The sequence below is a fragment of the Cottoperca gobio genome, chromosome 7, assembly GCF_900634415.1.
Source record: "Cottoperca gobio chromosome 7, fCotGob3.1, whole genome shotgun sequence".
NCBI classification, from domain to species: domain Eukaryota; kingdom Metazoa; phylum Chordata; class Actinopteri; order Perciformes; family Bovichtidae; genus Cottoperca; species Cottoperca gobio.
Genome location: NC_041361.1, coordinates 5,597,186 through 5,669,274, shown reverse-complemented (window position 1 = coordinate 5,669,274; position 72,089 = coordinate 5,597,186). Strand labels below are relative to the sequence as shown.

Here is a 72,089-nt window from a genome sequence, read left to right as displayed (position 1 = left end):
GCGCAGGTGTCAACCCACAGCTTGTACCTAAACAGACCAGTGGTAGTATAGTGAGATCACAACTGATCACAAACAAACAGGTTAACGCACGAGTAGTCGCTTGCTAATAATCCACATGTAACCAAATGAATTCAACGTTTTTCAAACTGAGATTTGTCTTTGTGTTGGAGTGCAGGATTAATACTTACCTATCAGTCATGGCCACCTGTTCGAGCATGGCTGAGCCCGTATTGGTCTTCCAGTTGCCAGATATAGACGTTCTCCTGAAGTGTGTGTGTATCACACAAATTACAATAGTTTGTTTCTGGTTGAGTTGTAAAGTTGAGGTATAAAAAGTGTAAGTATACATACATGTAGGCTTTGTAGTCAGAGCCAATCCTCTGGATTCTGATGTCGTACTTGGAGTCTATGAGAGGTTCTGTGGTGGTGTACGTCTGGGTGAGAGCCACGACACTGGCTATGTCCTGGAACTTACTGTGATTGTCCACCTTCACCTGTACACAACAACAGACAAATTATATTTCTCCAATTGCTTAAACGAACAGCTTATATATATTTAAAGTTTGCAAAACAAAAGACAGACATATAGCGGAAACTAAATGATGCATTCTTTCATATGACTGCAAGAATAAAAAAACTCTATACCTTTCCAATACCGGAGTGGGCGTGTCCAATCTTCACAACAACAGGGAACGATGGCATGCTGACCTAAAGTAAGACAGGTTTAGAGTTATTGCCTCATACTTTGCTTCATACTTTCATGTTACATTCGCATATAAAGCAACCAATGTTTTGTTTAATGTCAAAAAACGGATCCTAGAAGGAGCTCTGGATGATCTTTGGATTTGGTTCTCACCATCTCCTTGTAGTTTGGGTAAAAGGTCTGCTCAATCAGAGGGAACTTCTCGGCACCTAGCTTCCTGTGGGTGTTGATAAGTTGGGCAAACTGGACACACACAAAGATAAATAAATCACATATGAGTCATAAATCATTTCCCAGAGTAAACTTTCCTTTCCCTGCTGCATTGCTTTACGGTAAAGCTCTCCCTGGCTGCTCAGTGCCTACCGCCCATGGCTTGTCACACAGGTTGTAGATGGACTCAAGCGAGTTGACGCATGGGACCCCTCCATACTGCAGACCGATGATCAAGTTGCGAAAATCTTCATTCTGGGTCATACTGAAGGCATGTTGACGAATGAGGACAAAGTCTGGCTTGAATGACCTGGGGAAGTAAAGTTATAGCAGAGATGTGACAACACTCTGACCACAAGAGTGACAAACTGTGATACGCGTTGTCAGCAGTGTGGATGAATCATGGAGTCAGTGTGTGTGTGTCTCTTACCTGATAACCTTGGTAGCATTTCTGAGAACTTGCATGTTAACGTTGCAGTTCCCGTTGGCGTGAGCCACAACGTTGATCTCATTGAATTCAGCCTGAGGAGTCAATGACCAGAGAAGCACATGAGGACAGAGAACTTAAACTTCTCTTAACATAAGTAGTTAATATGGAAAGCACTGGCTTGGTGAAACCTACCTGCTCCACTTTGATGTCATAATCTCCATGTACTTTCTTTCCCCGGAATAATTTTGCCCTGGTTAAAACAGAAACATTCACTTTTAATGTAAAAGAATATATAGGAATAAAGACTTAAATCTAGCATTCAATAATAATCTCTTTACAACAACCTGGAATATGAATTAATGTTAAATATATCCCACTTTGTTGAGTGTATGTGCAGCACAGATCTCCCTTTCACGCTCTTCAAACTGCTGATACACGGCCTCCTTAACACTTCTTCCTTCCAATCTGGCAACGAGGATAGCCATCAAATATTACATCACTTTTCTAGGCTGCATTATTTTTTAAAAGGCAAGTTTTCCACAGCATACGCACAAATACAATTAAGCATTTCCTACTAACTGGTCCACTAGCAGTACCAGCCAGCGGGGTTAATAAAGGATGATGCAATGAGGACATTGATATTCAGAACATGTCTGCCCTGTCCACGACTTGTGAGTCAGCACTTTTTAAAAAAAGTTTCCGGCTCGAATAAAAGTGACACCTGCGGGTCCTGCTGACTCTCCCCCCCCCCCCCCCCCCCCCCCCCCCCCCTGGTGGAGTGGAAATCTTTTGGGATTTAAGATTAAGATGGATCAGTGTCTCTATATTGACACCACACAGAGATGAAAGCTGCAGAAGCCACAATGATTGCCAGTGTTAACGGTGTGTTGGATTTATGTGCTCGGCTTGACAACATAAGCTTTAGAAGTACAACTGGGGTGACTTACAGTAAATCAATACTAATGATGGCCCAAAGAAACTAGCCTTCCACAAGTTGCCATGCAGGAGGACTCAGCCATCTCCTGCAGTGCAACACTTGTAACTTGGTGTGAAGCAGACCATTATGAAACCACCTTTATCCAAGTAGGATTAGTAGAATTGTCCCACGTTTCAGTATGGCCGTGTTTGTATATTTTAGACGACATGCTGTGGCGTTCTCACTCCCTCTTCCTCTCAGTTCGCATCACCATGCTGTCACGTACCGTGCACTCCCTGCCAATGCAGCGCGGAGGTAAAGCTGCATAATTCATCCTCAATCTAATTGGGGCAACAGAGATCTATTTAGCTGTGGAGGAAAAACAAGCATTACAATATGGATTACTGCTCTTATTCCTGGGAAAATGGAAAGTCTGCTTTGCACTGTGATGAATGTGCTTAGTCGATACATATTGTGTAGACTGAGGCAGTGTTTCCAAAACATGACCCCCCCCCTCGAAAACAAGCACAGAGATGAGGCCCCAAAAAAAGCTCCTGATTTCATTTTGCCATTGGAATGGAAGCCACACGTTCAAAGAGGACACCATCCTTTGGTCTGCTCAACATGATCTTTCAGCACAGGGCATTAATATGCATTAGTGTTTGACAGTCAGCTCACAATAACCAGCTCCTCTACATCAAGCCCTTTCTGTGTGAAGTGTATCTGTTCTCCTCCCTTAAAACATATATATATATATATATATATATATATATATATATATATATATATATATATATATATATATATATACATATATATTAGCAACATTTCTGCCAGTGTCCTTGAGTAACATACTGGCCTTAAAAGTGGAGTTAGACTCTGGGCACTGTGCCTAACTGCTCACTGAGAACCTTACTTGGATTATTCATTTGTAAGAATCAATATGTGAAATCTTTACTTGAATTTAAGATGAGATGAAAAACCCAATAAGAAAAACATAAACGTGTTCCTCTTTTGTGATTCCAAGAGTAATATAGACAATGGGAAATTAAGCGGCTTCATTAATGGTTGCAGGTTGTCAAATTGCCAAGTTACATATTGCGTCGGAACAAAGATTATTACTATTTATTCATACAGATGATTCACCCCCCCCCCCCCCTTGGTTAGCGGGAGTCCATGCGGAATTGTAATGTCTCATCACTTAACCTGCTTAACATTCACTCTCACATGTGGGTAATGTTTGACTAAGGTTAGGCTCACAGCACAAAACATTCCTGTCCCGGTTCCAGTTATAAACGTCTTTATGTAATGTTGAACATTGGGACTGAATATGAGGAATCCAAAAGCCTCTACTCTACTTTAAATTTGAGCGACGGCACAGAGAGAATAAGAAGCAGTGCATGTCGACCATTAGTCTGACAAGTAAGACAGGGGAACATCTGCTCCTCTTGTCGTAAGAGCAATTTATAGCACAGTCTTCCTGGCACAAAACAAACCTCTCCGAATGACTCGCAGCTTCATCTAATAAGTAAAAACATTGGCTAAATGACGAAAGGCTTCTGTCTTTATACGCGCTGTGACCCTGGTAATCACTATGATTTTATCCTACAGTTAATTATTCTGCCTAACCCAACCTGTTGCATAACAAAGTCCTTATTCAAAGACTCATCCATAGTAATGTTCTGTATATGGCTGATTCTATAATTGCCTCTTAAATATTTAATTTTCACTGTTTGCCAAGCTCCCACTAAACTGCCTGTATGGTACAAACAATGAAAAAACATGCTGGACACTAAAATATTCCTCATTTGCTGCTGGATACAGTAGGAGTCCATTTGCAAACACTTTAGAGTAACTGTCATTTTACAGGCTTTAATAATTATATGAAGGTTTACACACCATTTCAATGTTTTAAAAGTAATGTCAGGGTAATGTCAATGTGGATGGTGCCCTAATGTTAGACAATATCATCTGGGATTTGATCTGAAAAATAGATGTTGATGTCTGAGCCTTCTGCCAGAAGCAATTAGTCTGAAGGACTCTTTCCTGATTTCATTCTGTGTCTTAGGGCCTCCAGTAATCATCACTCTGGCTTTCACTTTGCAGCAGCGGGCAGAAGAAAGTCTGGAAACAGCCCGTCACAGAGAGATACGGCGCATAAACAAGCTACGGTTTTCATCCTGCCTCTGGGAGAGCTCAACGCAAAGCATGTAGCGTTTCAAACAAGTCGGTAATGTTTTCTGCATCTTTCTCCTCTGAATCATTTGTTTCTTTACGTTGTAGTTAATAACCCAAACACACAAGGATTTCAAAACAGCGGCACTTACATGAATCACCTATAAGCTGCAGAACACTGAATGTGAATGAAGCAGACCTCCACTACACTAGTAAACGAGTAAACCGAGATTGATTTGTGCGGCCATAGTGACCCGCGGGGTTAAAGGTTACATAAAAGCAACCTTAACAAACCAAACCTGGTGAAAAAAACACAGACAAATCCATGCTCAGTGATATTGAGCAGCCATGAAAAATAGATGCAGCACTCAGACAGAGGAAAGCCCTTTGAATGTAGTATGTTAGCTGATCCTCCTAAGTGGATGTGCACTACATATATAAAGCGAGAAACTATTAAGAGAAATACTACAGTCGTCTGCCGAGCTCAAGAAGACAATGAGCTAACATTTTATTGCATCAGGGAAACAAAATGTTGTCAGAGCATTTTTTATCAATTGAGGCAAAACTTTATATCAGGAATTATAAAATACAAAGAGGACAATAGAGTGTAAAACATGATCTCACTCTCAGCCTACTCAATAATCTCAATTAGAATGACCTTTGATGAATGACATGCTTTTAGTTTAATGTATTATATTGTGTTTCTCTGCCAGAGCTGCAGAGCAGAGTCAGTTTCTTGGCACATCACACTGTAATCCGTATTCCTCAACAAGCAGCTTCCTTTCCACTCACAACAAATGTGGAACAAGTCAACGCAAAAGGCTCGCATCTGTCCCGCTGATCTTATTAAAATTGATCAAAGATTCTGTTATATAAATGGCTAGTCCTGCACATATGAAACGGGATAAGTACATACTGCGAGACCCTCTGAATGAACCAACGCTGATGTCCTGATATGTGTGTGATTTGGTGGGTTTTATGGACAATTTTCTTAGAAGAGTCGATATCATTCTTCTGTACATGTGCATGTAAATCAGTGTAAAATGAAATCCTGCCACCATGGCCATCAGATACAGACGACATATTAACCTTGCTGTGACACCCTGCATAGATCTAGTCTAATCTGATGTTGTGATGTGTAAAAGAAAGTTAACTGTTTACTGTAGGCCATTTTTTAAGGAAGGAATTAGTTATTTCATTGAGTTAAAATGCTATTTCGATGCCTCTGGAAAGCACAAAAAGGTCCATAAAATCAGCATTCGATCCAGTGTGGAAGCAGTCTCTTCGTGCTGTAAGGCTTCATAGAGTTCAGTTTCAATTACCTGCTTTTTTATCTCTAGGTGACAACTGATAATGCTTTGCACAAATGCTATGCAGTAGGAGGCAATAATCACATAGATGAATTGTGTAAATGTGTGGGATATCATTCTAGCATTCAGCTGCGCAGCTCTAACACACACTGCTGTGGACAATATGTCAAGCTATGTCAACAAATGTTGATCACGAGGTGATAGAATTACCATATTCTTTACTTTTTGACAAGATATCAGCACGTTTCGTCTAAATCATAGAGCACTTTAATTCCTTATCACAGTTGACTGACAAAGGTGCTTGTTTAAGCTACCTCTGAGTAAGATCCCCCAGGACCCAGCTGTCAACGTGAGCCCCCTTTTTACAATGATGACACAATGACCCGTTCTCCCAGCACGATGAGAAATGTGCGGATGATGCTATTTCATTTTTTTTACTCCATGTTTTTGCGTACCCATCTACCGCACATGACGTGTATGATCGACACATGGAACTCTACATACCAGGTGCCGCAGTTACATTAATCATTCCCCATGTTAGTGCAGGGCATGTCATGTGATCTATCAGTGAGCAGGGGGAAACCCCATTGATGAAGGGAAAGCACTGCAGTATTTAGACTACAGAGAAATAATGTACATTTCACAATTCTGCACAACCTGTGGAACATTTATAAGAATGGTAAAATGCCACATTATAGGGCGTATGATTTGAGTTATTTTACTTTTTTTTTCTTCCAGGCAGCTGTCATGAACCCTACTTTATATTGCTCCATATGTATAACATACCCACATGCCACAGAAAAGCACATCTGACAACACAGAAACAATAGAGGACATAGAAAATCATCTATCTTGGTGTAATGTCTTTACTGCTGAGAATTAATGGACCGCATTAGCTTAAGTATTTGCTGCCTCTTCGTGTCATCGTAACACTGGCATGCTGTACCATCAAACCACAGCAGCAGTGCCCATTCAACTCTGCAGGGTGCATGATGCACATGTTGTTGTCAAAGGAATCGTGTGTAGAAAATCAGCATTAAGGATGAGCAAGCAAACAATACATAGCCCATAAATTATTCAATATGTATGAGTAGAACAAACATATTGTCTTACCACTCCTGTTGTGGTTCGTCAATTACCAGGAGAATCTTGAACTTCTTAGGCGTCGTGACTTGGGACTGCTCCACTAGCCCTGCTGAGGCAGCTGTCTGCTTAACAACGTTGGTGATGGAGCTAAAGAAGCCAGCTCCGGTGGACTGAGATTGCTGGGGTTTCCTCTCTGGAGCAGGGGAAGTGGCTAGAGGTGCAGGCCCAGTTGTAGGAGACTTGACAGGGGTGGTGGAGGCAGGTGGAGTAGTCTGAGCATTGTCAGGCCTCTGGAGATCTGTCATGTAGCCATTGGGCAGGTTGGAGATGAACGTGCTGTCCGAGAGACGCCGACGCAAATAATTCATGGCTGCAGCTGGGAGAGAAGAAGAGTATTATTATTCTGCCGATTAGTCCCTTTTCCCAATGTACAGTTGATAATGGCAGTGTTCTCAATGCAAACTCCCAGCAAATGTATTCCCTCCCAGTTCAGCAGAGCATCCTCAGAGCACCCCCTCACTAGCAGTGACGCTACAGTCTCCCTCAACCAATCCCCTTACTCTGTGCTTTCCTGCGACTCTCCTTCCTCTTCTCGTTCTCTCCTCTCTTCACTCTCACTGGCGTGCCTGCCTTCCCTACCCCTCCCCCATTTTCTACTGCCTCACAGGCGTCATTCTTTCTTGAACCACAGCATTTTAAATAGAGGGGTTTCCAGTGTAAGTGCAAGAGGGTATACAGAGTACTACATCATAATCGCCTTCCTACTGCTCCCTCTGTTGCTTGTGTTTTCTTTGCCCTCTGTCCATGCACAGCATATGTGTGTGTGTGTGTGTGTGTGAGTGAAATGCAGCCATGAAATCTAAAATGGCTGTTTGGACTAGTGGGCAATGTTGAATGAGGAGAAGGAGTAGCGTCAGCAGCAGTCCCCTGAGACACAAATAAATGCAGTAAACTCTCTCTCTTAATTGATTTATCAATCCCATATAGCTACTGATTTTACTTATTACAATTGCTTAAAAGACATGCTTTACCTCCCTGTTTTATTAGACTTAATTGGACATCACTTGTCACCTATGGCACAGTATATCATTGTGACATTTTCATATACACCGTGACATGTGTACATTTGGCTTAAGAGAGCAGGAAAACACAACATACAATATTTGTTCTTTACTGAATTGTCTGCTAATTGGCATTCATTATGCTGAAAAGCGGATATCTTTAGAACAAGCATTTACACATCTTCAATGCAAACCATTGAAGATGTGTATGACAAAAGGCAACAACTCCTCCTTATGATACATTAATTGGCTGCTCTGACATGTTTCAATTGGTATATACAAAGAATATTTGTAGAAGGAACTAAAGCTGTGTGATGAAAACCTCACAAAGTATCATGTCTCCAATACCAGTAACAGATGGATATTTTAAATGTGTCAGGAAACAGATCAATAACTCATCAATAACTCACTCACAAATCTGGTCAAGGGGCTGCAGAGTTCACACGATCTGAAACAGACAAAGACTCTCCAATTAAAAACAATCTAAGGATTTATATATTACATTACTAAGGCAATAGCATATGTATATCTCACCGTGAATATTGTTCTACCAAACAACCATAAAGTTAACCGCTTTGAGCAAACTCCCGCAGCCAGCAGAGAGTTAAACTACAGTGACAGGACACTACCTAGTTCTGCACTTACATAATAGAGTAAATATAGCATCAGGCCACTTGCATATATCCTTGAATTTGTTTTATCCCTTTACATGTGGAGTAACTAGGTCTAAGTTAACATTTTGTCCAAACTACATTTGTATTACTCTGCTGCTATTACTTCTCAACCTAATGTTGCACAAATTAAAATATTTGTATATGTGTGTCACATCACACATTTGGGGATGGAGCAAACTCCTCTGTTTCTAGGAAACAGAACAGAAGAGAGAATTGGTAATACAACATTAAATCATCCAGAGAATTAATAAAAAAAATCAATTTGTCAAAAGCTGAGCTTCACATGCATAGTGGAGTTGTAGCTCTAATCATAGCTTGGTATGTTTGCACTTTAATAGTGTCATTCTGTATCTCTATAGTGTAATTTTACTGTCACTCTGTCTAGTTACTCTTAACAACATCTGTTGCATAGAATAATTACTGTATTTCTTCCTGTTAAGGGACATGGAGTTTTTAATTGAATCTAGGATCTAATGACAGAGTGTGTTGTATGTTGTGCATATTGTGAAGCCCGTTGAAGCAAATGTGTGATTTGGTGATGTAATAATAAAAGCTATGCATGGTGTGTGTGTACTCCTGTATTATACAGTACAGTATGAACAACAGTATAGGATGAAGATGGGTTGCAAACCTTGTCTGAATATCCTTGGAAACAGGACCAGGGTGTCTCATTTTCTTTTTGAAAATAAGGCAGTGATAAGGACAGTCTAAAATCGTACCACCAATGTGCTGAATCGTATTCATGGATACTAGGGTGACATCCACTGGTAGTAGTGGAGTAGTGAACATCAAAAACCAACCTCCACTTAGTTGAAATGATAAGTCAGATGTCTCTAGATGAGAAGATCCAACAGTGCAGTGATGGTGCGCCCCTCAATGGTCTCTGTGCTGCAGTCAGGATCTTGATCAGCTCCTTGCATTGTCCTGTTTGACTGTAAAATAAGATGTACATACATACACATTGTTATCGTCTTAATGTTTGTCGATCACAGGGAGGGTTCATCAGTACATCAGTGTCATAGACTGTATCAAAACAGACTGTTAATGCCATTACAGATGATCAAAAAGATGAATAAAAAATGCTTGTTATTTACAGCTGCTCAGAGAAAGGTTTGCAATTCCATATAAGCCTACTGTCATTTTTAAGTAAAGAAAGAAGACACTTTTGTAGGCTAGTTGGGGTCAAACTTTGTTTATGGTAAGGGTAGAGTTAAATATATTACTGCTTTGTGTTAGCTAAATCATTTGTCAACTTCTGCAGTGATGTGCAGTTAAGTTAAGTGTATTGGCTACTGGTTGTATTGATGATGGGCAGACCTCCATACAGTGGTTCAAAGCAAATCAAAGTACTTATACAGACTAAATGCACCTGTTAGCTAAATGTCATCACAGGGTTTTTGTGTCGAGCAGATACTTATACACGGCAACTTCGTACCCCTTCGTCTCGTCTCCACTAGGGCCGCTCATCACTCTTTTGTTTGAAGGCTGGTGCGGTGGGAAAGTGCGTGAAGGCAGTGTAAAGGCAAGCTGGGCTAGCCATGGTGATGTTGTGGCTGTAAAGCTAGAGTAACATTAACGTAACTTTTAAGGTTACGCTACTTTGGAATTTTGTTGTTGGACATAAACCTGCTGAACTTAACGTAAAGTAAGTTGTCACTGACTAGCTAGGTGTCACGTTAGTTCAACCTTTATTCTGTTTAAGCGAACTAGCTTAACTTTAAAGTTGGGGATTAGCTTAGCTGTTAATGGCTAATGTTAGTTTGTGTGAAAGTCGCTAAAGTTAGCTGTCTAATTTGTGAGCTTCTGAAACAAAGATAACAGTTAGCCAACTACTGTAACAATATGTCTAACACTATTGTAGCATTGGTTATAACCATCAGTGATTGTACCTTTCTTTTTTTCCAACTAAGTCGTGTATCAGTGAAAGCTAACATAGTAGCGGTTAGCTGAACCGACGTGTTTAGCTAGCTGTATTGCTAACTGTTAGCGTTCGAAGCGTCAACGTCAGGATACCTATCGTTGGCCAGCTAACCGCTAACGTCAAGGGAACACGAGACATTTCCATTAAATTCATTAACATGTACGCCAACTTCACATTCCTGTTTACTCTCTAATGTTCCCATTTATTTTCTCTTCTTCAGGATATAACTTTTTTTGTTGCCTTCGCGGGTGTATCTTGCTAACATCGATGTTAGCAACAAGCCTGTTCGTGTAAATGCTATTCACTAGAATGGACCTGTTGAACTCTCAGTTCCTGGACAAGATGAACAATAACATCGGGAGACTGCACTACGAAGGTTAGTTGGACATTATTTAAGTTAGTTGGATATTATATTAGTGTTGTAATGTGTCTTTAACTTTTTTTGTGGAACTAACACGTTGCTGTTTCTCTAATTACCAACATCAATTCCTCAGTGTTTTGTTTTTCGACTTTTGAAGCGCACAACTTTTGAAGTAAATTTTGATTGAAGATAAGTTTGCAAGGTTTAACTCACTGTCAAATGGAGATACACTGTCTGTATGTTTAACTTCTCAGTGGAGAAGATTATAACTCTTTTGTGGTCAATATAATGTTACATTTCAAATACCGGAAATACTACAATAAATAACACATCCGTCCTTTCCTCAAACCCTCTTATTTAGCATGTTAGAAACTGCACAGACACCTAATTGACCACTAAAATCTGTATACTGTATGATTCCAGATTAATAGCAACAAACACTACTAAATGTTGCCTTATTTGATGTAGGAAGTGTCAGATGTATTACTGTTTACACTCATTGTGCCTATGGGAAGGCCATAATCCCCAAGAAAGTTTTGAAATAAATAAGCACAGTTTTGCCAGTGAAAGGTCATTGACATTAATGGTGTTGTTTTTGTACAAATAATGTCCTCTTTCTTTTAGGAGGGGGTTTAACTCTAAAAGTAAATGTAGTAAAAGCAAACTCCCTTGCTCATTGCACAATCAAAGCTGCCTTCAGAAATCAATGTCATCTATAAAGACTAAACAAAGTCATCACCTTTCCATATTTAGTTAAGTAATCTGGATAACAGTTTAGTTGCCTATTACCAATAATTATTAGGATGATAAGCAAAATGGCTTAATTGAACTGTTTTCGGCATTATTCTTTGCAGGCCAACAATTGGTTAACTGAAACTGTAAATCTAGTGATTGCTTAAATGTATGCCCTGGCAAAGTTACATTAATCAAACCGTTTAGAGGAAGTTTTTACAAATGGTCATGATGCCAATAAAGGTAGACGTATAGTAGTTTATGCTCAATGTGGGGCTATGTACTTTTTGTTAGAATCTAAATTTAATTTGATTTGTTCTGCCGATTCCTTTACCACAGATGAGTCCAGGACACCCTCCCTGCCCACTGCTATGTCCAACATAACTGGGCCCCCTACGAACTGCCCAAGCAAACGAAAGTATGGCGAAGAACAAATGGACGACCGAATCAACTGTGATGATGATGACCACATGACCAAAATGAGCAGATTGTTTGCCAGTCAACTGTAAGTGCTTAAATTATAGCATGTCAGCCATGGCATTGTCAACACATTGGCTCTTTTAGTTTAGTTATAGTTTATCAAATGTATTTATATTAGCTGGTATATATGCGTATGATAGCACATGGTTATTTTACAAATATTAATATTATGGGTTTAGTTATCAGAGAGAACTGCCTTATAATAATGTTTTTAATTTCCCTGACTGCCTTCCCCTAAACAAGTACAGAAATATTATATGACACATGTAGAAGAGCAGTTTGTTCTTACTGTTTAAATTATAATCTTAAAAACTAATCCCATGTTTGTTAAAACAGGAAACAGCCATTACAAAGTACTTGTACACCAGAAAGCCACATTGGCAGGTGGGTAGGATCAAGACTTTTGACTGTGAAATTGTATTTATTGAAGAAGTCCAAGAACAGTCAAACCATTCAGCCTAAAAAAAGGCCCAGTTTGAGATTATGAAACGAATGTCTGAACATGACTTTACAGCATTAACTTTGGTGGAATGCAAATACCACCTCCAGGCTGTAAAGTGTCACTATTTTGATTACCAGCAAAACAAAGTGCAAAAATCCTGATGTATTCTGAGAGATTCCTACAATGACCGACCGGCTGCACACTAAAAAAGACCACCACCCCTGTTTACGCTGTGTGTTGTCATCTTTTTATAGATATGAAATGCAACAGCTGGTGTATGAATTGTCTTTGAAAAGGTGAAACTGTTGTTGTTTATAGGTTTTAATTTGAACTCTTTTTGTCTAGTGCCCGTCCCTCTGCTGGAGACAATTGTAATGAGCACTGGAGCTTCGGTCACACTCCTGTGGAACACATGACTTCCTCCTCCAACAGTCTCCATGGGAACCACCTGTATGCTTCCTTTTCTAGCTATGCTGTAGACCAGCCTCTGGCTCTGACCAAAAGCAGCCACGACATTGGAGTCGGGACCAGAGAGAGATCTGTCATTGGGACTGTAGAGCGGCAACAGGTTCGTCAACTTCTGACACTTATGGAGGGTACATCTGATGGTCACAGTAAGAAGAAAGAAAGCACTTAACTTTAAATGGGGTATTGATTTGAAAAAATGAGTGCGATAAAGAAATGCACAAAGTGCTATTCATGCTTGCTGTATCTGCACGGCCACGAGGGATTCGTGTGACTTAACTTTCATTATCTGACCTTGTGCGCAAAGGTCCACAAGTCTGCTTGCTGCCCAAAATGTGTGACTGCGCGGCCTGTAGCATGATGCTCGGTGATGTTTCTCATCTCTTGCAGCCATGTACTGTTATATATTTCATTTTCTCTTTTTGACTTTTTCTTGTTATTCAACCAAATATTCTCTTGCGGTCATGAGGTCGGCATCTTGTTTGCTAGTGCGCCCGGGTGCAAGTCTCCAGCTGTCCGTGTCTGTACTGAAGTATGAACAAACCTTAAGGCTGTAAAAATTGTTTTGATAATTGTATTATTTATTAGTCTTGTCTGTTGGATGTACCACTGTTGTTGTTTTTATTGCGATACCTGCAGTATACAATGTAGGTGTTTTTTTATTAAAAAATTTAAACGCAGACCTTATTTAAAAGTTGCATTTTATTACAAGCAATATGCAGAACATACGAGTGTAACAGGATTACACAGACTTCAAAGATAACATGTTTTACTTTTTTTAAATTAAAATAACCACCTCTGATTTAATGCCACAATTGTTATTGACTTCCTAAAATTAAGCAGTTAAAAAAACAATTCAGTGTAATCGATAAATAATGTAGAGGTATTACGCAAAAAATAAATAGTACAATCATTGTCATTCTGAAGCTCAACTGTGCAGACATCCTCCACTAAAAACTGCGTCTCCCTCAGACTTCTTTTCTTTGGATGTTTGACTTTCACCATACAGATTATTGTGGATGGCTCTCTTCATATCCTCCGCTAAAGGACAAAGAGTTTCTGTATTTACCTTTTTTAAACTGTTGGAGACATCCATCTCTCTATTTACATATTCTGAGATTGTATAATTCTTGTTCTTAGGTGAGCCAGTAGATGAGTATTTTAACATGTCAAGTCTCTCTGGAGATATATGAGGAGTGTACCAACCCCTACATGGTTCTGTGTTGCCTGATTGGATGCATTTTTCCACCTATAGAATCGTCCCTCTGTTATTACCTGTGCCCCGGCGAGCAACCGCAATTGTAACCTCTCGCACTGCCACATGAATGGCTGTTCACCCAGCCCACCCGCTGATGAGATGAAGACTAACGGTGAGACAGTCATTACAATACATAATCTAATATCTAATGCTTATATATATATATTATACATTATGTGCTTGTTAATAACCAGGTTTTTGTTCTTCTTCCTCCACACACAATGTCGTTTCAGCTAACACAGAATGCGATCCTGTGATCGAGGAGCACTTCCGTCGCAGTCTTGGAAAAAACTACAAAGAAGCAGAGCCTGTGTCCAACTCAGTGTCCATCACAGATTCAGTGGATGACCACTTTGCCAAGGCGCTGGGAGATGCCTGGCTTCAAATCAAGGCTAAGGATGGGGGTCGTCAAACCCCAGAGGCAGATCCATGAAGCAGAGGGAAGTAAACATTACAATCACTTCCTTAGTGTTTGCAGAGGAGAGTGGAGATTGCCCACTGTCATTTCTTGCCAAGCATCAACTTCCCTTAGCCAAGAACAATATAAGTCATATGGTGCTCACATAGGCTGCACCCTTGTGGACCTCGAGGTCAACCTTTTATTCGAATACTCCGTTTATATTTATGCTCAAAAAATTGGCACCGTCTCTTTATTGAAGAAGAGAAAAATAAATATTGCGTAGTTGGGTTGACAATGTTAGATGTGGAAACTGTACAATCAAGATTTTTTATTTTGCATTCTTAATGAGATTCACAAAGTGTTAGGTTGTTTAGGAGCTCATGTTCTGTTTTACCTGACTTTCACCTGCCTTGACAGCCAAAGAAAATCCCCTGCCTTTCCCATCAACATATAAGCCATAGATCTGGTCTTTGTTTTCCATTCTAAAATCCCACTGCTTCTTAATCTATATTACTTGAAGAAGACAGCCAGGTCTTATTTACTCTTTTACGTTTCTGACCGTTTAGGTAGCAGGTTACCTGTTACGTCTTTGTTTTGAAATTGTGAAAATGCAATTAGGGTTCTGCTCCCCCCCCCCCCCCAACCCCCCCCTGCTTTCTGAAGACGCAAGACTAATGTGTCTTATTTATGATCCTGAACTGGACTTATCCACTGTTAACGGAATTATTTTAGTTTCCTGTCTATACGCTCACTGTGGCTGATTATTTAGTAAACTAATATCAATCATAGTAAATGTGTCTAACTAGAAAGCATGTTTCAAATAGCTGGTTTCTATTACAAACCTTATTCTATACTATATATTTACTCAGAATTTATTTTTTATCTGTAACATTTTAGAAATACTCACTGCTGGTACAGTTGTACTCAATATATTTTTTGTATCTGGTTTTCATTACTATATGTAGGTGTATACTTCGCACCCAACAACAAATCACAGCCTCTGGCAAGGTTGTCTGAATGCAGTTTAAAAGGCTCATTTGCTTTGTTATTCTGTGGACTAGGATGCTATAGCTTTCTACATGACTGAATACAGCTAAATCTGACCTTCAGTAGCAGTCTATTAGCAGTGGCTTTATTTATTCTGAACATGTCGATAGTTTCATGTTGACTTTGATTTGTTTCTAACAGAGGATGTCTCCACACGTCTTCAATTGCAAAGCAGTTGATTTCCCTTTAAAACTAAGATTTTAATACACATGCAATTCATGAGTAGGCATCAATATCCCCCCCCCATGACTGCCTGACACTTATCAATTACTTCAGTTGTGTTAAGTATGAGTTTGTCCTTTTTTTAATCAAGGCCGTGTCATCTTCCTTTATTGTGGGTAAAGGTGTTAGTGGGTTACAAATTTCTTTTGTGCAGTTGAGTTTTGTTTTAAATTTATTTCTTACCATTCTAAAGATTCTCTACTTATGGTAGCGTAACCTATTTGTCAACACTGATTTAAGATATGGTGTTTTAATTTCAGATTTCTACAGTTTTTTGAATTGTTACATACACTATCCTTACTTTTATATATTATATTTTACTCATAAGACTATCGTTGCGCCGCGCGGAATGATCATAGATATTTTGTTTCTATTCAGAGTAGTTTTCTCATATGTAGCATGGATGCTCATTATCTTCTAACCATGTTTCTTTTTTTTTTTTTTTATCTTTGTAAAAGTTGGTTATTTTCCCACAATTGTCAGACGATGAATAAGTGCAGGAACACAACAGTCTTTTGATCAAAGACTTTCTTGGTGCAGTGTCAAAGACTTCTGTACTAACCGTTTAAAGAGTTTGTTTAGCTTTCTGTGTGTACCATAGTGGATTTTAGGGATTATCATGGAATCTGCTTGTTTGACACAAGTAGATTTTTCAGTAATATGTTTGGGGTATTAGTCCATTGTTATTTAAGTGCTGTATAGACGACCTGTATTTCAAAGACTGTTTGCAGAAAGGACCTGCTCCAGGTGTCATCCACATAGAAAGAAAAGTTCACTTTTGTCCTTATTTCTCTGGAAGAAAATGCCACTGTTTTGTACTTAATTTCTTCCAAATAAACATACAAATGCGTACCTTTGCATATTGTTACATCATTTTTACCAAATAAAATGTGACTCATCTCCAGTTATAACTGCAAATGACATCATGCATATTATTTTTTACAATTTTGCTCACATTGCCTCCTTTTTCTTTTCTTTTTTTTAAACATCAAATGTATTTTCGTAAGAAAGTTTATGGTTTGTATCAATGGGTATGATGGCAGGGAATTATTCCAAGTGTCTTTGCAAACAATGATTCAAAATAGGAGCAACTGGATGCCGAGTGTTTCACAGGCGTCGACCGTATTCATGACTTGTAATAAGCGGTGAAAGATGAAGGGCCCTTGGGAAATACACAGGTTATTTCTGAATGTGTATGGTAGACAGTTGCTTATAGTTGAAATTGTATAATACTTTCAGATTAGTTAATTGTAAAACTCTAGACATCTTAGTTGCTACTTCAATGTAGCAGACACGTGAGTCAATAATGAGGAGGTTACACTGACCTGAGCACTCAAACAAGCAATCGGGAGTCGTAGCTCATTTTTTATTTTCATTGGACAAGTGCAAAATGAAGTGATTTATCAACGTATTAAGCCGAACTCTTTGGCTCAGAGGGACAGCATTTAGACAAATGTCCTTTTATAGGAGGCCTTAAGATGTTAAGTGTGACGAAACTATCTGAATCCAGTCTGTGGGACAGTGTGACGATGGAGTTTGTTCCTGGAGCAGCCTTATGTCACGTTTCACTGGTCAAAAGCTTTCTTTGTCAATATTTGGTTAAAGTGATTTTTTTCCAGTTAGATGAACAAAGTAGAGGAATCTGGAAAACAACAAAAATTTGAGAAAACTACATATTAGGGACTGTTGCTTTTTAGTTAAATACTGGAATATTTGCAATATTGCTGTTGTGAGTCACCCTCCCTTGTTCCAGTGTCTGTATCCTGACATCATGCACATGCAGTTATTTGGTAATTCAACCATTTATGTGTCCAGCACCTGTTGACGGTCTCAAAACAGCTGTATATTTAATATCTTTCTATTTCTACTTGGTGTGTGTAATCAATTCTACGACCAAGTCGTCATGTTCTCGACAAGCAGCTGACGTCTTCCCGCTGACATTAAAGTTAAACCCTCTTTGGACTCAGTTGGCCCGTAGATGTTGTTTGTTTGATTTTGGTGTCATGGTAACAAAAGACTGGATAATTGCTGCTGTAAAAAGCCCTTTCATTTCAAAAGACGAAAACGGTAGAAATGTCAGTGATGAGAATTGTTTGATTCAGACTTAAGCATTGATCTAGAAAGCATTTAGCCTCCACAATACTTGAGCTGTAATGTAAATGGGATTATAAACACTGATACCAGGGTGTAGGTGGATCAGAGATGAGCTGACATCTCTTTCTCAACCAGCAGATGGCGGTGTTAAACCACTTTACACGCACCCCCAAATTCTCTTAGTTGCTGGAGATCAAACAGACATGAGCGTCATCCTTTTGGGAAGATTGATATGGATGCAGCATTTCTTAAATGTGTCTGTTAGGAAGGTGAAAATGTTTTTTTTACTTCCAAAACGGTTCTATAGGTGAAAAGAGAAACATCTACAAGGCATTTTACTCTCAGTAAAAATGCCTTGTAGATGTTATCCAGATCCCAGACTCTTGCCTGAAAGGATCTTTTTTTGAATTTTCATTGAAGATGTATTTATGTATGGGAAACATTGTGTCGGATTAGCATATCCATAGTTGCATTTTAAGCTATAAATAGAATCCTTAAAGGCTGAATGAAAATGTAAATGAGTATACCTCCACTTCGGCTAATTTGAATTGGCTGAGCATCATTCATAAAGCAAATCTTTAAACTAGAAAGAAAGATTTGTATTTTCTTTCTTTTTGCTTGTTGTTGCCTCTCACCCCTTAGGCTCAAATCTGCTCAACAGCCCCTCCAACAGACCACTGCCTCCCCGAGATTAGACCCAGCCATTCACCAACCACAATGCCCCTGCTTCTGCTGCACCATGCCTTCCAAGGAAGCCTGCTCTTGTGGGATTATGGAGAGGAGATCCACATTTTTCCTGCTTGCACAAAACCAATTGCAGACACACAAATGCACACACGCAGACATCAGGCCACATCGGTGGCCGACATGAAGCTACTGTCTAAATCAAGATGACACATCAGGGTCACGCCAATTTCGACTTGGTCTCTTCAGTGTGTGTGAAGGCCACAAGGAGCATGACATCTGCGCTTGCGATGGAGGACTGGTCTCTCAGTCGCTGCCCACTGTTATTGCTGTAACAGGATGGACACTGCTGCTTTTAGACACGGTCGAGGCACACATATGTTCGACACTGTACTCTCCGTTTTCCTCTCGGTCACGTGAAAGGAACAAACCGATGGAAACAGTTTAACACAGTGCACTCGGACACGGTATGGAGTTATAATTAATCCAATTGGATAAATGCATGATTTTACTACAGACTAAACAGAAAAAGTTGCCCTTGCAGTGTCACACATGTCGGCCTGTACAAATGGCTGATGTTTGTTGTGCCTGAATGCGAGGCTGCACCCCATCTACAGCATCCCCGAATGCACCACGTCTGGGGAATTTGCATGATTGTAGATTATTTGAACATTATCTATCCCCCCCCCCTCCACTCCTCTTTTTCTTATTTCTGTGGCGCTCTGCTGTGAGGATGCACACACATCCTTGGGCGAAAGAATCTAAAATAGATCATACAGGCAACTGGAGTAGATGCACAGGCACAGGAAGCAGCTCACGGGCACACTTGAGTCATGCTGGCAAGATCATGCACCCTGAGCTGACAGCCCAACACACCCGATTACCAAGCACGTCATTTCTAAAATGCAGCCGCAGCCTCGCTATAGGTTGCAAACAAGGGGGGAAATATTGAGATCCGGCGCTGATTTACCTATACATGACGTTTGAGTGCGGTCTGGATTGAGCACAGGGTTGCTGTGTACTTTTAAGACTGACCTGACGAGCATATCTGGATCCAGCAATTGTGGCTCATTCATTGTGTCATGTGGACTGCTGGCAATGGCATAACCTTTGTGGAGGGAAGGGAAGACAACGCGGTCACTCTGGATAACAGTCTCGCAATGAACAGAAACAGACCCTGTCAGGCCATCTCAACATCAGTTTTCAGCTGCACACCACCACCAACACACTCTACCGATCGCTCTTTGCCATTTCCTCACTTCCTCCTTCCATCAGTTAAGACAGCTCCTTCTTGATAAGGCCGTCTTGCGTGGCGTGCATGTTACATTGATTTGGCAGGGTCCTATTAATACATTTCTCCTTTGCAACCTTCTATGTTGCATGCTGCCTCGGCTCCATCTTTGACCTGCTTTGCGACGCACATTTGGCCTGCCGTAAGGCCGTATTGGGGCTATTGATACAGTTGGCTTACATTTTGTACTTTTATATATTATTGATTGATTTGTAAATGATTGATTTAAAGGGCCATCTGCTGCGCAATTGCATGACTGTGCGGCCATTTTGTTGTTCCTTCAAGATAATGAATTGCTTCCAATTAGGGCATACACATGATGGGCTAATATTTCTCGTTCGCTACAGACTATATTTTTCCTACAAGATCAGGATCCCATGTAATTATTCAAATGTCCTCTTTTAACAACAGGATGTGTATTGAGACAGTGGGTACTGGGCACTGAGCAGCAGATACATGTTTGAACCATCACTAAAGGGCATTCTAATGTCTCATTATGAAGCTTGTTAGGGCATACATTACAGCTGCTTGACTAAGCAGCCTTAATAAGGAAAGTGACCCAACACCAATACCATCTACTACTGTCTTCCATGGCCTTATCTCTTTCCTGTTGTCTGTCTGCCCCCACCCCCTCGCCAACCACCCTCCCCTTGCCACAGCGCACCACCACTACCACTCCCCCCGTGTGTTTGGCAGTCACACAGTCGGCCATGTGTGTGCTGAAGACGTTACATAATGCCCTCCTTTCACTGCACTCCAGATCAAAGAGAACAATCCAGCACAGAAAAAAAATGTCTCCTTACTGATTTCTCTTCTCTTCCACCATCGCATTGTTTTTTATCAGACTTTAGTACGCAGAGATTGTACAGTAGACTGCGTTATAATCTGCTCCAGCATTCCCCTTCATGGTGAAAACCAAACAGAGCAAATGTGGAACGATCAGAGGTTTACTGTAAATTAAAAAACAAATAAAACCCGGGTTAGACCAGACGCGAGACATACCTAAGATGCTTCAGGTATAGAAATATTTACACTTTGATGAGCTCTTATTCATTAACTGTACTTGCTTTGTTATACGCTTACGCAGGGAAGTCGACTTTAACCCTGTCAAAGATGTGACGGGCATACATTGATTTTAATAAAAGGAAATTGAGTCGCTCCTCGGAAAAAGCTCCAAATTCTTTTTAACATTTTATCCACGGGGGCTGGCCTCTTTTACAACAGGAAAAACATTCTTAAAAAACTGATGCAATTATGATGAAATTATTATTGTGGAAGGGTTTCAACTTTTTGCAGAATTCTCTTTTTACTTGTGTGAACAAGCAGAATGTTTGTCACTGTGACAAAGTAACATTTTACAACTAAATGTTCCACCACACACGCTCACACAAAGACAGGAAGCCTTGAGAAAATCAAATAAATAGAAAAGGTCAAAAACAACAACAACAACAACAAAATAAAATAAAAAATCCTCTCTCCAAGTGGAACAAATGGTGACACAGAGAAGAGAAAGAGAGCATCAAATGCTGTCAAAGAGGCCCGGCCTGTCCACAGCGTTGTGAGGATTGAAATAATGAGTGTGAGCTGAACAATTTACCTCCAATGCCAAATGTAGGCTGCACATTTAGGGACCAAAGGGCACACGTGACAAGATGAGGAACAGAAAAAAAGCTCAGCCTTTAGTGTACAAATTGTACAAGAGAATTGTTCCTTCTGAAGGAGTGTTCAGCTGGTGTACAATAAGCTAATAGGATGACGTAAATTGTATTTGGTGCACGTAGGGTATAACATGCACCATTGTCGCTGACTGTCTAAGTATCCCCACAGTGAACCTCAGCTGTATATGATTCCCTCCAAAGAGCTGGGATCAGCAGCAGTCCAACCTCAGTGATGGAGGGTGGTTTGCTGGTCTTAGGGAGCAGAGCAGCAAGGTTATCTCTGGCCCTCAGCCTGGGGTGGAGGGGGGGGGGGGTGGAGTGTGTGCAGGTGAACCAGGAATAAAAGCATCTTTAGGGCACGGCACATGCTTGCAGTAGTGCATAGCAGACCGTGAGCTGTGCGGCTGCAGCATTAAATGAATAGCGGGGGAATGGGAGAGGGCAAGGCTTCAGAGTGGGTTTGGCGCTCAAACTGTTATCACACCTGACAGTGTCTGGTTTGGGATCCAGTGGTGCACGCGGCATACGTAAGCGGCTGGTCATCTGTAAGGCAGAGTGATAGGGTGTGACGTGTCACACGCCACATTAGGCCCTGCCAGAGGATGTGTTTGACAGACCACAGCAACTTCACTCCAGCACAACACTTTGCCTCCCTTCATATTGTCAGACCTATTTGATAGTTCCGAAGCTCACATCTGGGGTCTTATTTATAGGATATAGACTGGAATTTCATAGCCAGAATATGGCAATATGAGGAAATAATAAAGAGAAAGGGGAAGCCATTTGCCATACCCAACTTGTAAGTTATTTCAAGGTGTTTTAATACATGATAAGACACTGATTTTCTTCTGCGCTCAAAGCTTTAGTAACCTCACTCTAACCCTTCAGTTTAAATTAAACACAAGTGGGGGCCGTGCAAAAGTGCACCACACAGGTAGCGTACTGCGCACAGGTACAATAGGACTTGTCAGGATTTGAGAGAATGACGCAACGAAAAGAAATGTGTGCAGTGAATAAAAAACAGACTGGACTATAGGAAGGATAAATGTTTTACACAGACGACCAGGAGACACGGTGAGCTTCAAGCAGCCACTGACTGAAGGACAATCACATGATAGAGAGAGAAGTCTGGAGCACACTTTATAAATAAAGCTTTTATTGTGCAGGATTAAAAGTTTTCTTGTACACATTAGCTGCTGCAAATAAAAAACAGTTTTATTTTATTAATGTGTGCGAGCTTTCACTTCTCTATGTACAATTAATCTCAACGATAAACACAAATATACAGAGAATATCATTTATTTTTAAACCGGTTGTTATAAAACAAATTGTAACACTGTTAAATTTAGAAAATCTCTTAAACTACAGGCCGAAGTTTGAGGAGGAAGTTAAAGAAAATAGTAAAAATAATTCACATGGATACCCCATCTCATTCATATGTATAAATGATTTATGTCCATGGTTTTAAAATGTGTAAAATATATGATGCAGATGCTGTACCTTCTGAAAGTGCATCAAAAAGACAAGTGGATGTGATATATTTCTAAATTAAATACATAAGCACTGAATAAGTATATATGATGTGAGCCTAATCTGGTTTCAATTTAACATGAAATATATAAATGCACATCTGTGTCAACATACGTCTTATGTGCTGCTGAAGAGAAGTTGATTCTGTCGTTCATGTGTCTCAGTGAGTTAACAGTGGTTTGCGCCACTGTTTGGTTCTTTCTTGACCACATTGATCCCTGCTGTTTGTCTCAGCCCTGCAGTGCGCAGGCTGCTCTCGGGGCGTCTTACCTGTCACCGTTTAGGTCGGGGGAGGGAAAGAGCGGAGCGAAGGTGCCTGAGGAGGAGGAGGAGGAGAAGGAAGGACGGACTGGGCAGGCTGCTGTGGCCCTTCCTGGTCCGGCTCACTCATCAGTGAGCACAGATCCCAAACCTCTCTGACAGATCAGAATAGAAAGCATGCACCACATCATAGCTATGATTCATACAGCCCCCAGTCCACACGTGCCCCGAAGGCCCTCAGACCTCTTAATCATCGTGTGTGTCTGTGTGTGTGTGTGTGTGTGTGTTTGTTTTTCAAGAAAGAGAGTGAGACAGACAGGGAATGAATGAGCTTGTTTGCATACGACAGTGCCTCTATACAAGTTGCCTGTGTGTTTTCTACGTGTCAGAAAGAGTAAACCGCATCTTAACAGGCCTTCAAAATGTCTCCCAGAGGATAGCAGTGTACGTGTCTCGTGTGTTTGTTTGAGTTTTCGGTTCGCATTTGAGGGAGGGGGGTATTTATGCATTGCATAAATATCTGTGTCTTATTCTGCAGTCATAATGTGCATTCAATGACATAACTACATGAGTGAATATGTGTAACAATCTGCTTGTTCTTTGGTGTCCTGTTTTATGTTGAAGTGTTCACTCCCCCTTGTTATATGTCTAGTGGTACTTCCTGTCTGTGTCTTTACCCTCTCCTTCTGATTGTTAATGTGTTCCTCCTGTGTCCATTTACTCTGCCCTTGTGTTTCTGCCTTTCTCCACCCCCCTCGTTTGGTGTCTGTGCATTTACCCCTGTCTGCCCCAGCGTGTTTTGTGGGATTTTCATTCGTGTCCTCCTCGTGTCCTGCTCGTGTCCTGCTCGTGTCCTGCTCGTGTCCTGCTCGTGTCCTGCTCGTGTCCTGCTCGTGTCTGCTCGTGTCCTGCTCGTGTCCTGCTCGGTTTGTGTTTGTTTGTTACTTTATATTTTTGTACTTTGTCAGCTTCGGCTTTGTTTTCAATAAAGCTTGTTTTTTTGTTATCGTCGTCCAGTGAACTGCATTTGGGACCTCACCTTCACCACACCCTGACAATATGTCATGCAACAGTAGGGATAATGCATGCAAAGCACGTGTGGAGGTCACTTGGTCACATTTGCATATGACATAGTGCCAAAAATAATCAAATCAGCACAACACACAAAAACACAGACAATGAAACTTTGATTCTTTAGTAAACACAGAGAATTTGTCGTGTGTCAGAATAAAAAAAAAAGCAGTGGTACTAGAGTATTTGCTTTACAGTGTCCTTTGAATAAACTGAGAATAGTTTAAGGTCATGAACTTTCATACTCACCTGTGCGTCACCTTTCACCTCACGCTCACTTCTCAGCTGTACTAAACCGAGCAGACTCAGCCAACATCCCGAGGAGTGAAGTGTCATGTGTGTGTGCTGGCGTAATGTGACAAGAATTTATTTAGAACGCAGGTCTTTACTAAAGCAGTGCCTGGAGCTGCTACCTGCCTCGTAGACTTATCGAGAGTATTTGTACACATTCACATATTCACACATGTGCGTGCATCCATTTATGCAAACATAACTGTACACACAGTCATACTACATGCATGTCCAATCACACATATTTGCACATACTATGAACACTAATAGAGGTGCAGCTTTGCTTTGCTCATTGTTGGTTAAATTCCAGGAGATTAGCAACAGAATAATTCAATTTAGTGGAACACAGAGTATGTTTCTTCCGTTGTCAATTCTGTGTAAGTGCAAGGAAACAAATAACTCCATTTGATGTGCGCAGAGTTTTTCATTTGTCAGCTATTATCAAAGTCGCAAAGCCTAAAGAGGCTCAGGGTAGAGCACAGGGCCTGAAACCCTTTGGGCAGGGAATCCAGGAGGAAACCATTAGAGGAGCTTCAGTGGAGAACTAGCCCTTCCTCCCACTAGCTTCACATCAGAGCACAAGATCATCCAGAGCACCCACTGTGCGTGACATCCAGGCAGAGTAACATGTCTTGCTCACCATGTGGAATTTCTCCCCATAGCTTCCATTTGCCACAAACTATTCAGTCCTGTATGTTAGCCGGCTCTGAAAATAGTCGATTAATAGAACACTTGCATTTTTTTGCCCCTGTGTATATACACACACACACACACACACACACACACACACACACACACACACACACACACACACACACACACACACACACACACATTTAGAAATGTATAGAATAAGAACAAATGTTGCAGTTTCTTTTCTGTATATGTCCTGCACCCTGATTCTGTTTCACTTCGCCTGTTCCTCGGCCTGATTTGCATTCAGTGTTTGACCCAGGCAGTAATCTACAATGACTCCCCCATAAGCCTCTGGCACATTTGGGAGACGTTATAAGCTGTGACAAAAGACAAGAAGCGCTACAGCAAACTGAACGTAGCAGGGGACAGTCTCCTGATTAGCTAAAATTGTCCTCTTTATTTCCACTTTAAAGTCACTTTCATTTTAATCACAGATGCTTTTTTGTATTCCTTGATTGAACATGCTATCCCCTTTATGGATGTGTACAGGAGAACTGTATAGATGTTTGTACAGAAATACAGAAGAGAAATTCAAACAGTAAAAATATTTTCCTCAGACACCAGACGAGACACACAGGTAAAGGTTTATCCATATGATATCGTAGGTTTATGAGCTGCCAAAAGAGGTAAGATGGGGGATGGGCAATATAATGTAAATTGAAGTCCTTTTTGAAGGGGCTGTATAATTTCCAGAAGAGAGGGATTTGTTAATTCAAACCCATAGATTTTCCACAGCGAGTGTGATAAGCCCTTATGATTTGTGACAGGGTAACCGCTTCGGCATCAAAATCTGACATTCGCATCTGTACAGAAATCATATGCTCCGCTTGCCTGCGAGCTCCACTGCCTGAAATAACCGCAATATATGCTGTGTCACGAGAGCACACTATCAAACAGCAAAATCATTGGGAATCCACAATTTCTCATGTCCCAGAGTGCACCCTTTTAATCTCAGATCTCACGAGCCTGTGCAGCATAAATGTTTGCTTGATATGTAAGCAGCGGTGCAGTTTGTGTGCAAAAAAAAGACACCTTTAAAAGTGAACTGGTAAACAAGTTCATTTCAGCAAGGTTCATATTCAGATTGGAAAATGGAGCCCAATTAGCATATATGCAGAGAGGCTTTGCATGCTTGACATCCTCTCAGCCCCTCTGCTGGAAATAGCCATGCACACAACATCCTCTGATTACATTGATATGTAGATTCATGCATCTGCAAAGATTAGTTATTCATTAATGTATTTGCTTTGAATTCTCGGGTGAGTGTACCTCAGACAGAAGTCTGGGGCAAACCAAATGCACCAGAGGAAAAATGTCACAAATGATCACACAAAATCCACATCAAAAATATGCAGGTTCGGTGACCCACAACAACATAAGCCCAATAGGGCGTTACGATTAAGAAAATCCTTTGGCACTGGGGCTAAAAACAGAGAAAGTATAAACATAATTATCAGCCTTTTCATCTTCACAGCAGAATTAGTTTTTCTTGCTTTAAGTGGGCTATGAGGATTAATCATTGCAGCCTGTGTGAGTTTCTAAGCTGTAGCGTTCTGTCATCCTTTCATAAAGGCATCATGGATCACCAGTTTGCTTCTTCAGTGTCCTCTCTTGCGGCCACACTGCAAGCACTTTTTTAACTTTAAAAATAGGCTCGCCACAGAGAGTGCCAAGAAATGCCAAACACCAAACAATGTCCCCTTGCTCAGATCTGGCCACAAAATGGAGCTGATAAACCCAGAGACTCTGCATGGAAGAAAACAAATAGAGTCTCATTAATTAATGCTATCTATATCAATTAATGTGTACAGTGCTGACACACACACACACACACACACACACACACACACACACACACACACACACACACACACACACACACACACACATCTAGTGTACAGTGTCAGTTTGTGGTCATGTTTATTTATACACCTCTTAATCACAGTGAATAAATGAGCTTCATATCATTCACATTATGAGAGAAGAAATGAAAACGGCACTCTTTGGGAGGTGTCCTCTTTATTCGCTCATTAAGGCGAAGAAGAGAAAACTGATGAACAAGGGCTGACGAGATGAAAACGGAATAATAAAAGCAGAGAGGCTGATTGGGTAAAACAAATCCAAGCTGTTTAAATATCAGCACCAACTTGGCCACCATCTTTAACTGCTGACGTTAAGGGGTCTTTATAGGAGCGGGTGTTACGTCAGAGTAAGTGACGTTAAAGGGTCAGCTATAGGAAAAAGACTGATGGACTGACTAAATATTGACAGGTGCTCTTTACACAGACCTATACACAAAATATGTAACCCAATCCAAATATTATGAGGTTACGATGTGTTGTTAGTATCTAAATACTACAGAGGCACCGGTTTCAGTGGTGTGGTGACTGATCAGGACACTGGGATGTCAGCAATTATTGTTAGTAGGAGAAAATAAGTTCATGAATAGGTCTACTACAATCTCTCTGGTAGGAGTGTGTAAAACTATTGGTAATAACAGCTTCAGTCCATCACTGCTGAAGCTTCAGATAATCGCTGGCACTTTAACCTACGACTAATTGTGTTCTGCTAGATTGGTCCCAACTAATCAAGAGCTTCCTCCTTCCTGTCCTCCCCTTGCCAAAAATTGATGATCTATGGCTCTTGTGGATGTAAGACATCAGTTTGGGTTGTCTTGGCGGTGACTGGTTTTCATAGGTAATGATGCTAAATGACACAACTGGGAATAAAGGAGGCTAGTAAGCCATCCATCAGGGGCTAGTTTAAATGAGCTGCCATTAGGGGCATTATTCAAACCCCAGTCCACTCACGGCTTTCTATCCATAACAGCTATCCCTTTCTCCCCCCCCCCCCCCCCCCCCCTCGATTCTCTCTCTCTCTCTCTCTCTCTCTCTTCTCTCTCTCTCTCTCTCTCTCTCTCTCCTCCCCCTTGCGCCCCCAAACACACATCTATACACAGACACACACAGTTTGCCACGAGCTACTAGAGGGGACATCTCATTCTTTTATCCACGGCGAGTCATTGTGGTGGTGTCAGCTGGTGCTGTCTCTTTTATCACACTGGAAGCTAATGGAAGCAGCAACTGCAGGAGGTGGGGGAGAAGATGCAGACACACACACACACACACACACACACACACACACACACACACACACACACACACGGAGCAATAAGAGGTTGTGGAGATGGGGCGGGTGGGCACGCCAGGCCCCGGGGCAGGAGCTGTTCTGTGGTGATGTTTTTCATGCCGAGGCCTCTCTATCAGCTTGTGTTTCTGACACTTAATAAACCACAAGGAAGGGCTTCAGACCCCTTTCTCCCTTTCTCTCATTCTCTTTCTCTTTTAATCTGGGTGTCATCTTCACATAAAAACTACTAAAAAGGTTTTGTTTCATTTTACACGTCCAACCTCATTCTAACTAAACAAAACATTAATCCATTTAATTCCTGCATGCAAATCTATTGGTCTATTATTCTATATACAGTATACGCATATATATATATATTGATTATAAATACTCTGAGGATAACAACAGCGTTTATCTACAAGATAGGGAACAATAGGCAATGATTGCAGGAGGATTCAGCGCAGAATACATCTTTGGATAGGATGGTTGGGTTGACCTAATTTCCTGATAACAGTGTTGAGATGCACGGGGCTGCTACTTTAAACACACATGCTATAAGGGACATATGCCAGGCATGTATTGTATTTATATTTTCTATAATTCTTTATTTTTTCAGTCTTTTTCTCGTTGTATAACATAACAATCGTGCTTTATCATGTGACACCATTTAGATACATATCATGTTTATATTATGTTTTACATTAGGCAGTGAGACAGTTAAAAATATACAAAACAATATTGTTTTACTAGACATAGTTTCTATTTTTTAATATAATCCTCAGTATCTTCATTGTCATCATCATTTCGTATATTTCTGTAAGATATGTGCTTTAGCTTCTGTGATCAAAATATTATTGCAGAAAACAGCAACTCCATTTTTTCAACATTTAGACAATAACTTCCAATGTATTACAGACATTCACAGTTACATGTTTTACACAGTACAGTTTTACAACAAAGTTCCAGAGAAAACTGTGGTAGAGTAACTTTATACAAAATTCACAGGACATGAACTGTAGCCATTTCACATTTTCGCTCAGTTGTTTTGCTTTTCAAAGTAAACATGTTCTGTTCAACCAGATGCCTTTCACAGTAGCTGCCATAGAAGCAAACTAACATTGTCCTAACACGCCATGGCAAAGGTCTGGGGAAATTAAAGCTTTGTGCTTTTCACTAGTAAAGCAAAGACAACATAAACAAAAAGAGAAACAGACCACTTGCTTACTGGCCTGGACTTATACATCTACATATGTATTGCTGAATACATATTGATCAAACTATAATTGATCATTACACATAAAAAAAAGACTGTACTTAAACACAGAGTTGGTCCAGGTTTTTGTGCTAGCATACAAAGTTGTATTCTGTAATTCTGCCCAGTCGTGTAAACAGACTATGGCTTAGTTGAAATTGGTGTATTGGCTTAAGGCCTTCTCTCTTCTTCTTCTTCTTCTTCTTCTTCTTCTTCTTCTTTTTTTTGTTTGTCAGGACACATTTCAGAAATTTTTCACTGATGTTCCTGAGGAAAGCATGCAAAACGTAAACAGGATTGACTGTCAGCATTGAGGGATAGTCGATGTTTGTAAATCACTTTTCTAACCCTGTTTTTTTTTTTTGTTTTTGTACTTCTTTGTACCCTGTGCTTTGCCAACCGAACACTAAATGGCATAGTTTTTGCTTTTGTCTGCCTATTGATTTTGGTCCTCCATCACAACACATATAGTATAAAACATCCTAAAAATAATTCTAAAAATGTTTCGATCACATAAAAGTTTTCCCTTTTTTTTTACTGAAAAAAAAGGAAGGAAAAATAACAGTCTCTCTCACACACAAAATCATTTTGCAACAGAGCTCCTAAACATGGACTTCTTATTGGCATTGTGCTTACTCAGAGCTCCCCGTTTGCCTTGTGGCCTGTAGTTTACCTCACAGATTGCAACGCTTGGAAAAGAGACAACTGTGTGAGGTTTAGTAAACATCCACAATGAAATTGACGACATCCCTTGCACTCTTCGACGATGTCAATTTTGTTCACTACTTCATCTACTATATTCACACGGTATTTACTTGATTCATGAAGATATTCAACAAATCTCTAATCTATATCTCTATGTTTTTTTCTTTTCTCACAGTATTACACAGTATGTTTACATTTTTTTAACTTCAGATTTATGGTTGTATTTGTGAACACTAACAGTCTTTGATATTGTTTTCAGAATGCAAACCAACGATAAGACATAATTGGCTTGGTTTTTACAAATGCAGAAAAATTAAACATGGTTCGAAAATCTGTTTTGATCACATATTGCCCCTGGAGGTAGGTGAATCAATTAAAATCTTGGAAGTCCTTTGTAATGTTCTCTTTTGTCTACGTGCTCCATGAGGGTTTCTTTGTTGTCTACACGTTGGCCTCGGCATTGGTCAGGTTAGAGGTCGGGCTTGTTGGGTTCGGGGGGTTAATAGGCTCCGTTGGGGTAGCTGGGTTGGGTGGTGGACTGGTCGGGCTAACAGTTGTGGTGGTAGGGTTAGCCAGACTGGCCGTGGTAGTGGTGGTGGTGGTGGTGATGGTGGTGGTGGGACTAGTTGCCGGGTTCACCGGGCTCGTGGCGGTGGCCGGATTAGCTGGCGGAGGAGCCGGGCTCACAGGGCTGGCGGGGTTGACGGGAGCTGGATTGGTGGGACTGGCAGGGATTAGCGGGAGCTGGGTTGGCAGGGCTAGCGGGATTGGCAGGGCTAGCGGGATTGGCAGGGCTGGATAGGTTAGCGGTGTTGGTTTCCGCCAGCTCAGGTCCATTCTCCTGAGGTCGCCTGACAACTGCAGGAGGGTGAAGCATTATCCGAAGTCGCTGGGAGAGAAACACAACGCAAATGAATTACACAAGAGACAGGGTATGTTATTTTTGAGTCAGAATAAATCCAAAAATCTGGTTCCACAAGCTAGCAAGAACCAACAGACAATTCACTTCTTACCTCTTTGTAAGTGCCCTTGAGTCCGAGATACATATAGATCATGTATCCTGGTATGAGAATCATGGAGGACATTGCCATGAGCCAGCCCACTCCCTGACCCCAGGCTGGAAACACGTAGTCTCCCATTTTGAGTGGAACCATTTGTATGGCGCTGAACAAGAACACCCCCTGTGGGAAACACGAGACGCTTTATACATCCTGACACCACTGACTACAGGCAGCACTGTCTCGGCCTGACGTGGCTGCAGGCAGGTAATATTGACTTTATTTATTGTTTCATTTTTCATGTCATGACATTAGATGTACGGTTGTATTAGTTCTGAGTACTCACACCGACGATGAGAGGGGTGAACACGACCCAGCACATCTTCCACCATACACAAGGCCTGTAGCCAATCATCTCCTCGATGTTGTCGTAGAACTTGTCCACACCTGCGAGACAAATGAATCTGTGATCAAAATATTCATATCCAATTTATTTCAATTTGCTGCCGGTCTGCCATGCATGATGATGAGGACGGTGAGGTGGAACACATGAGTGCACACGACCTTGAGGCGGAACAACGTTTGAAGCCGGGCAAATATCTGTGGATAGGTGTGACGTTTCTTAACCTTCATATTCACCCTGACTTTTCATCTGTGTCATATTTCACTCACTTATTTTGTTAAATTATAAAGAAAAATGCATATTTTGGATGATACTTTTTCACATATTGCATGACACACACCGTAGAACCAGGATATGGAGATGCATTCAAAGAAGACCAAGAACAGCAGACACATCCCACTGGCAGAGTAGTAGTCAAACAGCTTGAACACATAGATTCCACCCTGGTTACAGAAGAAAACATGGATGTGTTACAATTACAGCATAACATACTCTGGTATTTAATGCCATTAAGAGAAAATGTCAAAAATGTAATTACACACAGTAGATTCCATTTCTCGTGCCACTCATAGTCAGAGGTAAAATAAGAGCGCTGCCCCTGCCGTACCTGTGTGATGTTGGAAAGTCCGATTAAATAGGACACCAGACAGACACACGCGATGAAGATCTCTCGCCTTCCCCTCAGAGCTCTGGGAAACTCATCCACCAGAGCAGTGATGAAGCCTTCAACAGTGCAGAACTGAAAGACAGAATCATAGAAGCACACGTGTGAGTATGTGCACTATTTGCACCTGCTGCATTTATGTTCTTATGTTCACAAACATGTTTTTAATATATATTTATCTTTATTTTTGTAGCATGTCTGTGAATATTTTGCACAAATGTTTTCTTCAACAAAGAGCTTTTATGGTAGTAGTTAGGCTGACTGATGATTACAAATGACAAAGAGTTGCAGTGTGCACCAAACCATGGGACAGAAACACTAACTTAATCTTCTGAATGACCAAGCATCCACTTCTTGGAGGCCATTTTGGTAATAGCTCTGATATGCAAAGGCTATTTATCCTATTTAGAATATCATTATAATTGATGTCTTTTACTTTGGAGTGTCATATAGCTGCATGTATACACTTTCTTTTAATCTCAGTGGCCTTATTCAAACTCAAATATCAAACACGAAAGAAAGATGCACAGATAGGAAAACCTGCGGGCACATGGAGGTGATAAAGTTGCATTAAAAATACTTGACAGCTGATGTCAAAGCTCAGCCATATCTGTCCGCAAGAAGCAAATTGCATGCTTATCATGCAGTGAGCAGGGGTGAGCTGCATGATATGTACCTGCATTTAAATATTTAGGTCAGCCCATGAGCAGATCATCTCCAAGCCCCTTACCTGGCTGTCTATCCCCAGCATGAGCAGCATGGAGAAGAACAGAATGGCCCAGAGAGGAGACACAGGCAACTGGGTTACTGCCTCGGGGTAGGCCAGGAAAGCTAAGCCAGGACCTGGATAGTAAATCGGAGAATCACATTTCATCAGGGTTATTCTCATAGTACTCTGATATGACAGCAAACACACATATTCACATAGAAGTGATGACACATGCTGCGTTTAGCTGTCATTATCCATAACAGTGCACTTTTTTTTGTGCAGAGACAGAACCATTGCAGAAGAAGGCAAATGTGCAATCTGTAGTTACCTGAAGCTGCTACGTCGGCAATGGGTCTCTTTGTCACATTTGCCATGAAGCCAACAATAGAGAAGATGACAAAGCCAGCAAACATGCTGGTACATGAGTTGATGCAGCACACAATGATAGAGTCTCTGGAGAGAGGACATATGAAATAGGCCTGTTGTCAAAGATTTAAGTCGACTCATTTTTCCCCTCCTTAAAACAGTCGACAGAGAGAGAGACTGAGATCTGAAAGAGTGGCTGTGAGAATGCATCACTGCCACTAATTCCTTTTGATCGTAGAGATGTTTGGCAAATACTCGTTTTATATTGTTCATGACAGACATAAAGGGATCTCATTTAATATTTAAATAATAAAAATGCTCCTATGTATTTATCATGAACACATATGTAGAGAGATAGATCCATAGCACACATAAATGAACACAACTACTTTTATGTAACTGATTGTTTATGTGACCCAGAACCATGGGGCTGCAGGGAAAAACACTCAGGCTTTGCAATCATAGTTTGGTTTTTTTTTTTCCTCTCGCACGCACATCAACAGCTAGAAACAGCCTTCTGCTTAGATTGTTATTATATTCATGCCAGCAACTCCCATTAATAAGCGCTTTAAGGGCTCTTACAAAGTATCATTGAATAAGGTATTTAATAAGCAGCGATTACTGATGTAATACATTTGCCAGCGTTCTCTGTCTCCTTCTCATAGATAGATATTCTATACTATTCATAAATCATTAACCAGTCTTACCTGTAAACATTGTTTTTAAAAGGGTTATAGCTGCCCAGAGCTATAAGTGACCCCAATCCCAATCCGTAGGAGAAAAATATCTGGGTAGCTGCATCCAGCCATACCTGACAAAGGAACACAAGCATTTAGCTGCGTGATGCCGAGCTCTGGTCACTCAGGCATGCAGTAACATAGGTATGAATCACATGATGATATGTCATTACCTCCGATTCTTTCAGTTTTTCGAAGTCAGGGGTAATATAGAACATAATTCCATCTATCGCTCCAGGTAGAGTCACCCCACGGATGAAGAGAATGAACAGCATGAAGTAGGGATATGTGGCTGAGAAGTAAACCACCTATACAATGTGAGACAGCAGGGTCAGCAGGATAACAACACTGAATCTCAAGTAAATTTATGATGCGTACAGAATTTGTAAATTTGGAATTCACCCACTATTCAGAAACTTTCATGTAGGTTTATAAGATTTTCTAGATATATTTTCTTCGGTCTCTTCCACACAAAGAAAACAAAAAACAAAACAGATAAAGAGACCAAATATTCAGCAAAGAAATCACTGCAGCTTCACTTCGAATTGCTATTGTGCATTTACGACACTGTGCAAGCAATTTGTGAGCAAAGTGTGCACTGTGCAGGGGGGATGGGGTATTTTGTGACCAAAACAAATTGTATTTGCCATGGACACATGATGCACTAGACTTTTGAAATGTGGCATCACAAGGGAGGGAAACAGCTCCAAGTGAAGGGAGAGGACGAAACCAGATTGTGGCGTATGCTCCTCCTATCATGAATCCACACTCAGTATAGAAAACGTGTCAGGAGAATTGGAATTAGAGGAGCTACCATGAGGCAGAGTAGGATTAGTGGACGTGAGTGTTTGATGTCTTTTCACTTATTTTAAAATCAATCTGGACAATGCTGACTGTAGTCTAAATGAATATTGCATTGCTGTCACATACTGACACTGACTGGGTATCAGTATAGCGTAAAGAGGTCTTGGATACCCAAATTTGGCAAACGTCTTACCTTCCCTGTCCAGCCAACCCCTTTCCAGATACAGAAGTACACAAGGACCCAGGCGATGGCCAGTGTTATTGCCAGTGGCACTCGAATCTGGCCTGGTTTTTCCAAGCCATCGGTCATTTCATGCATGTTGCGCCTGTAAGTCAGAGCGAGCAACAATGAGACTATTATACACACAGGGAAAAAAAAAGCATGCAGCAGAGGAGGCTGTCTTTTATGTATCTCTGGATGCATGCAGGATACTTTAAAGCTCTGCTGTTGTGTGAACGCAAGAGAAAGCAGTCAATATCTTACTCCCAAAACTCCACCACTGCACTGGTGAGATTGGTGGTATCTGGAATGGAGTGGTTTGTGTAACATTTCTCTGTGTTCCAAGCATTGTTACATGAGCTCCATGGAAGATCCTGTAAAACAAAAATGACAGTGTTTCTCCTCCTTGACACATCTATGGAGATTACATCACTGGCTAGAATTCCTATTGAACTGATATATAACAACTTTGACCCTATGTGATATAATCACGTTAGTACACTGTGATATACTTACAGTGGTGAAGGAGTTGTATAGGTAGTAAATGGCCCAAGAAATGATTACAATGTAGTAAATGTTGAGCCAGAAGGACAGGACAGCTGCTGCAAGGCCCACACCTTAACATACAGAAATTAATTAGGCAGTGTAGTAAAACTATTATTGGATATGCGTCTTATTTTCAGGCCTGGTAACAAGACACAATTGTCCAGAAATATTGAGTTTAAGTGAAGTATACCTTTAAACATAGGAGCCAGCTTCCACACACCAAGCCCTCCAATTGAGGTGTACTGACCAAGAGAGGTTTCCAGTAGAAACAAGGGGACCCCAGCAAATATGAGGGTCAAAAAATAAGGAATCAAGAAGGCTCCTGGATGGACAAAAGTAAATCAAGTTATGATTTTTTGTCTTTCTCCAAAGACCAATCTTATGCTAAAACTGCACTGACGCATTACTTAATTAAAACACCAAAGCACAACGTCAATTAATTTAGCTTGTAAAATGTATGTGATATTCATTATTTTTCATGTAATCGACACGGTCAATTAGATAAGGTCGACTGTGTGCATCATGGAGCTGAATAGGCCGTGCAGTTTGCTTACATTAGCTGTGAAAATAATGTTTACCTCCACCGTTCTTTCCACAGAGATAGGGAAATCTCCATACGTTTCCCAGTCCAATTGCATAACCCACACACGACAGGAGAAAATCAAATCTCCCTCCCCATGTTTCTCTATCAGGCAATTCCTTTATCTGCTTTTCGGGTTTCACGTCCAGTGACTTGGGTTTGTCATTATTAGTGGCCACCTCGTTCAGTTCTGTGACTTGTCCATCCGTTTTGGTGCCGTTCGTCGCCATGTCTCTGGATTTGGCAGAGGTCCTGGCAGTCGAACGGGAGGCTTCAGCACCAGTCCACGCAGACAGCAGCTTCGCAGTTTTTAGACCTAACCTTTGGACCAAATGTCTGGAGATGAAGCCTGTGCACACACGGCTCGTCAGTCGCCGTTAACCTGGAATCGTGAATAGAGCATTTGGTCGGTTTTTTTCAGGAGGCGCTGAAAATGTGGTCACTTGTAAAGCGAACACATTTGCGCTACAATCATTTACTCCTCGGCAGGTACAATAATACAACGTCAATACAACTGAAACATACACTGTTTTTACTGAAATGTGGATTTAAATCCACACACTAATAATCTCGGGAACACTTGGCTGCCTGACAAAAATGATCATTCATATCAAACTCAACAAACACCAAAAAAACCCATCGATGGCAAAGTCATGCTGGACTTGCTCCCATAACTAAAAACACAGACGACAGATTGCGCGTAAATGAACAGCAGCCAAAACCAGATCAGCACACACATGATCGGCAAAACAAAGTCTGCAATTAAATAAGCCACACGCAAAAAAGGAAACGGAAAATGATATTGACGAAAAAATAAAACTTTAAGACAAATTACAAGATCCAAAACATGCACTTCAAGCGCAGGACGCACCGTAGCAATAGCGAATAGCCTGTGATAATTAAGCATAATAAAGTGGAGTCCACCAATTACCACCTGCAGATTCTCCAAACAGTTATCCACATACAGAATTGCAAGCAGCAGGAATACAGAGAGGTCTCAAATAAACTGGAACACAAAACGCACAGTGGAGACAAAGGGATGTCCAATGCGTAAAAGCTTTACGCATCAGGCTGCACAAATAGCCACCCCATTCTATGCGCTTAATTGAAAACTAAACATGTTATTAAACGCGCGAGGATGCGTCTCCACATTGGCGCCATCCAATAGACGAGCAAACGGCAAACAATTCGGCATTTTAATTGGCTGTAGCGTGTAGGTGCAGAGCTCATCGTGCAGTCGTTACTTTGACCCCAGCAACACATTGACAGTCTCATTCACAATTTAATCATACTCACTATCGCTGCAACGACAAATGAAAAAGAATAATGCGTTAGCCAGACTCGTTTGAATGAGGGTTCAAACGCGCACAGACAGACTCAATAATTCAGCAACCGGTTTACTCACAATGAATCTGTGATCTGTGCCGCCGAGGATACGCTGCCTGCCACAAATCTCGAAACGAGGTATCCGTAGATTCCTCCTGTGGATGAAGTTGTAAACTCCCAATATTTCTTTGAACATAAATAGATTTTACTTCCATTAAAAGACTTAAAGGGACCATGCAGCGTTAGAGATGTCCAAGCAGGAGCTGTCCAGCGGGGAGCAGTGCTGAAGACCAGGAGGAGGAGGAAGAGGAGGAGGAAGAGGAGGAGGAGGCTGAATCAACACGGGCAGCAGCCGCTTCGCCTTGTGCGACTGTCTAACATCAACAACCAGAGACTCAACTCCCATCTACACAGCCTCAATGTCATCTCAAAGTCGCCCCCCCTCTTCTTCTTCTTCTTCATTTATAGGCTGCACTGACTTCCCACTTGCAGTTTGTTTTTGTTTTGTTTTAAATATTTTTTTAATTGTTTTTCTCTTTCCCTTCATTTTAATAAACACCAAAAATGAGGTATTCACATTCTTTGCCTTGACCACCCCCCATAGATAAAGCATGTTTTGCAATCCATACAAACTGACTGGAAATTAGGACATTTTTCATTTCAAAGTTATAAATATTGGTCAGTTTTAGGGGCTTTTAAAAAGTAGTTCATTAAGGTTGTTACTATTTTTTTTTAGGATTCAACAGTTTAAAATGCAATTATCTCTGCACCCAGCATTACAACATGCCCCCCCCCCCCTCCCTCCATAAAAAAAGAGCACCCTCCCTTCCAGTAATGAAATGTATGGTCGAGGTGCAAAATGGCAACATATGGAGGGTAATATAAGCAGCATTATCAGGTCCAAACGCGTATATTTGGAAGGTGAGGCCACTCAGCGGCTGTCTGCAGATCTGGCAAATTGTGATAAAGGGAACCCGTCAATAAAGGGAGGGGACATTGGCTGGTTCTCTAACTCAGCTTGTAATCGTCCAAAGCCCGACGTCTTCCACAAATCAGAGGATGATATAAGAAGAATAAACTCGTGGATAAAATAAAAAAGAAAGAAAGAAAAATAAACGAAAGTTAAGGAAAGCAATGTTTAAAGATTCAGGGGGAAACGCGGGGCTGGGAAACAATGTTCACACGGGCAGCAAATCAGCGAAGAGTGGATCCAGCTGCGGATTTTTATCTCCTTCTTGTTTTCTACAGAAAGCGTCCGGAAAGTGATTTACAAGAAAAACAAGACGGTTCTTTAAGGAGCAGTTTGTCCGTTTTAAGTGCAACGGTAAGTGATACACAGCATGTATAAATAGGCCCACTTGTTTGATTTACTTGAGTATTTTAGCACAAGTTTTTCTTCAGCTCAGCTGTTTTTCTTGCGTGAACTGTGATGTCACGTTGGCTTCTGCTTCTCTGAGCTTTTTCTTTTTTACTAACTTCTCTAAGGCATGGTTAGTTTGTCTTCAGACTTGTAGTTTTGTTTTCAAACTCCACATATCCTGGCTGTTTATCACTTTAGTTTCCTGCTTAAAAATCAAAATATGTTGATTCACTTTTATTTTGAAACTTCTGGAAATGCTCTGGCAGGGAGATCAGGAGCGTTTAGACTGCAGTGTGAATGTTCCCACCACAGGCTGAGAGGGCACCAGATGGCAAACCAATGAGGGGTGAACTAACCTACTAAATGATACCACATGAAATACAGCATTTAAAATCCCATCTGGGTTGCCGTCCCTGCGGACATGGGGTGTGAAACATGACACATATTTATACACCTGCTGATGGAGCACACAGGCATGTCCAATAGGCTGGTGACATGTACGCTCAGCCAGCTGACCTGCTAACCCTGCAGCTTTGGTTTGATGCAGCTCACTGCCCTTTTCACAGCCCCCAGTCTCTTAATTTCAGTCGAAAGCTTGTATTTGGGTGTTCTATGGGCTCCATTAGGCTGGGATCTCTTGTCCTTCCATGTAATGGCTTTTAAAGTACGTGGCTGAGATTGAGTCTTGGGTTGCCCCTCTTTACTGGCCCATTGGCTGTAAAAGCATCTTAATGTTGGGGCGATTGTGCAGAAGGATGCAGCCAAGGTGCTGCACTTAACATTGAAGATTCTCTTTTGGTTTCTTGTCATTTTATTTAGTTTTCTAGGGTCACAATGTGATTTTTATATATATATATATATATATATATATATATATATATATATATATATAGTATATGTATATGTATATGTATATATATATATATATATATATATATATATATATATATATCTATATATATATATATATATATATATATATATATATATATATTATATTATCTATCTCTATCTCTCTTATCTCTCTCTCTATCTCTATCTATCTTGTCTCTGTCTCTGTCTATCTCTCTCTCTCTCTCTCTCTCTCTCCTATAGTCCTTCTCTCTCTCTCTCTCTCTCTCTCTCTCTCTCTCTCTCTCTCTCTCTCTTCGTCTCTCTCTCTTCCTCTCCTCTCTCTCTTCCTCTCCTCTCTCTCTTCCTCTCCTCTCTCTCTCCCTCTCTCTCTCTCTCTCTCTCATTCTCTCTCTCTCTCTCTCATTCTCTCTCTCTCTTCTGTCTGTCTCTCTGTCTTTCTGTCTGTCTGTCTGTCTGTCTCTCGCTGTCTGTCTGTCTGTCTGTCTATCTCTCTGTGTCTCTCTCTCTCTCTCTGTCTGTCTGTCTCTCTCTCTCTCTCTCTGTATGTCTTTATCATATATTATCTATGTGTCTGTTCTTACTCTCTGTATATATTATATTATCTATATTTATGTATGTCTCTCTATTCTCTCTATTCTCTCTATCTTGTCTGTATTTATCTTATGTATGTCTACATTATATATATCTATGTGTATATGTCTGTCTATCTTCTATCCATATCTATATGTATTCATATCTATCTCCTCTATACCTGTCTGTCTGTATGTATATCTATATCTATCTTCTATGTATGTATGTTCTCTATCTCTCTATTATATATCTCTCTCTATCTCCTATCTCTATATATCTCTATCTATATCTCTCTATCTCTCTATCTCTCTATCTCTCTCTATATTTATCTATATATATATATATATATATATATATATATGTGTTGTGTATATAGTACACCAAATATTTCTTCAAATAATGTATTATTGGCCAAAGTAGGTTTAGCAATTGAAATGCATGTAAAATAACTGGAATTTAATGGCTAATTAATTGGTTTTCTTAATAAAACTCATCAAAATAAAAACAGAAAATATTAAATTAAAGGTAACATATTATATAAATGCAATACTTAAATGTTTTGAAATAAGTAACATTTCCAAAGAATATAACACATTTCTATGTTGCGTTTAAACTCCTCTGCATGTGGCTCACTGTGACAGGCCACTGTATGAATCTGCCTCCATTTTCTCCCCTGATGTTTACACTTTTTAAAATAACCTACCTTGAAATTATTGCTTTAACTGCTTGGAAAATCTTCGTGCAATTCTTTGAGCATTTCTCACTTTTCATGCACTCATATTCCTCAACACCAGGCTGCAAATTTGAGGCCACAAAATGAACTGATTAGCATGATGATTAGTCATTAGTATGCTAATCATAAGCAAGTCACATATTTTATTCATATTGTCGCAGACTTGTTTTTCTCCTTCTGCTGAAATTGTGTACAAATGCCATTTTATTTTTTATTGTAAACATGCATGTCAATCTGGTGACTGCTGGCAATCTACAGTGAGAACCATGATTTTATTCACAGCGCATCTTAACACAATGTCAACATTTGTACATACAATAGCTAATATTCACAGATGAGATCACTTGAATGATATAGATACAAATATGATCGAAGAAAAACAACATTGCTTCAGGATCACACACTAAATATTTACAAAACCCTTGTTTTGACAGCAAGGAAATCTTCAGCAGGGTATTTAAAATATAAATATGTCTTGTTAGGTAATCCCACAAAGAGTTATACTGTCAGAAGCCTGGATGTGCTGCTTCGTTTCCGTTTCCTTATTTTCATCAGCCTCTAACCGTGATTGCCGCTGTACATTCTTCTTGACTTGTAAGCTCTGAGAGAGTGTGGAGTATAATACGGCTGTGGTGTACCACATGTGTCTTAATGTTAGAGGGATTGGCACACATATATTTCACCGGGGGAAGTAATGCATAACTGAATAACTGCTCACTCGATACTTCTATAGGAAGCTTACATTTGATTTGGTCTGTCCACTCAGGGATGGTTGATGAAATTTACCTCACACTTGCTCATGCTGCACAGAGACACCTGAGACCGTCACTGCGTGTGCACAGCGTTGTCTTTTTCCAAGTCACCGCATTGAGATCTCCAAAGTGTGTAGCCTCCAAAGATACTGAAATCACGTCAAGGCTGGATGCTCGTATTTGTCAGTGCTTCTCTAGTAGGCTATAGCATTTGTTTAGGATGACCTAAATTGCTGTGAAGTGAGTGCCTCAGCAGCTCTGTCTCGCCTCTCTCTTTCTCCCTCCCTACGTCTCTCTCTGTCTCTTTGTATGCCTCCTTTTCTCTTTCACTCTCTCTCTCACACACTCACACACACACACACGTACACAAACACGCAATTTACAAACAAGCACAACAAGCTGAGAGGACAGTTTTTTTTTTTATAACAAACAGCTCTTGCCAGATATTATTTACATGCGTAGTGAAGTATTGTGGGATGCGGGAATCAGTGAGGTGGGCTGGCCAATGATATTTCAGGAATAGTGAGTGAATCATCTACCAAATTTGTGGAGCACGCTCTGTTTCCATCTGTGGTGTGTTTTCCTCCTTTCTTTCCCTTCTCTGATTTTACCTTCCTGAAGGGATCAACTATGCAAAGAAGTTAAATCCCACAGCTGCAAAAGAAACTCTTTTTTTCCCCCCTCTGTTGGGATTCTGATGTTGCATTTTGCCTTTCATTCAAAAGAAAATGCTGTTTCCACAAATCCATGGAATTAGACAGCCACGATTGTTGAGGCACCGACACGTCAACACGCAGCGAGCAGGACGTGGACAGGTACTGTGCTGATCTGTTGACAGCCCTGTGTGACAGCCAACACACGGTGTGGATTTAGTAAACATATGACCTCCATGATAACCAGTATGGGGGCACTAAATCGCTTCAAATTTTGTACATCTGTTGCTAGGCAACAGCATAATCGGTCTCCGTCTCTCCCTCCTTTATGTGGCTCTCTACTGGGATTGCTGTGCTGCTATCATTGAAAATGGTTAATTAACTTCTACAAAAAGTCCATTAATGGTGCAGATTAGGCTTCTGAGGGTTAGAAAGCACATCTAGGCTATACGCAGAAATATACGCTGCGTACAAATGCATGTCAAAGATTAAAAGAGCCTTTAGGAATGAATTATCGTCGAACCATGCATCTGGTTGTATTGTAGCAGTAACAGCTTGAATTGTTATAAACAATATAATCTATATATATATATATTAAAAAAAAAGGTTATTTGGCAAATTGGACATAGTGGTTCCATCACTGACAAACTCATTTACAGGGATAATCTGTTATGATTGATTCTCAAAATGAGAAAGAAATGTAATGCAATTACTTTCTGTAACATAATCTGTTCAGAAGAAATGTGTGCTGAGACATTGTCACACACTAAGAGTCTAGATTTATATTGTTGTATGTGTGCAAACATAAGCGAATGTCAAATTGAGCCTTATATCAAAGAAAGAAATGTGTGTGTGTATATATATTTGAAATATGTGCACTATGTACAGAGACCTTGGAGTAGAGCAAGTGCTGCACAAAAGCTATAGAATGATGGCATGACATCAATACATAGAAATTGCACCACAGAATGTGTTAGAGATACATATGCTGCGTACAGCAAACTGCTTTTTATATCATAAATCTGCCATTTTAAAAAGAGAAAATTCATAACTCTGGAAATAAGTGGCAGTATATGTTGTTGAGCGTCAGTCTGATGACCATGAGTACAATAGTGTAGAAATGTTGATTACGATTTGCACACTTCAATCAAGAGTTTGTATTTGATATTTGACACCGAATAATCTTTGAATCTTGAACCTCAATGTACGTTAATAAAATGCTTTTGCAAAGTAAATCTCAACGTATCAGAGGTACAGTATCAGATAATAACAAGACTTATACTTGTTAGATATTTATTCGTCTCTGGTCTATCCTTGTTAAACTGCTTTCTGTAATTAAGAGCTTAATTTCAGCTCACATGATTATTTCCCTGGTAAGACCGCCAAAGTCCTCCATTATAACCAGAGTTACAGTTAATAGATAGAAAATAAAAAATAATAGGATTTAAAGGAATTTAATAACTAATAAATGACAAACACAATAATCAGATAGCGGATCACTTAGCCGGAAATTGATTTATTATAACATTACTGATTACACTGGCATAATGGTTAAATAGTGATAAGGATTACGTTGTTCAAAGTGCTGTCTGACTGGCAATGTTAAATGTTTGACTTAGATTTAAAGGCAAATGAATCCATACAGTGTAACCTTCAGCATGTTGTGACGGTGGACTGCAGAAAAGTTGTGTATCATGCAACACTGTAACATTTTCATGGCATAATATTCACAATATCTGTCTTGGCTGTAATACATAACCAACAAGTTGCATCTGAAGGTTTTACATTTGGAAGCAGGGTTCATTAAATATTGCACACCTGAGAAACCGCTACAGAAAAAAAGGAGACGGCCATTTCAGTGCACATAAAACACGCCTGCGTCAGGGAACGTGTGGGGCGTGAAGGGAAACGAAGGGTCCATCATCAGAATCACCAAATAGGAGGGAGCGGAGACATGGAGCTCTTTAAATGCAAGCTTTGACGGAAGCCTGCAATCCTTTCTCACCACACTGCCCCTGCTAATCCTCTCCGTTCAACCACATCACTATGGAAACTGACTGGATGTCTCACCCTTGCAGCCTAACTTGTGCCATGCAGCCATGTCTGCACGCCACTGACAGTTGTGCAGTTAAATGCTCCCTGATCATGTTCCACAACACGCCTCGTGTCTCCATGCTGTGACATTATTAGCTATTAGTGGCTGCCATATTGATGCAGGACCTTAAGGTTAATATGCTTTAAAATCTGGAAGACTGCTCCAGAAAAGACAATCACTGTAGCATAAGCTTCAAAGCTGTGCAAGAGTAAGCACTTCAGCCTTTTAGAAGACAAAGTTAGCTGTATGTTGGGGAGTTTTAATATCCCTGCGCCTGCTACCTATTTCATTTCTTTGCCTTTCCTCTGGCAAAATTGCAGGAGAATATTTGTCATGGTTTTAAAAGGTTTATCAGCTTCAAAGCTGAGGGAGCTGGTCGTCCAACCCATCAGTGAGACCACGCAATCCTTCCAGCACTGACAAGAATGGGTTGGAGCATGTGGACAAAATTCCCCGGCTAAGCTCCCAATTCAGAGCTTTAACATGAAGCTTGGAGAAGCAAATTTGCATTTGCATTGCCGTCAGCTTTAATCCATCCCAAACCACTTCTTCAACCCCCTCAACATCTCGGAGTAGAGCTTTGCTAATTGCTATTACAAGAGGAAAAAAATGGTTATCACTAGCACCATCAGCCTGGTCATCGCTAACCCTAGTAGCCTGAGACCAGAGAGCAGAAACCAGGAAACAAACCAGGAAACTAACCAGGAAACAAACCAGGGAATAAACCAGGGAATAAACCAGGGAATAAACCAGGGAATAAACCAGGGAATAAACCAGGGAACAAACCAGGGAACAAACCAGGAAACAAACCAGGAAACAAACCAGGAAACAAACCAGGAAACAAACCAGGAAACAAACCAGGAAACAAACCAGGAAACAAACCAGGAAACAAACCAGGAAACAAACCAGGAAACAAACCAGGAAACAAACCAGGAAACAAACTAGGAAATAAACCAGGAAATAAACCAGGGAAAAAAACAGGAAATAAACAAGGGAATAAACCTAATCACACCAACTTTTATTTTGCTAGATAACTGACTTGAGACGACAAACCGGTTCTAGCTAGTTTCAACCCTATATTTATGATAATAATCTAATTTCAGAGCAAACTATAAGATCTGATGTAAATCAGAAGTTTGTACTTGTCATTATTACGTTGTTACCAAACATTATCAAGAGTCTTGTATGTATGACTCGTATCTTGGACTGATCCACATCATTTGACAATAAGCCCATTGCTTTTTTTCAAAAGAAAGTATGTTTCTTATCATAAAAATAAAATAAAATGTTTGTGTGTTTATGACTTTCCCAGAATGAATGTCATTTGTGTAACACAACAACAAATAGTGAACTATGAAATTATTCATCAGTCATTTGTTCTTACAAATTCACATCTAGTAGTGCAACAACCAACACTATTGTAACATTTACGAGGGTGTGTTTGGACCAAACTCATTTGTTGTCGAGACTGATTCTGTCTCCGTCGGGAAACATCTGGACTGACGTGTTCGGCCAACAAAAACATTTTGGGCAAATTCATCTTTTTTTGTAGCTGCAAGAAAGAAATGTTTTTTTATTTGATTTATTCAGCTTTGAAAGATGTTGGTACGGATGAAATTCTTTTCACATTTATTAAAACCAATTCTGCGTTGTGTAAAGCCATACCATGTTAACTACTTGGGATATCCCTGTAGATGATATATGATCACAAACATTTTGACCTGGTGATCATCCAACAGTTGAGATATTTCACCCAAAACCACAAAAGTCAACCTCATTGTGGCACTAGAGGAAACATCTAGGGATCATCAAAGTTATTGGGACTCATCATGTGTATGTACAACATTTCACAGCAATCCTTTTGGTTGATGTTGAGATATTTCACAGGACAAGCGAAAACGTTGACCTGCAGGTGGAACTGTAGCTGAAAAGTCAAAGATTTACCAAAGTCGATACAATTTCATGACAATCCATTCAATATTTCAGTCTGGCCCAAAGTGGTGGACTGACTGACTGGAACAGCCATTACTGAATTGATGTTCCTGAATACTGAGTTCTGAATTTCAGTATTCTGATCACATGTTGTGGATATGCAGAGATGATGTCTAAATCATTTCCACAGATATTACACAAAATACAGGAAACACTCAAAAGAAACCTGTGATGCAATATCACACACACACACACAGCGCACACACGCACGCACACACTCACACTCACACACACACACAGTACACAGCAGGCCACTCATTTAATAATGTAGGAATTATCACCCACCTTTACAGGCACATGCAGCTCAGTATATTCAGCATATAATTCGGCCAAGAGGTGAAATATAAAGAGAGAAAAGCAGAGGGCCAAGAACGGATCAGCAAATGAAGATATAATGTTACTAAACACACTGTGCTCTTTCAAATTGGTAAGACTTTGACCAAGCGAGTGTCAGGCCAATTTGATAGTCTATTCGGTCCAGGAGTGTACAGTGAGGTAATCCTACATCCCTACTTTTCACTGAGTTATTTGACTTTCCAGCATCCAGTCACTTCAAATAAGAGGCTCTGCCTCAGGGGCCGCCTAACCCTCCGGGCCCTGAGCCCATGACTGGGGAGGGCAGTTCAGTAATCCATCCATGACCATGAGGCTGCGAGATTTACATTATAAGTAAAATGGAGAACCAGGTTGACTCATTACGCAGGCAATCTTTAAATAAACGGGCATATTTCCTTTTAAAATGGGGTACAATTGGTTAAATCTGAACAAAACACATACTGAGTGGAATAAATGGATTTGACTATATCTTAATGTAAGATTATTAAAACTTCACATGTTTGGATATGTGCCTTTCAAATAATGGACAAAAAAAGAAAACATTTTAACAAAAGCTCTTATTGTCACATTACAAGTCATGTTAAAGACACAACACAACAATCAGCGGCTTATGGGAGACATCTGACAGTGTAGTTTCTGAACTAATAAACTACACAGAGTTAGGATTATATAGCATATAGTTAGTACTGCTTGTGTCTCAATTCGACATTATAAAGTGCTCTAAGTTTTGAATACAAATCCTAACCTTGTTATATTTCTCAGCCTCCACCTGGGGAGACCCATGACTTACCTGTGCTGCTCTGGCTGTTAGTTCTATCTCACTTATTCCCTCCATGATACCCCATGTCCATGGCACAGTAAACTGTACAACATAAACTGCATTTTATTTAGAGACCATCAGATTTACCACTGTGGCAGACTGGAACATGGATTCAAAGTTGCCCAATTGAGTGTTTTAGTACAAGAGCAGATATTTCATTCAGTGCTTTTCCACTGGGGGCATTACACAGTTTCAGGGTTTTTGGTGCCTTTGCACAAAAGTAAATGCATTAGAATAACAGGTGGAAAAATCAAAGTATGCAGGATACACACAAGACCCCAAAGCCGATGTTAGGACAGAAGCATTCACAGGCCTTCACTTTCTTATATGAAACTAATGACGGAGTGAAATGATGCTATTTAACTTTTTACACTGCATTAAGATAAAAAACATGGATTTCAATTTGCTTTGTGAGAGAATATGTGGAGACGTGTTAAGACGCTGCTGTCGCTGTCAGACATGACATGCATGAAGACAAACCCAGAGGTTGTGATTGCGTGTCACATTCCTGTTGGTGTGTGTGTATTGGTATACGTATATCCACTTCTCCGGATGGCAGGTGTGTGTGTGTGTGTGTGTGTGTGTGTGTGCATAGATACTTGTTGTGTATTCCAGTAGAAGTGTGAATGGTCATTGCCGTGCATGATCAGTTTGATGCAACACTTCCAATATATCTATCTCCTAAAATGGGACATATGCATGAGCAAGAGATGAAGTCACTTATTTTAGTTGTTGGCAATGGCATCAGGAAACATTGACCTTTCTTTGGTTCCTTGAGGCCAATGAATGAGTCACATGACAGCCAGATATTTACAGTGCCTCCTGTCACTGGCCTTGTCAAATCACAGTACACTCCACTGAAGCGTTGTAGGCCCTAGGCCGGACTTCAGCTACTCAGACAGATGCAAAGGTGTTTTTTTTTCCCTCTTTTAGCCTGAGCGTACTGCAACCCTGAATAATATGGAAGAACACGAGGGCATTAGGGGACGTGTGTGTATGTCAGTGTGTGTTTGTGACTGTTTGTGTGAGTGCGTTCGCACATAAAAGCAAGAGAGAGAGAGAGAGAGAGTGAGACATACAAAGGAAGACACAGACTGTCTGCAGGACCAATGAATTTCAGGCCAATGTATCTTATGAATGAGCCTCTGGAGGGCATTCATCCCCAGACAGTTCCATGAATTGTATAACAAATAAAACTACTTCTGGACCAACATCTCACGGAGGGCAAAGATGGAATCGTCCAAAGACCCATCAGAGGATCTTTTTTCTCTAGCTGTTCACTTTAAGTATTTGTATTGACACAAATATATATTTTCAGTTGTAGCAGATCTCACAGTCAGACATGTCTTCTTGCTACCAGGCCTGAACTAGTTGGCCGTTTTGCAAGTTGGTCCACCTGTTATTATGTAGACCAATAAAAATGGGAGCTTTATATTGATTTATCTTTCTAGCTAAAATGTCCTTACATGACTAAATAGCCAAAACCAAAATAGAATTATTAATTTGATTGGGATGGTACACTTTCCATTTCACGGTGTTACATTGGTGTATTGTGACAGAATCTCACCTGGTGCAGCTTTAATGCTGACAGTCTGTTTAGGGCTCAGACAGTATCCCAGTTACAGAGCCATTTCAAAACATTTTCTCTTGGACACACAACACACACTGCACAGAACTGGCCAATAGCAAATACCAGGACAGAAATACAGTAGCTTTGCCCCTCTTATGTGAGCAAGAGTCTACAGTCATGCTAGCTGCTCTGTGAGGCTGTACTGTTGTTAGGCACAGCAATGCTTTAAACTAAATGCAAAAGACAGCATGCTAACATGAAAACGTTGACCTTCTGTTGGGCGCTAGAGGAAAAGGCAGGGGGTCCTCAACATCAATAGGATACATCGTCTGGAAAACATGGATATCTGTCCTAATTTCATAGTAATCCATCCAATCGTTGTCCAGACATTTCACTAAACAACAAATGAATGTCAAGCCCATGGTGGAGCTAGAGGGAAAGTCAGAGCACCAAAGTCAGAGTGACATGGCTAATAACCCAGGATTAACTTTGTTAACATTCAATACACTTTTTGAGGTTACCTGCATTTTTACATTTGGACACATCAGAGTATTTTTGTACAGACTTCTGCAGAGGTTTATGTTTTTGACAAAGCAAACGACTTCTTAGAACTGTGTAATCGAACACACATGGATCTACAATTCAATGATGATTTTTGCATATGATGCGGGAATATCTTCACAATTGTTTTATATTTACTGGTAAAGGACCATTTACAATATTACTGTTGTTATTTAATGTACTATATCTTATTACTGTAATGAAATCCAAGGTTTTCCATCACCTTTCTCCAGAATCCCGGTGCAGAAATGCAGCACTTCGACTCAAAAAGGCAAACGGCAATCTTAAAGTTGGGTGATAACAGTTGGAAATGTGACCCGCTTTCTCTCAATGCACTCTCAATAGAGCAAACTTTTCAAATTGAGTAATGCTGAAGTTATACCGCTGTTCATTTTACTTAGGAATGTCTGAAACATTGTCAGAAACCCTGAGGGCCTGCAGATTCCATTTCAGAGAGCTGCTATTTGAAGGGAAGGGGAGAAGGCAGGGACACTGACAAAGTGTGTGTGTGTGTGTGTGTGTGTGTGTGTGTGTGTGTGTGTGTGTGTGTGTGTGTGTGTGTGTGCACGCAGGGAGAATATACACCAAGACAGGCAGCATGTCATAGGCTACAATTTTAAGGGCTGAAAATGCAAGTTATTGTATGTGTTTTAACCCTTTTTGTTGACATGCATCCCAAATGCTATGTGTGTAAAGAATCCTTCTAATTTCTCTTTTCTTTCCATCAAATAAATATTTTTTCTTTATTTTAAAGTCAATATGCAGAAAAGGACCCTACTGAAGTGATAACGTCCCTTTGGGGAACTGGGCTTGTACATTTGATGTAGATGACAATAAAATGAAATGACCAGAAATCATTGTTTTTACACCAAATATGGAAATATTTCATATTTTATGTTACATGCACTATAAAAAAATAAAGAATGTGTTTTGCTAAAAAAGTAATCACAGACAGAAAGAACTGGTGTCCTACATAGTGATGTTTCTTGTATTTAAGTCAATTAGAACCAGTTAGATTGTTGGAGATAAATAGCTTGTAACATGGAAAACAACTGTTACACAACTGCAACAACACAACTCCACGAACACTAATGAAAGTTTTATATCTCATCAGAACAATGACACCAGGAGGATGTGACTGGAGAGACACATATAATGTGACCTCTGGTGTGTGAACTGATATTATTTAACATTAAAGAACACTGTAGACATGTCTAGAATATAGAATAGAATATATAAGAACAAGATTTTTCCAATTTCACAAGACATATCCACGATTACTTTTTCATCTCAGACAGAATCTTGACCTGCCACTAGAAGAAACACATTTTCTGTCTTGCTTGAAGGCAACTTCTTCTGCCATATATCTAAGAGGAAATCTTTTCTGGGTGTCTCATACACTATTATAGAGGTTGGAGTGGAGGGGGGGGGGTAGAAAGGGTGGTAGGCGACTTGGTGGCCCAGTGGACTGGAAAACGCTGCCCCCTGGCAGAGAGTAAGTGCGTGGCTCTATTGGCGCTGCAGCTAATGTGGCCACTGGCTCATTAGAGCTCCGATGTAAGGAACACTGCGTAACACCAAGTGCCTCAGCGCAAAGAGTTTCAGAAAGAAACCACTGAACGCAGTGAAGCAAAGTAAAGACTACCCTCTCCCTCATCTCTAAAGATAAATCCCTCAATTTGGGTGAGACGTTGTCACTGATCAGAGATTAAGCTTCTCTGATGAAGCGCTCACTGGACGGGCAGAGATGCTTTCATGGTGTAAAACACTGTGTATCATTCAGTCACATGCAGATCCTTCACAGGCTGCCACAACAGGAGCTGCTGACAGGTTGGTCATCAATGAAAGGCGGCAGAGAGAGAGAGAGAGAAATCGAATGGAGGAAAGAATAGAGAGGAAGAAAGAAAGAATGAAAGCAGGAAAGAAAGAAAGGCTCCCCTCCTCCCTTCGGCAATCAAGGAGGTGAGGACGCAGACCGGAGGAGGAGGAGGAGAGAGCGGAGGACCTGTGCTTTAAGCTCAGCTGCACGTCAACCCAATCATTATATCACACGAATATTTGTATAGTAGTATATCTTCACAAATGTAGTCCAGCTGGTTCAGTACTGCCAGCGTGAGATGTTAGCCTCCAGCATTTCTGACACACTGCACACTTGGAATCTCTAATGTTTTCTGCAGGAAAAGATTTTTGGTTGATGACGGGAATTCATGCTTTTCATACAACGAAGGCAATCAGATAAATATCATGACGTTAGTAGGATTCACAAGTACAATGTTCATGTTTGTGCAACTTCAAAACATTTCACGTAACCTGGTTAGATGCAAATATACAATTATTAAAGCAGTATATTCCAGTATAAAGCCTGAGACATGAAATATAACCATTTGCATGAATAGTTCTGCAGCACAAATAGCCATTGTTAACCCTAATTGTGAGCCCCCCATATGTGTATGTGATTTTTATGTGAGCATGTATGCGTATAAGAGGCAAAGAATAGAAAATAATACAGTCACTCTGAGGACAAAATGTGGTGGCAGAGGGAGGTGGAGGGGGAAATGGCCCCGCTCATCTCCTCTCATTTTCTGCCCGCTTCTACCCAGCAGAGTTTCTATGGCAACCCCTCAAAAAGCGGTGTGCGGTGAATTGTGGATTTGAGATGCGCTGTCTGATTGCGCTGTGTGGAGGAGATGGCTGGCTCTTTCGTCAGCCTTCCTCTGTAAGAGGAAATTGGTGGAGAGCTCCAATGAAACAGCACTCCGTATGCTTTCTTTGGTGTGTGTGCCAGTCTTTGGTACTACAGTGTGTGTGTGTGTGTGTGTGTGTGTGTGTGTGTGTGTGTGTGTGTGTGTGTGTGTGTGTGTGTGTGTGTGTGTGTGTGTGTGTGTGTGTGTGTGTGTCATGAAAGCTTTACATTAGAATCTAGTGCCCCCTGCAGAGCTGCTCATCACTCTTGGCACCCACCAGACTGCACTCAGCTCTCCAAATGAAATTGTCTGGCTGACCATGTGGACTCATCAGTATGCTTTGGGTTTCAGCTGATGGAGCCGGTGCCATTGATGACGGTTCATTTCTGCTCTGAATTACGACAGCAAAGTGCAATGCAGTGCCGTGTGTTTTGATTGCGAAATGTTGACGAAATGACTTACAAGACACGCATCGAAAAACCAGCACAAAATCTAATTTTGCCTCATGCACCCCCACCCCACCCTCACATCCTCTCCTCACCTCACCACCTGCCTATTTCCACGGAGGCTCCACCTTTGCATGTGACTGATGTGCACTGATGGGAGGTATTTGTCAGGAGATGTGTGTCTGTGTAAGAGTATGACATGTATGTTGTTCAGTGTGAGCTCTCTCTCTGCCTCTCTGAGTAGCTGTATGTTGCTTGTAAACTGTGCCAGTCCCCATTAGCATCCCATTATAAACCAGCATGATCACTCGTCACTAAGAATGCCTGCCACAGCATGGTACGTGTGCGTGTGTGTGTGTGTGTGCGTGCGTGTGTGTGTGTATGTATGTGTGACACAGTCAAGTGATTGAGATGGCCTTGTTTCAAAAGAACATAAAAAAAAGAAAATGCTGCAAAGTCTTGCACTGTGTACAATTCAATTTGAATGTGTCTGCAAGTGTTTGGTTTGTTTGACCCAGATTTCTCACCTACCCCACTGTTGATAAATTGGATATCCGGAGGCAGGCTTGTGCAACAATTTAATTTAGTTGATATATATAGTGAACAGCACCCTCTGCTGACTAAATCTGTGCTGCACATGACGGCTAAGAAGTGAGAATTGCCTGAGTTGTAGACTAAATCTAATGTGTATGATTTCAACATCATGTGATGCAAATAAGTGCAGGTATAAGTTGGTGGTTTGATATGTAGAGACAATAATATGTTCCTTGTAAAGAGTTAGTTTGGTTTCATCTGCCCTGGGTTTGAGATGTTTCTGCCTTCATCCCAATATAAAAAGAACCTGTAAACTGTTGTTTCTAGAAAGAGATGATTTAATTCCTTTAATTCCTCATATCTCTGTCTCTTTCTCCACAGATAACAACATGAGAATGTCACAGCAATAAAAGCACAGGTGTAACACAGTCCCCCGTGTTGGGCACTGGCATGGCTTACTAGGAGCCTTACATGGAATGGAACCATCATTAATGTTACCCCTGTGCTTTTCCTACTATGACGAGTCAAATTGTCGTCTCTATTGCACATGCACTCATGCACATACCTGCCTGCGTGATCAGGTCCTTCTGAGCCACAGTTACACCCCTCACACCTTCCTCTGCCCTGACTCCACAGATCTGCCCTTCTCTCTCCTCCCTTCATGGTCTGCTGGCTGTAGTCTGCGTCTATCCCATCATGGCCTCCACCCTCTCACCTCCTATACCCCCCCCCCCGCCCTACAGACACACACTCCCACACACAACCTCCTGAGCCCTCTGCGTCTCTGGTCCAGGTCTAGAGGAATGTTGAGTGTCTCTATAGCCCCCTCCCTGGAGATTAGGCTTCACCATGCCCCCCTCAATTCATTCCATTCCAAAGTATGCCCCCTAAGAGCTGCCGCATTTTTATCTGAGCCCGGTGATTGTGACAGATTGGCCCAAATGACACACATACACAAACACACATTCGTGGACACACGCCGAGGCACAAACAGAGGGGTGGTTGGTCCGCCCGGGGAGGGACCAGACAGCGCCAGGCTCCAGCTATAAAACCCTCCCAGGATGGGGACAGTGTCCTGCCCTGAGCTGGACAGTTTCTCCTTCCTCTGTGCCAGGACGCCGTCAGGACAGGCAGCAGACGAGCCTCCAACATGAACGACATCTACAAGGCAGCGGTACGTCCTCTCACAACTCATACATACGCTGAAAGTGTGCGGTTGTCTCTGAAGAAGTCATTTTAGTTTGTTGGATGTTACCCAAAAATCTGTTTGTGTACTAAATCTGGTATGAGGGTGGTGTTGTTTTGGATCCCAAAGCATAATCCCTTTACATTTATAATTAGTTTGTATAATATTGTTATATGTGATATTCTGACACTTGTGTATTTGTTGTATGAAAAAGTCCCACATCTGTTTGTTTATCTGACATCTGACATTAGTTGAATGGTTGACAAATCCCTGTTGATGCGGCTTGCGCAGCACATCGCCTCCATCACCAGCTGGTGTCAAAAGAGCCTTTGACACCATATACGTCTCTAGATGTTCTCCTACTTCAGCCCTATCAGAGTTGATAGGAGCCACTCTGGAGGTCACTGACAGGACAGGTCCCTGGTCTGCTTTGTGCTGCTTCATTCATTACTTCAAATGGAACAGTCCCACTTCACATGGCTAATTTTGGCCAGTTGCTCAGATGCTTTTGCGTCCGTGGTTCTGTGGTGCCAGAGAAGGGCTTCAGGTTTAGATAAACCCCCCACGGCTGAATTCCAGCATTATCTGTGAGCCCGAAAGCTGTGTGGCTGTCTGTCCACCTCCGCCCGGACGGTCAGCCGGCTGTCCCGTCCACTCACATCCCAAATGAACAGTGCAGCTGGGACAGTAAAAACACACACTGGAATGTACATTAGTGTTCATTTAGATGGACTTTTCATATATCATAACCAGAGGAGAGAGTGTGTGTGTGTGTGTGTGTGTGTGTGTGCGTGTGTTTGTGTTTAATTTATAGTGGACGACAGACAATAACTCTTACATAAGCAGCTGTCTCCCTCTCTCAATCGTGGTAGCTTTTCCAGGATTACTTTTCCATTGTTGGGCCAGATCCGCAGCTATGCTAATTTAAAGCACTGTGTATTGTGTCCTTTATCTGTGGTTCCTGATCCTGCCTGTTTATTTTTAACTCCTCCTCTTACTGGCTCTCACATATGATACATAGGTTCTGTTTTTTGTCAAAGATGGCCCAGTGTGTGGGACCAAAATGTTACCTTTTGTTGTTATCAGAACAGATAAGAACTTCTTATGGCTTTTTTGAGCATTGGAAATACATAATGATGTAACATAACATACAGCCAGGAACTGACAATGTACAGATTAAATACAATCAGGTAACCAAAGCATTTACTATTTAAACTTTTCACTTGTTGCAGGTTGAGCAGCTGACAGATGAACAGAAAAATGGTGCGTAAATTACTCTATATTATCATCTGCACATTGTTCGCACTGTTGAAAGCTAGCTGTGGCTCGTGTGGCTCACTCTGTCCAGGTCCTCACCGTATTTGTTAGTGATGTAGAAATGTTTCTGTGGCGTTGCAGAGTTCAAGGCCGCCTTTGACATCTTCGTACAAGATGCAGAGGACGGCTGCATCAGCACCAAGGAGCTGGGGAAGGTGATGAGGATGCTAGGCCAGAACCCCACACCAGAGGAGCTGCAGGAGATGATTGACGAGGTGGATGAAGACGGTAAATCCAAACACAGCTGCGCAACATTACAACACGCGAAATGATTGGTTGATTGTCGTTGACCTCTTCATCTCCACGGACCAGCTAGCAGGTCCATCATGGCACACTCATGCGGTGCAGACGTGTGCAGTTCAAACCCTCTGAACTTAATGCCAAATGATTGCGAAGGGTCTGACATACAACAAGACGTGTCGCACTGAATTAAAGGGAAATACGTATCGGATGGTGCACAAGTCATCTTGAATTTTCCATGAGATGTGATGATGAAACATAAAGAATTGTGTCTTGGATTTGCATGATAAAACTTAAATGTATATTTTTGTGTAACTTAAGCCACATAAAGGGACATTTAAAGGCTCAATCTGTATTTTTTTTGCCCATATAAATTACAGGTATTTTTGGTATTTTGTTAACAAATCATAAACATTTGTAAGGTACAAACTTGTGACTTTGTATCAAACGACCATTCGAACAATATATGAAGGATTGCAGGTTCCAGAACTGTGTTTAGATTTTCTGTGTATTTATTATATTTATAGATTGGGCCTTTAAGGAGAACAGTGGAGTTCTGGTTAATTACATGATATAAAAGTCTATCCCGGGTGGATTATAAGGATGTCATGAAGTGCATTGTGTGTGTCCAGGGAGTGGCACGGTGGACTTTGATGAGTTCCTGGTCATGATGGTGAGGTGCATGAAGGACGACAGCAAAGGGAAGTCAGAGGAGGAACTGGCAGAGCTGTTTCGCATGTTTGACAAGTGAGTTTTATAGTTTTAACCGTGTTGTCCCATTGGATTATAAGAACTAAATTTGCAGTTCACTGGCAGAACTTGACAAAATCTCTACAACAAGAGGATGCTATCACGGGAAAATCAACACAGACTAGTAACCAAATGCTTCATAGTGTGTTTCCAGCAAAAGTAGGCTCTCCATGTGCAATTATGTGAACTGACAAAATGCCAAGTAGCTCTGCAGAGTACAGCATGTAGTTTGCTTCATAATCCTTTTTGACAGCACAGAATATTTCAAACACCCACTCCATGTAAGCCAGACACCTCGTCTGAGCATCAAAGAACAAACTTTTTTTTTTCCTTCTCTTTAACAATGCTGCTTCCCAAACACTTGAATGCAAGATATGATCAGTCGCATGTCACACACAAACACACCACCGCCTCCACTGCCATCTGTGAAGCTTAGCTTAGGTTTCGCTGTGTGCATTAATATATTGTACTCCTTCTGATTGTGCAGGAACGCAGATGGTTACATTGACCTGGACGAGCTGAAGATGATGTTGGACTCCACAGGAGAGGCAATTACTGAGGACGACATCGAGGAGCTGATGAAAGACGGGGACAAGAACAACGACGGCAAAATTGACTACGATGGTTAGTAGTTGAAATGTATTAAAGTTATTGAAGAGATGTGTAGAGCAAATGCTCTCACACTCCTTTTCTTAAATCTGTCATTCCAGCAAAATACCAAATAAGACATTTGCTTGATCGCAGCATCTTGTTTTGTGATTTGCTAACTTTGACTTCCTTCATTCCACAGAGTTCTTGGAGTTCATGAAAGGAGTGGAGTAATTCTGAACAAGAGAAGATCCAGAGTGTTATTTTTGTATTTCCCTTTGACTCCACAGTCATCTGTGGAAAACTGGAAGCTGATTTGGATGCCGCTGATAGAAACAACGGAACGACTTTGCAAGATTCAATCAAATACTGTAGCTGAATGTTTCTGTATTTTTTCTACCATCTCTTGCATTGTTGTAAATACAGTTTGTAACTACTTTTGGTGCCCATGTATACAGAATTTGTGTAAATGTATCCAAATTACTTTTCTATAGAGGCCACATAGTGTACCAAGTTTGGCTGCTCGAAATATGTGTTTGTTTCCGACTAAATCGTATTCCCTGAAGTGCCACAGCCAGTTTACAAATCTTCTTACTGAGAGGCTAATATTGTTATAGCTGGCCAGAAAATGTATGTGTGCACAAAGCAGAACCTAACCATGAGTCAACATAGTTTTACTAGACCGATCATATAGCAATATAATGGATCCAGTTTGTATACTAAACATGTTCCAATGTGAACATTGTGTACGTTTCTGAATGTTTAAGATACCCTCAGGACTTTTTATCCCCCTCTCATGCTCCTTTGAACGCCTGCATATTTCTACATGAAAAGTTAGTTTGAAATGTGCGCTCATGTAATTAAAAAAAGATGCATTTGTCAGAACAGTTGTGAATTTTTCATTTTGTTTGAATAACCTTATTTCAATATTCTCCTGATATTCACTCTAAGAATAGAGTTGAGAAGTGTTTGGCTTGATGTTTGTTATTCTGCCCTGAGCTTTGGTGATTATTAGAGAGAAGCAAACAACAGTCCGCTGTCAGTCCTGCTTTGGCTCGCTGGTCTTTGTATTTTAAAAGATGATCACATGCTCGCCTTTCTGCCCTACCCTGCTCTTCACACATGAAATAAACCAACAAATGAGGCCTGAAACATCACCGATGTATTATCAAAACAAGAAACCTTTGTGCGACACTGTACTGTCCACTTTAAATTTTGATTAATCTGTGCAATTTGTATTCTACAGAGGCTCTTGTCTGCAGCATGTGAACTATTTACATGGTTGCCGTGTAAAGTGTCTAGTTACAAAGTCTATTGAGACAGGAGCTATTTATGTCTAATCATGTTAGTACCCATGTAAGGGGATTGACCGACACCAGTTGACAATCAGATGCCTTTGTCCATATTAAGAATGCTATTTAACTACAAAGGGATAACAGTTCTATTGTTAAAACAGCTGTAATTCTGACACGTGTTCGTACTTAGAAATATGTGGATGATCATTTCATACCAACAGTCATTTAATTCCAGAGTAAATACATAGTGTTTTTTAAGTGTAGTGACACATTCAGAGGAATCCCTTACATAGATTTAAGGTGTCTATAGTCGCTCTGGTTATTCATCATGTGAAATACATGAAGAAAAACAATTTTCTAATAAAGAAATATATAAAATAAGAAGATATAAGAAGCAATACAAACAGTCATTAAAGAACAACAATAAATACTTAATATAAAAGGACTGCAATCAAGACAATTCAATACAAAAACATATTAAGTTTAAAATAGAATATTTTTAACCGATTTCTGTGGCTGCAGTTTTAGTAGTAGAGGAGTCATGCAGTTATCACTGTGGCCACTTGATGTCAGCAGGAAAACACAATCTTATGACTCAGTTATTGGAAGCAGAGGATGAGGAGATTTCATGGCACAGCTACACTCTTTCTAAAGATGGATAATACTATGAAAACGAAGACATAGATCCTGTCAGGATGGAAAGGAGTTGATGATTTAAAGTAAAACATGCTCCAAATGATTAAACCTTTGTAAATGACCATCAATACATTATAATAGCATTTGAAAAGAGAAACTCGTTCTAATTTCCAGACTGAATGATGTGGTGTCTCCGTACATTTACAAAATGTATATACCCATCGTTTTTAAATGGTAAAACTGATCTGACTGCAGTTTGGTTATGTGAAATGGGATTGACTGTTCTGTGTGAGCAGGTGACGTCAGTGGCCTGACTGATGACAACGTCCAGAGGCCTCCCCACCTCCCTCCATCTCTCTCTGTGTCCCTGAGGGTCCTGTTAGCTCCATTCAGTCCTCGCGGTCTGTGTTACTGATGGGATTTTAAACCCCGATCTGCAGTGAAGCACAGCTGCTCTGCCAGAACAATCTCAGCAGTCTCACAAATATAACACACTACATCAACTGCACTATATACAGTTATTTCCAGTCCAGCTGCACTGACCAAAAAAGCATTAATAACCAAGTGATAATATGAGGTGAAAAGATGACGTGTCTCGCACAGATTAGACTGCTCTGCTGCCCAAGTTATTTATAATGTCTAATCCGCAGCGTGGAACAGTATGTGTAGTGCTTTCCTCGCCATCAATGAGAGGCTGGGCAGCAGCAGAGCAGTGTGTGAATGAATCTGGGGTGTGGCGCAGTAGCTGCAAGTTGGGTGGAGAATTGACGCAGTTACGTAAGACAGGCCTGATGACTCATGCCTGCTGTTATTAACACACACTGCGGTTATGAGCACCTTTGGAACTGTGGATTTCTGGGACATATAAGCCCCCATAAGACATCTTTCCTAAATTGTGTGCTATACCTTGTAACACTGACCTCTGAAAACACCTGAGATAGAGGGGATTAGCACAGGTAATAGAAAGCTATCAATGTAACTGACTTCATTCAGTTTTATTATACCAGTGTGTGTGTGTGTGTGTGTGTGTGTGTATGTGGGTAAAACTGGTTATTCCATTGGCTGAAAGCGAGTAAGGCGGATATAGAGCTGTATATAGTGCACACATGCACACATGCACACACACACACACACACACACACACACACAGACACACACACACACACACACACACACACACACACACACACACTGCTCCACTGTTTTATTGATTTATAAATCACCCATTAGATCACACAGGAGTCATGATCCACCATTAAATCGTACTAAAACTGTGTCACTAAGCTACGCCGATAGCCAACAGTGTGATGCCTTCTTAACCCTTTTTCCAAGCTCTGTGTGATTCATAGATGTAAAAAAAAATCCCCGGAAGAGCGAGGAATACCCCGGACACGGTTCAGAGTTTGTAACACGTTAAACTACTCATACCATCTTTCTGCTGCCCATGCATGCAGACCTCGTTTAAAGCCGGAAGGCTTTTGGGTTTAAAGGATTCCTGTTTTTCTTGCTTCTCTACGTCACATGGTCTTGGAAGTTGTCCAGTGCCAAATATCACAGCCTAATCTCTGAAAATGTCACATTCACCATTCACAGTGGCATAAAAATATATAAACAAATCCTCCTAAAATCTCTAGATTTATTTTTAGTTATTATTCTTTTTTAGGTCATACGATAATGATTTGTTATGTTTGATGTTTTCTTTGCTTTTAATAGTCTGGGTCTTAAGGGTGTAGCCATGTGTTTATGCTGCCATCTATGAGCAACATCTCCATCTCCATAAACAGAAAAGAAACCGTGGTATTATTAGAAATCTTATTCTGAATAAATGCAGAACGTTAGATGAGGAGAGTGAATGGTAGGTTGTTTTTGTTACCATAAATACACAATGAGGAAGTGGAACGCTTTAGACAAAGAGAGAGTGGAAGGACTGCAAATCAAACTTGAACAGACAGAATATTGTATCATGATGCTCCATCCCACTTCTGGAGCTGAGAACACTGAAGTACTGTTTCTGGACTGCCCCGGCCATAATGGCCCACACAACAGCAAGACTACAAGACACCGAATTCTCAAATTCCACAATAACTATTCGTTGATTCAAATGAATACCAACGATTGTTTTGTTATAGCGCAGCACTGGAGGGTTTATCTATTTTTATCACGTATGTAAAATGGTGGAAGAAGTATTTAGATGGTACACTTAGCAAAACATATATTATTAGATTCTTATTGTTAATTCATCAACATGTAATCAGCATTTTCAAGTTGTAGCTTTTTACAAATGACAATCTACCAGATATGGAGCAATATTAGCAATAACTGGGAGTTGTGTTTAGCCATGTTTTTGGTCTCTTTAGCTGATAAATGCTTCACTATGTTTACCAGCTAGTCGCCAACTTCGTCTCTCTACCTTTCGGTGCTGGGCAAGTCGTGTATAATGAGTTCATCAGAGCTTTGTCGATGAACATAGCTGCCTGTTAAAGCCTGAAGCTACGCTGTGAGAGTCGTGAGAGGGAACCAAAATCATAGAGTTGAGGGCAGGGAAAACAAAACAATGAGGTTAAAGATGCTATATTGTAAACAGTAGCGCTGAAGGCAACTGTTGCATCTCTTTGGGTTCGTCACAACCAACGACCTCTTTCAAACTTCACACAGAAATTTAATCCATTATTATTATAATTATAATAATATCGATTAAAGCTACAAAGTGCAGCACTTCAGTAAATGTACTTTGTTACATTCTCCTACAGTATAAAACTGTACGAAATAAGAGATATCTTTAAATCGTTTTTTTCCCTATTTGTTTGTTTTAAGTGACTCTTGGAAATTCCTGTCCCTTGCACTATGACATCATTATTTTGGTCACTAATGTTGTAGAAGCGCAGACATGCTCTTTGGCTCACTCAGCAATTCTGTACTGCGAGCAACATATGGCCTTGTGTGAATGGCATACCAGACAGCAAGACCGTTCCCAGCATGGCCTCCTCTGTAGTTCCCAAGCAACAACACATGATAGACAGACGACCTTTACTTTGTGTTGGGTCTAGCGAGACACAAGGAATGTTCCCTGTCGTCCACTTTGCCACGGATAAAACTGCAAACAAATATCACCTTGTTCTTGTGCTTGGTGAGCACGGGCTACTGTGCATCACCGGATGGTGAAATTGGCCACGAAATGAGAGACTTCTGCTATTAACAGATGGCTGCCTGGCTCTGACACTCGTATTCCATGTGGCTGTGCTTTACACATGACCCAGTATTCTTCTTGCCAAAACTCACACTTTTCTTCCTCGTACATGTCTCTCAGAAAAGATTTATGTGTCGTAAAAGTGAGTCAGGAGGTTTGTGAGGGCTGCTTTGGAAAGATAGTATATCTGTTGCGCGGTTCCTGGAGAGATAAGATACTTCCTGTTAGATGTCCAGAAAGCCTAGCATGACTCGGTGGATTCAGTAACAGCCGACATCTCAATCATCACCGGTGACAGCATTGCAAATATGATCACTACTGCATACGATTTAAAGTATTTTGTTATTGTTAGTTGTGGTGATGTTGCTAAAGTTTACAGTACAGAACAAATCGCACAGTTGAGATTTGTTCAGCTTCTAAATGTGTATTTAGGAATTTCAATCAGGCTTCAGAGGCTGCCACAGCACCAAAACTGCTCTGACTAAAATAATTAGTGACCTCAGACTAAACTCTGATACAAACAAGGTCTCAATTCTTATCCTGCTAGACCTGAGACCTGACACGATCGACCATGACATCGTAATTAATCATCTAGAAAAACTGGTTGGTCTTTCTGACTGTGTATTAAACTGGTTCAGAACATATATCAAAGGGAGAAAGTATTTTGTCAGGCTTGGAGATCATGTGTCAGAGAAGCATGATGCCCACTTTGGAGTTCCACAAGGGAGCTGCCTCGGTCCATTACTGTTCTCCCTATACATGCTACCACTGGGGGACATCATTAGAGAACACAATGTGTGCTTCCATAGCTACGCGGATGACACACAACTGTACATCTCTGCTGAACCAAATGATGCTACAGCTGTTAACTCCATCACCACCTGTCTGTCAGCAATAAATAAATGGATGAGCAATAATTTCTTAAAATTAAATGAGAACAAAACTGAAATCCTACTAGTAGGTCCTGTAACAAAAAGAGAAATGATGCTCGTTAACATGGGGAAACTTACTCCTTTGATTAAACCTGAAGTTACAAATCTTGGTGTTATCATAGACTCATATCTAAGCTTTAAATCCCACATAAACAAGGTGACAAAAACATAATTCTTCCACCTTAGAAATATAGCTAAAATCAGACAATTTATGAATCAAAAGGATGCTGAAAAACTAATCCATGCTTTTATCTCAAGCCGACTCGATTACTGTAATGCACTCTTTACCGGCCTCCCAAAAAAAACAACTGAGAGACTTCAGCTCATCCAAAACGCTGCAGCGAGGCTGCTGACTAGAACCAAGAGGAGAGACCACATCAGTCCTAGTGTTAGCCGCTCTACACTGGCTTCCAGTAACTTTTAGAATGGACTTTAAGGTCCTCCTTCTTGTATACAAAGCCCTAAACGGAACCGCACCAAGTTACACTGCCAACTCTCTAATCAACTATGTGCCCCCAAGAACATTACAATCATCCACTACTGGTTTATTAAATGTTCCCAGAAACATCCAAAAGAAAATTGGGGATGCAGCCTTTTGCAATTATGCACCAAAGCTATGGAACACTTTACCTGCAGACATTAGGTAAACATTAGGCAAGCTCGCTCAATATCTTCAAAAGTAAGCTAAAAACATATCTCTTTACTTTAGCCTTTTAATAGTGATATTTTATATCTCTTTACTTTAGCCTTTTAATGGTGATATTTTATATCTCTTTACTTTAGCCTTTTAATGGTGATATTTTATATCTCTTTACTTTAGCCTTTTAATGGTGATATTTTATATCTCTTTACTTTAGCCTTTTAATGGTGATATTTTATATCTCTTTACTTTAGCCTTTTAATGGTGATATTTTATATCTCTTTACTTTAGCCTTTTAATGGTGATATTTTATATCTCTTTACTTTAGCATTTTAATGGTGATATTTTATATCTTTTTATCTTAGCCTTTTAATGGTGCCACTTTAAACTAATTTAAATGATTGCATACATGTTTGCCATGCCTGGTTTAACATTGAATGTGTAAAGGTAACTGAGATGAATCACATAGTGTGTATTTTTGAAAAGCCTGAGATCAAATAGACTGTTTTACGACGGGAAAAAGAGGAAGTTTCTCAGATAAATGTGTATTGGAGAAAAACTGGCTTTAACTGAAGGCAGTAAACCAGTTGAAAGGCCACAGGGGCCCATTGTTGATCTCATGCTTTCAAAGTATGGCTCTGACAGTTTAAAACATTTACAAGAATGGTGTGATGAATGTGATTTCCCGGCAGTAGGGTCGTTAAGTACGGCACAGATAGGGAAACTAGGCATGAAACCCAATGTTATTTTATACTATTTTAATTCTGTTATTTTATCTGCTATTTTAATTCAGCTATTTTTATACCATTTTAATTCTGCTATATTATATTATTTTAATTCTGCTATTTTATACTATTTTATCTGCTATTTTATACTATTATAATTCGGCTATTTTTATAATGGTACTTCAGACTCATTTACATCTACACTGTGAATATTGTACTGTAAATGCTCTTATTCTGTCTATCTTGTACTAATTGTTATGTTTTTGCTGTGAAGCACTTTGGGCTGCAATTCTTGTATGAAAGGTGCTATACAAATAAAGCTTATTATTATTATTATTATTATTATTATTATTATTATTATTATTATTATTTTCTCTCTATGTCTGGGAGTCTGACTTTAGATCTATGCTTATTTCTTTACGAATATGGGGAAGGCAGCATTGCAAATGGCTTTCGATTGAATTCAAGGGTTCTGAGAATCAAAGTATATCACTGGCATGTCCGTGTTTCAATGCAACCATTTACTAACACTGACTCAGAAGAATTCAAAATGTCCCTGCTTATCATCATTGCCGGTAACAAGCATAGATTCCCATCATACGGCTCCGTCTAAATGCTGATAATATCAAGTGTCCTCTCAGAAGTAAAGATGGCTCACAGGACAGCATCCATGATGTCATCCCCTCTTCAGTGACATGATGTCAGAGACAGCATTCGGCAAAATACTGAGATTAGGATTATACTCCTCAACTCTGAACATCTGTTGTAAAAACAGAGTGAGAAAAAATCCCTGCAGTATAGATGACAGCTATTCAGATGAGAGTGGCTTTTACCGCAGGATGGCCCGACATTTATCTGTAATAGGATAATAGTGACCCTTTCAGAAATATAGGAACCATTAGAACTGTTATTATGGACATACAAAAGACTAATTAATTATACTGGGACGACAAAATGAATCGCTCCTCATCTAAAAAAATGACTGAGTCTCTATATTCAGCGAGGGTTAGTTGAATAAATTAACTATTCCAGTTATTGTGCATCAGAGGCAGGAGCAGCTGTGAAATTATTGTCAGCCATGCAGTATGCTAAATATGCTCATAACCACAGCAGGTGTGAACCAGCTCTGACTGGCTTCTGCTCAGCCGCTACAACACACACACACACACACACACACACACACACACACACACACACACACACACACACACACTCACGCACACACAAACACACACAAATACAGCATGTTGCAAACAGACACATGCCACCACCCCGAGCTAAAATCTTGTCAGTCTCATGCACATCTGCTTCCCCAGCAACTACTGCTGAGTAAGCACCGCATTAGCCTCTGCTTCCCCTCATGGGTGATCGTAACAGGACGGAAATACTCCACTTATATGTCACACAAAACCTATTGTGACAGACAAACAAAAAAAAGGTTGTGAAACCCACACACACAGACGCACACACAGGCATCCTATATGATTATTTCTCATCAAAGATTTTACTTTAAAAAGTTATCTGCTGCAGTTCACAATAATTTCCCTTTAATTTCTACTTACACGAGCGAGCGCGAGTTCCCTACCGATTGTCTTGAGTAACTTGGTAACGGTGAAAACATGAGCTGTTAAGATTTTTCATGTTGCCTTTGAAGTTGGCAGCAGGACACACAATGATTTATAATTACAGAATACAACTAAAATGCTCTGCTTAACTCTCAGGTGAGACTCTCACAGTTGGTGCCAACAAGGCAGCTGCAAGGGAGTCCCACACAGGAACAGCTACTGCTCGTTATATCTGAATATATGTGTTTAGAGACACAAAGGTGTGTTTGTATAAATCATTTCTAATTACTCTTGTACTGCGGATATACTATAGATGCAGTGACAGATACAGATAAGAGCTCTCTGATTAATGGTTCTCACTCCCATCATCCCCGGGCAGAGAGCTCCTATCTTTCATGCACTGCAGCGAGCCATTGGCTCTGCCTTATCGTGGGTGTCTTTTCAGCCATAATCATAGGTTTGCCCTGCAGGTATGTGGCTGGCCGGGTTCAGTCATGCTGGAAAACCCATCACTCAACATCTTGTATTATCACAACCGTGAGGTGTTGCTAGGCAAGTCTCTTCATGTGCTGTATTGCTGCTGTGAAAGTTGGAGATTTTAGTTTCAGCCCACTACAACATTCTCATTAATCTCAGCCCCCAAAGCTGGAACTAAAAGTGTTTCAGTGCAGTATTTAAGTCCTTAAATCCCACAGAGTAACAGCTATTGGACCATGGACTGCTGCACAGATCAACTACAGAACATTTCCCTTGCTTAGTAAGCTTGGCTGCAGGTCATAAAATAATTTCTTCAGGGAAGGGAATTCCCTGCGTCTTCTTTCTGTCATCTGGAGAAGAACATATGAATAAATCTTCCAGACAAGGTAGAAACTATACCAAACCAATCGGGAATTGACGGCGCTGGAACAAAGCATAAATGTGACGTAACACTCAGAAGGGGAACACATACTGCATTTCTTCCAGCAACTTTGGAAATGTTCCTACTTTGCATTGTCTAATGTTTGGGTGATAAGAAAAAGGCAATAACACCTTGTGAACACCTCCATCTTGTTGTCTGGCATTGTGAAAATGACTCTCCAGTGCTTTTTAAGATTCACTGTTAGGACACATATATTGATACATTCACATCAACTTTGGTGTAAATACTTCCTCTTATTGTGTCGTTCCCTCTTCTGATGGCAGTGTGGATGTAAAGATGTAACAATTAAAATAAAGAACAAAAAATATGTTTAACTGAGGCTAATACGCTTCAAATGGCTATTTCACAACCCGGTTATTAAACTGGATCACTCCCCGAGTTGCAGGAGAGCTGTCGGAAGTATCTGAGTATCTGTGGTAGAGCACATGTTGTGTCATCTTCCTCTTCCTATAATCGCTGTTTGAGTGACTATCAGTGGGTGTGTCTGCGTTGTCGTATTGACAGATCTGGCCCTGTCACTAGTCTTTGTGTCAGAACGCCTGTGGGAGACAGGAAGCCAGGCATCAGCGTGGACAGAAAACGGACATCTGACCACACCTAGAGCCTTGGGGCTGGATATAACTCTGTGACTCCTCAGAGCACTCTGAGGTCCTGACTCAACCACACAACCCCTTTTGTTTTTGGTTTTAGGAAAGTGTGCTATCGACATTTAGTAAAAAAAACCTCAAAGACAAAGGTATTCAAGTAAAAATATACAATATATTTGTTGTATAAACTTGTACAGAATGTCTTGGACATTTCGCTTTACATATACTATACATAAGAGTCAAAATAGGGTCACTTTCGCATCCTTCATGATTTTTAAGAAAATTTCCCCTAAAGCAACCACATTTTATGTACATCTTTACACACATACCAAACGAAACAGCCCTTGGATGCACTTTAAGAGGCCATGACGAGATACAGATGACTTGTATAAAAATCCCTGAAAATGTCTCTTTGTGAGGTAAGAACACATTTATCAAACTCTTTTCCTTTCATTCCCTCTCATACATCAAACTCACTCATTTGTTCTGAGACGAGACTGGCAATAGAGAACAGCTAATTACACATCATGTTTCCCTTAACATTGTTGTGCCACAGAAGGAGTAGCTGCAGACGGAAGACTGTTGGAGTAGGAAATAAGGTGAACATCCATTCCTTTATACACTGATTACTTACACATTTGTTCCTTTCCATCGAGGCGAAAGCCAGTCCTATAATACACTAAACCTCGACTGGTAGCTGACATATAGTTCAATTTCATGTTACGTTACGGTCAAGGCCTCAACAACAACAGGAAATATGACCTACAAGTTACAAAACAAGGTAGAAGATAATCACATGCAAATAATGCAGTTATAAGCAATAGAATTTCTAGGGGTGTTTTTGGTGAATAATATGTTTTTAACAGAAAGTGGCCACTCAACCTTGTATTTAAACAATAACAATTTACCATCATGGTGTTCCAGACATCAGTAAAGGTATTCTGATTCAAAGAAGAAGAAAAATGCTTACTGTGGTAACTCTGAAAACTGAAATTGAGCTGCAAAACAGTCATCAGAAAAAAAAAACTGGACAATAATTTCAAGGCCGAATCGCTGTTGTAGCTTATTTCCCTCAGCTAGAGTACCATCAACACATCTCAGATTGGTCCCCAGAAAACATTCTAATTGGCCAAAGACTCCTTTTAGACCATCAAGGCAATAATCAAAACTGATAGAAAGAAATACATTAATATCCGCTTTACAGTTGGTGAATGACAAATAACAATCTTAGATTTAATAGAAAAGTAATGAAATGTCCTGTTATTATGGTCGTACAGGACCATTAATTAATGCCATGTATGGAGGGTAGTAAAAGTGATCTTTGTGTTAGAAATTAAGGCAGGCTGGATCTAATGGATCATTGTCTCTGTTCCTTTAAGAGATCAATGTAGTTCCTTTTGGTGCAGAAATAGGGTAACTGACTTACTGCTTTCTTTCAGCTAGTTAGGCATCTGACAGGCTCAGAAGAACCTCAGAGACACCACAGGAAATGACAAAAATACTGTCCAATCGATCCTCATGTTGACTCCAGCGTGTCGAGCTGGAAGACGGTGTGATTGGTCGGAGTGGTGAAGAAGAGCTGCTCCTCGCTGGTGGAACGGTTATCACAGGGACTGTGCAGCCCCAGTGTCCTCTCAAAGTCCAAGAGCTGACCCATGAAGTTGAAGTTTGGCGAAATGTTGGACTTCTTCCTCTTGACAAAGTCATAAGCGTCGTTGAGAGAGAGGTTGAGTCTCTGCATCAGGTAGGCCACGGTCACTGTGACTGAGCGACTGATGCCGGCCAGACAGTGAACCAAGATGCCACACTGTTTAGAACGAGCCTCATCTGTGAGAGGAAGGGAAGTCTACAGTCAGCAGAAAGTTGTTCTAAATTATTTTTCATGTAGTACAATGTTTAAGGGCTTAAGTTATCAATGTGATTCTATATCTTAGTTGATGTAGTAACCCTGTTGATGGTACAATAATGGCGCCATAATAGTAAATCATCCATCAGCAAAGCATAGCAAGTGTAAAATACCTCCAAATAGTTGACATGTTTGCTCCCTCAGCTATGTGGTCTACCGGCATGCCACTAAAGCATGACGTAGTATGTGCACGCGTAATCAGCAGTAAACCAAAAATTTAATTGAATAGATTGGCTCCATTGTCATCAAAACCCGATTTGAGTCAAAATCGGTGGTGCGTCCTTGAATACACACATTATAAAACTGTCAAACAAAACTACGCTTAACTTGTGAAACTGCATTCAACCACAACTCCAAAGAGTGGTGACAACATTTCCTTTCTCATTCTACCTCTAACATCTTTAGAAGCTACTTCATGATACACAGTCTGGCAACCACCTAACAAACAAGTCAACAAGCTGTGGTTTCAGAAGCAAGTCGTGGCAAGAAACAAGATTTAAAAGGAAACTGAAAAATAATGTGTGGTGCCATCACAAACAGAAAATGTGTTTAAGAAGTAAGTGTTGTTGCTTTGTATCAAAGATATTCAGTACTATTGTTGTACAACAGCTGATAACACCCTATACAAGTGGTTTGGGAGGGAACGCTGATCGTATCTTGCAGTGGAAACCACCATTTTGCTTATGAACATAATATAAAAACTCCCTCCTGTCCCACATACCCATTCACAAACCAGTTTACCAAACAATTAATGATTCAGAAGAATTGATTATTACATTGTAATTAAACATATTTAGCAAAGAATGACTTAATTAATACTAAGATTTAATATCAGATATCAAAGGGTGCCCCGCCCACATGAGTTTACTACACAGTATGACACTCCTTGACAAAACAAACACCTACACACACTAAGAACACATTTATCTTATTAAAGGTGTAAGTGTGTCTGTGAGTTTTACGTTTACCAAAGCCAGTTATTGACCTACTCACCTATAAATGTTATGGCCTCTGGGAAGAACTGGGACAGGTTCTGACTCCAGTGGTCCGAAATGGGGATCTGTTTGTACCTGAAGTGGCCGTCATGCTCAAACATGTTGGGGAGATTGGGTGTGACGTTCAGAATGTACTTGATGTTGTACTGGCCCAGCACGTCAAGATTAGTGGAGTCTTTGGCGCAGCCCAGGTAAAGGTAGGGTAGGATCTGGACGGGGAAGGCGTTGCTGGGGATGGGGCTCTCCTCTGACTCTGTGGCACTGCTCGGCTCTCGATCAGATTCCCCATCGGAACAATCTGAGCTGATTCTGAGATTTCCAAAACCAAGGACAGACAGCGGAGGAGAGGAGCTGGGACAGGAGCTGTCTATGAGGGTCTCACAGTGCTCTGGGTACTCTGTGTGGAACTTGACAAATCCACCTGGACAAATGCCAAAACACAAGTTAACAAAGTCACACCAATGGGGTTGAATACATTTTTAAATGAAAGTGACACCTTACATTAACTGTTTATTGTTAACCTGTTGTTCAATCGCAAAAAAAAAAAAAAGTTGTTGAGTATTGAAGCAGAGCTCTAAAGAAGGAGCTCAAGTTCCCCCCAAAAAGAACCATTCATGAAATGCATGCCTGTTCCTGCTGGAGCAAAACATGGCGCAGCCATTTTGGAATTTTAATTGAGAATCTCAGTGACACACAAACTTTTGAACAGCTTACAAACCGCAGACTCACAACACTGGCTGAACGTTGGCGGT

The 72,089-nt window shown here is 40.6% G+C and overlaps 5 protein-coding genes across 6 annotated transcripts in view; 2 read left to right on the top strand and 3 right to left on the bottom strand.

The window, feature by feature from the left end:
• syn2a (synapsin IIa) overlaps nt 1-7,474 on the bottom strand; it is a 10,211-nt gene extending 2,737 nt beyond the window's left edge. Inside the window, exons 1-10 of the mRNA XM_029435502.1 lie at nt 7,391-7,474; nt 6,858-7,206; nt 1,536-1,593; nt 1,344-1,435; nt 1,067-1,223; nt 857-946; nt 646-708; nt 352-494; nt 189-263; nt 1-27 (exon numbers count right to left, since the gene is read on the bottom strand). The exon at nt 1-27 is cut by the window's left edge and continues 76 nt beyond it. Of these exons, the coding sequence (XP_029291362.1) occupies nt 1-27; nt 189-263; nt 352-494; nt 646-708; nt 857-946; nt 1,067-1,223; nt 1,344-1,435; nt 1,536-1,593; nt 6,858-7,198 (1,046 nt within the window). The 5' untranslated portion in view covers nt 7,199-7,206; nt 7,391-7,474. The remainder of the gene's footprint in view (nt 28-188; nt 264-351; nt 495-645; nt 709-856; nt 947-1,066; nt 1,224-1,343; nt 1,436-1,535; nt 1,594-6,857; nt 7,207-7,390) is intronic.
• Nucleotides 7,475-10,040: 2,566 nt separating this feature from the next.
• Nucleotides 10,041-16,750, top strand: vgll4a (vestigial-like family member 4a). 2 transcript variants are annotated; one of them, XM_029435503.1, is made up of 7 exons: nt 10,041-10,210; nt 10,707-10,862; nt 11,919-12,084; nt 12,847-13,069; nt 13,436-13,498; nt 14,222-14,336; nt 14,458-16,750. In XM_029435503.1, the coding sequence occupies exons 2-7, from the start codon at nt 10,781-10,783 to the stop codon at nt 14,655-14,657; spliced, it is 849 nt and encodes a 282-aa protein (XP_029291363.1). In that variant the 5' UTR covers nt 10,041-10,210; nt 10,707-10,780; the 3' UTR covers nt 14,658-16,750. The 2 variants fall into 2 exon arrangements, with proteins under 2 accessions (XP_029291363.1, XP_029291364.1); XM_029435504.1 differs by lacking the exon at nt 13,436-13,498 and having other exon boundaries at nt 10,043-10,210.
• Nucleotides 16,751-30,129: 13,379 nt separating this feature from the next.
• LOC115010450 (sodium- and chloride-dependent GABA transporter 1-like) lies at nt 30,130-37,647 on the bottom strand. The gene is given in 16 exon segments (XM_029434995.1): nt 30,130-31,287; nt 31,289-31,444; nt 31,569-31,736; nt 31,900-32,000; nt 32,297-32,399; nt 32,564-32,695; nt 33,351-33,463; nt 33,658-33,782; nt 34,403-34,506; nt 34,606-34,740; nt 35,430-35,562; nt 35,721-35,830; nt 35,973-36,073; nt 36,193-36,324; nt 36,581-36,964; nt 37,517-37,647. Coding segments are annotated over 15 exon segments (2,136 nt in total). The 5' UTR covers nt 36,813-36,964; nt 37,517-37,647; the 3' UTR covers nt 30,130-30,996.
• Nucleotides 37,648-38,811: 1,164 nt separating this feature from the next.
• On the top strand, nt 38,812-58,832 carry tnnc1a (troponin C type 1a (slow)). The gene is made up of 7 exons (XM_029434996.1): nt 38,812-39,232; nt 54,506-55,043; nt 56,288-56,318; nt 56,454-56,600; nt 57,245-57,359; nt 57,850-57,986; nt 58,153-58,832. The coding sequence occupies exons 2-7, from the start codon at nt 55,020-55,022 to the stop codon at nt 58,182-58,184; spliced, it is 486 nt and encodes a 161-aa protein (XP_029290856.1). The 5' UTR covers nt 38,812-39,232; nt 54,506-55,019; the 3' UTR covers nt 58,185-58,832.
• Nucleotides 58,833-68,588: 9,756 nt separating this feature from the next.
• LOC115011370 (dual specificity protein phosphatase 7) overlaps nt 68,589-72,089 on the bottom strand; it is a 4,576-nt gene continuing 1,075 nt past the window's right edge. Inside the window, exons 2-3 of the mRNA XM_029436508.1 lie at nt 71,336-71,758; nt 68,589-70,263 (exon numbers count right to left, since the gene is read on the bottom strand). Coding sequence (XP_029292368.1) covers nt 69,953-70,263; nt 71,336-71,758 — 734 coding nt within the window. The 3' untranslated portion in view covers nt 68,589-69,952. The remainder of the gene's footprint in view (nt 70,264-71,335; nt 71,759-72,089) is intronic.

Bases quoted from the DNA above. Each gene is read 5' to 3' on its own strand.
- vgll4a (XM_029435503.1), top strand. From the start codon at position 10,781: ATGCTATTCACTAGAATGGACCTGTTGAACTCTCAGTTCCTGGACAAG. The intron at 13,499-14,221 runs GTATGAACAAAC...TTCCACCTATAG, and splicing joins CTGTCCGTGTCTGTACTGAA to AATCGTCCCTCTGTTATTAC. The intron at 14,337-14,457 runs GTGAGACAGTCA...ATGTCGTTTCAG, and splicing joins TGATGAGATGAAGACTAACG to CTAACACAGAATGCGATCCT.
- tnnc1a (XM_029434996.1), top strand. From the start codon at position 55,020: ATGAACGACATCTACAAGGCAGCG. The intron at 56,319-56,453 runs GTGCGTAAATTA...GTGGCGTTGCAG, and splicing joins GACAGATGAACAGAAAAATG to AGTTCAAGGCCGCCTTTGAC. The intron at 56,601-57,244 runs GTAAATCCAAAC...GTGTGTGTCCAG, and splicing joins TGACGAGGTGGATGAAGACG to GGAGTGGCACGGTGGACTTT.